This window comes from Lolium rigidum, chromosome 6, assembly GCF_022539505.1.
Source record: "Lolium rigidum isolate FL_2022 chromosome 6, APGP_CSIRO_Lrig_0.1, whole genome shotgun sequence".
In the NCBI taxonomy this organism is placed as follows: domain Eukaryota; kingdom Viridiplantae; phylum Streptophyta; class Magnoliopsida; order Poales; family Poaceae; genus Lolium; species Lolium rigidum.
Genome location: NC_061513.1, coordinates 272,371,152 through 272,443,240, shown reverse-complemented (window position 1 = coordinate 272,443,240; position 72,089 = coordinate 272,371,152). Strand labels below are relative to the sequence as shown.

The following is a 72,089-nucleotide window of genomic DNA, read 5'->3' as shown; positions in this document are numbered from 1 at the left end:
GTACTCTAGTTATGCCTAAATAAGTAAATATAATATGAACACTTACTAACAGACATAGTTTGCTAAACCTTCCGTGGCAACAGTGTAAGTATATCAAAATAATGAAACGGTGATAGAACTGAGAAAGCAAAATGTGCAAACATTCATGAAGTTAACGTTTATAAGTTATCCAAGAAATTGAAACAATTATGAGATGGCCCTTCCACACTAGTCTATCTCAAAACACCATTGATAAAAAAAAATAGAAGTGTTTATGTCTGTTTTTCTTTATCTAGCCTTTTAAATTTTTTATTTTTCTATTTTGCTTTTCCTTCATGGTTGCTTATCCTAAAGTCGTGAATAACCAGCCAATTTACTAAGCTGATGCTGGTTCTTAGCCCTAGCCTTCTTTCTTTCTGTCATTCTTTTATGTCCCTTTTTTGCTTCTTTCCCCCCTTTGGTTGCCTCCAAATTTATAGCCACAAAAAAAATGCCAACTTAAGCATGCAAAATAACACTGTTAAAGAGCAAAAGGTAACTTAGGAAGGTAAACTGTTAAGCTCCGAAAGGATAGGCACTACCTGCTTGAAAGAGATGTCCTTTCTCTGTAATCATGAACAATATTTCTTGCAGGAACCTCACTTGGAATTACTTGACCGTTTTTGTTTGCTAATACACTCCAATCAGCTCTACCTTCAACAGGGGAAGATATTGGAGATTGTACCTGAGGATATGGTGCCTGGGGCACGATCATAGTTGTCAGAATCATGATTCTACTATGCGATTCTATGACTTTACGACCCAAATTGACTTGACCGATTCAACGATTCTGCTAAGTAGAATCTAAGATTTTACAATTCTAAAAGTTAAGATCCTACGGTTTGCGATCCTACCACAGAGGTTCCGATCCGATTCAAAATCAAGATTCTAACAACATTGTCAGTACTGTTTTTGCTCTGGGAAAATAAAGAGTTAGAGAAGTATTTGTTGCAAGAGTAATCAAAAAAGTATTAAGCTATAGCAAAGTCACCAATACTTTTCCAACAGGATCTTTAGGTGACTGTACAGGAAGACTGGTCTTATTTGGCAATTCAGTTTGCCATGGGGTAATCTGGTACTGTGACTCCTGAACTTTCTCCTGCAACATCCAAGATTGCACAAAAGGCAACTTCAAACTTCTGTAAAAAAAGTATCAGCAGTAAGCTCTGCAACCATGTAGCAGATATAATCCATCTAACATTACACAAACATCGCATCTTGTTCATTTTAATATTTCATCATTTGAAGAAAGAAATTTAAGAAAAAAACACAGGTTGGATTTTATCTCAAACTGACTGGACTGTCAGACATTCTGGATCTCAACAAATATTTACGATAGTGGAACTCAATCAGGATGAATTTGAATTATCGACGCTCATCTACAATCAAAGATCATTTGCGGTAACCACTGGCTGAATACATGTAGTTTTGCAAGTTAGTATTCTTAATCAACTCACCTCACTGCTTTTTTCACTTGCTTCGTGTGGCTCACTGGACTCCTTTTCTGACTCTCGATGATTATGACTGCATGTGCTTGACATGCACATGGGCGTTAGCAACAAATACTCCTGGGACTTCTTCACGTTCCCTGTTGTACCATCTATCTTAATGTTGGACATGTCTTCAGTGATACTGTGCAGTATGAGTTCCTTGCTTACTATGGTGCTCTCTTCTGTATGAAAAACAACAGCCAAGTTCATCGCATCAACCAAAGAACTCTCTTTATTGAACATGTTTATAGTTATATCCTCAGCTGAAAGACCATTCACTTTGGTGCTCCACACAATGAACTCGTCAGCACGCTGCATATCCCATGGTGCCTTGTGCTGTGGGTGCAATGTTACGTCAACACTGCACTTAGATTGTGGTGGCACAATGCCTTTGTTTGGCTGCATGCCGTATGGAAGGGGGCTCATCTTTTGGATGTTGAAGGCAATGTAAGCATCGGTCTGGTTGGTTAGCTCAAGTGAGCATGATATCTGCTTGTTAATCTCAAAAGGAAAATGCAGCTCGAGTGGTTCAACCCCAAGCATATCATCCTCTGAGTAAGGGCTTATCTGCAAGAAACAACAATCTAAATATTACGAACCACGAGTCCATGAATATAGTATAAATATTCCCTGCCTAACCACTTTTTGCCTCAGACAAAATACTTGCTACCAATTTCTTCCTTCTCAGGTGTTTTAGAAGCTTTACTTTCAAACTTGTAAAGCTTTGATCATCAACCTTCTAAAAAAAATCATACTATTTCATTTTTAAAATATCTTCAGGGGAAATATAATTGATAAATAATAATACCACGTGCAGAAGACCATGAGAACAACATAATGAGGAACATGTGTTTTACAAACAAAAACAGAAGAAAGCAGCAGAGGAAACTAGTCTACAGATAATTAATAGGACTCTTGAGGATACATGTACGAGTTTTACCTGCCCAAATGTATATCCACAATCATCACTGAATTTACCATTAACACCTTCTATTTCTCTGATATCATGTATCATATCCCATATAAAAGGCCGTTTGCACGGGTCAATTTCCTGGCAGAGCAACCCAATATCCATGCATTTTGCTACTTGTTGGTAAATCAATGGTGTTTCCTTCCCTGTTTTTTTCCATCTGTGCCTCCATTTTCTAAGTACCTGTCGTTCCACATTATGTGACATAGAATAAGCCGAAATGTTAACTAAAATATCAAGGTGAATGTTCATCCAGTTTATCTTCTACACAGCCCATTGGTGCCTCCAAATTCAGATCATGTGCAAGGGAGGTGATGGTGGCATGTACCACAAAGAAGTTAGAAGAGGAGCTAGATTCATAAGATCAACACAATGTGAATGTACTTGGATTTGTAACAAAATATTACCATGTCATTAGTCACATTAATCACAATGTATCTCTCATTTTGTGGTTTAGTGGGAGATACGAGTGCAGACAATCACAAGGTTTATTTTTCTTTCAGTATCTTAGCAAAATATGTCGTAAAATACTAAGTATGAACAATAAGTAGTACAGAGAAAATTGTAACAATATGCAAAGGCAAAAATTTAGAGTATTTCTAAAGGGGGCTATCTCCAGAGTGAGATAAAAGCACTCTTACATTGTTCTTATTATTATCAGGGATACCCTTCGCTCCAGTCACCAGTTCGGTGATTACAATGCCCAAACTAAACATGTCTGATTTGAATGACATCTTGCCATTCAATAGGTATTCTGGAGCACAATATCCTCTGCATATGAATTTGATAGATTGATTGATTATGGCATAAGAGAAGGTAAGATGTTAAATGCCAGGAAAAACAGTGGGTTCTTTTGGTGTATAGCTTACAGTGATCCACAACGGTCTTCGCTCATGGTTTCTGATTTTTCATCGAGCCTTGATAAACCAAAATCCGTAATTTTTGGCCTCATTTGATTATCTAAAAGTATATTGGCAGGTTTCAAATCCATATGATATATATGCTTTTCCTTGTGCAGATGATGCAACCCTTCGCATATACCCTTGATTATTTGGTAACGTGTATTCCATTCTAGTCCCCTTAATTCATCTGCATAAAAAAGGAGTAGTATTGAAGCACGAAATGTTCCTTTGTTCATGATAGCACTGAAGGATGTATAGCAACATTTGTATTTTTATATGGTGGCAAAAAGGATAGATGTGAAAGAAAAGATAAATAACCACAAGAACTACTTCACATGCAAAAGTTATATACCAGTAATATGATTTTTTAGGCTTCCATTGCTGATATACTCAAAACAGAGCAATCTTTCTCTCATCTCAGCGTAAATATGTTGTCTTGACCCTTCAATTTTTATTGCTGTATGTTCTGTGCTAGCACAGAATCCAAGAAACCGTACCACATTTTGATGATTAATCGTCAACAGGCTATCAACTTCACGATAAAATAGTTTCTCGTCAATGGAATGGTTGTTCCTGATCCTCTTCACAGCAACAACCCCGTTTGGAAGGACACCCTGTTTAACTTTTCTTTTGAGCATTGATTAAGAACAAAATCGTTTTCTCTCTGAGAGATTAGAAAGTAGATGTGCCCAAACATGCATGTTCCTTTTAAGTAAATGTTACCTTATAAACTATTGCAAATCCACCGTGACCAACTACTCGATCTTCAGAAAAATTCTTTGTGATATTCTTCAAAAGCGCAAATGGCAGATTCGTCGGTTTCTCTCTTCCATCAAGTATATGCACTAGAATATCAGACTCCATCTGCCTGTTGTCCAATCACATACACTTTCAGCATTGAGCATTGTAGAAAAAAAAATTGTTCCTAATAGAGCACAGTTGCAAGGGATAACATACACAATGACCAGACCAGTCTTTTCCCCACAGCATAACAATTTTACAACACAACTGTCTACATTAAAACTTCTGTGCCAACTAATATTTATGGCAACACTATTTTAAGAATGTTACTGATCTCCTAGATATTGAAATAAACAGTTATTTATTTAAACTATGTTTTTACAATAATATTCTCACAGATGATGCGAGCAAGCATTGCAACAAGAAAATGCTACCTACCTGAGACTTAGTCCTTTGGGTGTATGACACAGAGGAGAATGAATTTGAACACAGTCTAGACTTCTGAATCATAATTTTTAGCAGATTTGTATGGCCCCAAGGCCATCGAAATTTGGCTGTATCTAGTAATATAATTGCAAGTTCAAAAAATCCACGGAAAGTTTCTTTCCTCAAATTAAATGCATAGCAAAGGCACCTTTTAGGAGCAACTGATCCCAACAGAAACATACAAGTAGTGCATTATTTTTTTCTTAAATTCATACTTCCTTGGCATACCTTACTTGCTGTACAACGCTCTATGTTACTACAAACAATTTATTATATGTAGGGTCTCTTATACATATCAAAACAAACTACTATGTGTGATCTCTACAAGATAACAAGTCAACGTTTCATTTACTTTTCAGATCGGACAGTGTCTAGCAGGAATGCAGGATAGAGAAGAACGTATTCAGCAAATTAGGAGCTGGAGCACTAACCTGGAAGATCCGTAGAGATGCAGCTACCTGTGCAGAGAGGCGGGGAAGAAGATGAGAGCCGATTCCACCACCTACCAGGCTAGGGCTGCGTAGAAATGAAGAGAGGGGCAAAAGAGACGCTAAAGTACGCACGAGAGGCTGAAGATGAAAGTGGATTCCACATTTCCACCACCTACCAGGCTAAAGTACAAGTGAGTGCGGTTTCAGAAGAACAAACAGAGAAGGCCGCATAATTGACAACTTGAGATAAGGACGAAAATGATGGCTGACAGTGACAGGTCCAGCCAAGAACTACACCGTTGTTCAGCACTAAAATATGGGGGAAACTTTGAATTCTTACTAGTACATTGTTTTTAACTGCAATTTAGCAAACCATTCCTGCAATCAATCGTGCCACGGCCAGCTCAATTTGTGGTGGGATTCGTACACATCACTCCAGACAAACTCAAGTACTGAAAGTTCAGAAAACAATTGCAGAGGCAACAGGGTGAAGAACGCGAGCACTACCTGCACCAGGTGCCCTCCCTCCCAGCAGCACGGCGGCGTATCATTCTCGGCAATGGAAGCCGCATTGCTCCCGCTCATGGCTAGCTCCGTTGTCGCCGCCCTCGGTTGGATTGGGGGAAGAAGAAGCACCTCGGTTGAACAGGCCAGAGAGCAGGGCAAAGAAACACGCCAGCGAATATGGGCGTATCGGGATGACATGGGCTTGTCAGTCTGAATGGGTGATGGCTATATTTACTCCCCCAATCTATAATAAATTTAGTACTGCTTCAGTATAAATAGATATATGAAAACTTGAAACTTATATTACGAGCATCCTTGTGTGGGTATTAGTATGCTACAAAATCAGATTTTTTTTTTTGAGTACCCAAATGCTCTCTCTCTCTTATACCCATATCACATTTGAGAAGCTAAATTTTGAGTATTCTCTTGGAGATGTCCTTAGCGTGCAAAAATCTCGACATATACTAAAATACTCTGTCTATTGTCATGGATTTTTCAAGATATACATGTATCTAAACATATTTTAGTGTGAATAGATATACGTGAATCTAGACAAATTGGTAACATCTAATTTCGAACAGAGGGAGTAATGCTTCCCTATATATTAGAATATAATACATAAATAAAAAGTGTACATAAAAAATATTAAAATATTCCTATATTAATGTCCGTATACATAAAAAATAATAGTTTACATACTTAAGAATTAATGTTTACTCATAATATGTAAAGTTGATATTCGAAATAAAATGTCTCCGTATTTGTAGAAAATGTTCGCGTATCTATGTAAAAGGGGATTAAAATTTATTTATGTATTGCAGAAAAAGTGAAAAACGAATTGAGAAATAAAATAATAAAAGGGATAAAAGGAAAAAAAATGCAGGCGAGTCGGGGTGCGCGGACGTCTTCCCGGATTGAGCAAGACAAGACGGGAAATACACCCACGCAGAACATCACAAGTCGGTAAGAAAAACCGCGCCCATCGGCCCGGATTGAGGGAGACGAGACTCAGAACATCGCCAGTTGGTAAGGAAAACCGCGCCCGCTCACAATCTCAAAGACAAGTTTTGTCCGGGCCTTCTCCAAATTGTGTGTGGCGTGCTGAGCTCGTCCGTGGTCCATATCCCTCAGGGTAATTTGGTGGCCGGTCAATCAGGTTGAAAGTTAAAGTTGCAAAATTCAAAAAAAAAAATTCAAACAAAAAGTTAAAGTTACTCAGAAGTATTGGAATGCTCTCCAGACCAATTGGCTTGAGTGAGACAGAGAATAGTGGTACTATGTGTGTGAGCGTGAAATTCGTGGTGAAGCGTTATTTAGGCTAGGGAGCAAACTCTGCGAGGTAGCCCTATCCAAAGGAGAAATAAATATGTGCAAATTTCGTTAAATAAACTGTGGTGGCTTTTGCAAATCCTACGAGTCTGGTGTACAACGTATTACTGTTAGATTATATGTTTCGGTTAAGTTAGACTTGTAACGTAAGCTAGGGTTTTAGGCTTAGTCGGTTGGCTCTACTATTTATATCCCTTGTACCCCAAACAGTTTTGTATCAATTGTGAGACATAATACAATCTTACATGGTATCGGACTAATCGATCCCGACCTATGGCGCCGCTGCTAAGCCGCCGCCGCCGCCGCCCGGTTACTTCGACCGGCCAGCCAAGGCCGCCGCCGCCGCCGAGGCCTCGGCCTCTTCTACCCATCCCACGGCTACTCCTCTCTCCTACACGTACACCATAGCCGATGTCACCCCCTTCATACCTATTACTTTAGATCTTGCCCAACACAACTACTACCATTGGCGCCACCTCTTTGAGGTTCACCTCGGCGCCGCAACCTCCGTCATCACATCGCCGCCGACGCCCCCCTCGTCCTGACGACGCTCGCTGGATCACAGATGGTCTCGCCATCATCCAATGGATCTACACACGCGTGTCCACGGAGATTTTCAATCTCGTTTTCCGTGAGGCCGCCACCGCCGCCGCCCTCTGGGCGTCCCTCGCGCCGCCTCTTCCAGGACAACGCCGACGCCCGGATCAACAACCTCCACTCCGCGATCCGCAACACCCCTCGGGGGACTCCTCGCTCGGCGTCTACCGTCGCCGCATCCAGCACGATGGCGGATGAGCTCCGCGAACTAGGCGATCCTATGCCCGATCGCCAGCTTATCAACATCCTTCTCCAAGGGCTCGGCGACCGGTTCAAGACTCAAGCGGTCATGATTCCCTTCATGCAGCCTCGCCCTTCCTTCAAGGAGATCCGGTCCCTCGCCGCGAACGCCGATGATGACCTCACACGGCGGGAGGCGCGGCCTCACGTCTTCGCCGCCTCCACCCGGCCGCCCCTCGCCGCCTACTCCCGCACCGGCAGGCCCGACGAGCCAGCCCACCGCCGCGGCAGACCCCCGGTACCGTTTCCAGCCTCGGCCGGGCAGCCTCCTCCCGGGCCGGCGTCCCGGCCCCAACTACAAGGGCAAGAATCCGATGTACCGGCCGCCGCGATCTGCCACTCCTCCAGCCCGCCTCGACGCCCGCGCCAAGCACCGCCGCTCCTCCCACTTGGCGCCCGCCACCGGCGGCACCGACGCCGCGCCAGCGACCCGCCGCGCCGCCTACCCGGCGCCCTCCTCATGATCCCCGGACCGGCATGGTTCAGTGCTTGGTCCATGCCCCGGGCGGCCCCTCTCCGATCGGCGCTCCTCCGGCTTACACGGGTGCTCGGGCGCCGGGTCTTCGCCCCCACACCGGTTCCCCCGGACTCCTCGGCCAGCGCGCCCCGCCGAACGCCTACCACGCCGCCCCGACCTACTACGACGGGGGGATGCCATACATGCCATATCAGCACCCCCAGATGTTTCAGCCTTCGCCTGTCCTCATGCCGCCTGCTCCAACTGCCCCGCTGCATCAACCGACCTCCGAGACCAATCTGCGTTCTTGCAGGCCATGAACAACTTCGCTGCCCAGGGAAACTCAGGTATGGACTGGATTTTCGATTCCGGTGCTTCTAGTCACATGTCTGCTTCTAGTAATATGCTGTCAAATTTTTCCACCACACCACTTTCATCCATAGTCCTAGGAAACGGCACTACTATACCTATATATTGCACCGGCCAAACCACCATACCTACACCCACCAAACAACTCCTCCTACGTGATGTCACCCGCGCTAATCAAAAACTTAATTTCTGTTCGTCAGTTCACCCGTGAAAATCTTGTTTCTATGGAATTTGATCCGTTTGGTTTATCTGTGAAGGACTACCAGACCAAAGCGGAGATCGCTCGGTTCAATAGCTCCGGCGACCTCTACACTCTCCATGGCGCCGCCACCCACGACCCACCCACCTCCATGGCGGCGTCCGTCGACCTCTGGCATCACCGTCTCGGCCACCCCCACCACGCTACCTTGTCTTCTATACTTAGCGAATTTTCAATAAATTGTAATAAGGATAGTCATAATACCTCCATGTGTCCCTCTTGTCAGCAAGGAAAACATGTTCGCTTGCCCTTTAGTTCCTCTACTACCGTTAGTACCTTTTCTTTTGAACTTTTGCACTGCGATTTATGGACATCTCCCCATACTAGTGTCTCTCGGCTTTAAATATTATCTAGTCGTTCTAGACGACTTCACACACTTTGTCTGGACTTTTCCTTTACGCAACAAATCAGACGTACACACCATTTTCCTAAACTTCCAAAAATATGTCGCCACACACTTCTTTCTTCCCATTAAATTTATCCAATGTGACAACGGCAAAGAATTTGATAACTTTCAAAACCGAAACTTCTTTCTTCAACATGGCATTCTTCTCCGATTTTCATGCCCATACACTTCACCTCAAAACGGCAAGGCAGAATGCTCGCTTCGCACAATAAACGACATCATTCGCACCCTTTTAATCCACTCCTCAATGCCACCAAAATTCTGGGCCGAAGCCTTACGCACAGCCACTTACTTACTTAACATCCGGCCTCACAAGTCCAATACAAACTCTACACCATTCTACTCTCTTTATCTTAGTCATCCCAACTACTCTAACTTCGCGTCTTTGGCTGTCTTTGTTTTCCAAACACTGCCACCATCTCCACCAACAAACTATCACCTCGCTCCATTCCCTGTGTCTTTCTAGGATACTCTGATGAACACAAGGGTTATCGCTGCCTGGATCTCGTCTCTGGCCGCGTCCACATCTCTCGACACGTCACTTTTTCCAAGCATATCTTCCCTTTCTCCACACGGACACCCTCCCAAACTCCCATTGACCCATCGCCTACCCTACATCATCCCATAGCTCACCCCGCTAGGTTTCCTCACCACTACACCGCTCCTACCGCCACCCCAGCGCCCTCCTCGCCTGCCGCGGCAGTCCCTTCAGCCGACTCCACTGCCGCGACAGCGGGGTCGGCTGCTTCCTCTGCCGAGTCCACACCTCCACCCGATACACCCATCTCCCCCGCCGCTCCATCTCCACCTATTCCACCATCTTCGACGTCTGACTCATCCGCTGCGCCTGACGTCGTTGTTCATCCCACTCCACCTCTACCACCCCATGCTGTTCCTACCCAAGCTCCCACAAATGATCACCCAATGCGCACTCGGGCCAAAACGGGATTTCACGTTCCAAAAGGGCCGCGTCTCAATCTTCATGCCACCACTTCTCCGATCTCCCCCATCCCTAAAACATACAAAAGTGCTCTTCTCGATCCTAACTGGGCTGCCGCTATGCGTGATGAGTTTTCTGCTCTCATTCACAATGATACATGGCGCCTCGTTCCTCGCCCTGTCGGTGCAAATATTGTTTCCGGCAAATGGGTTTTCCGCCAAAAATTTCTCTCCGACAGAACTCTCTCTCGCTACAAGGCTCGCTGGGTTTGTCGTGGTTTCTCTCAGCAGCACGGCATCTACTACGACGAGACCTTCTCTCCTGTTGTCAAGCCTAGCACTATTCGCACTGTTCTTAGCATCGCCACTTCCTCGTCTTGGCCCATTCACCAACTCGATGTCAAAAATGCCTTTCTTCATGGTGCTCTCCAAGAAACTGTTTATTGTCAACAACCTTTAGGCTTCGAAGACTCCTCTCGCTCCCGATCATGTTTGTCTCCTTCAAAAATCTCTTTATGGTCTCAAACAAGCCCCTAGGGCTTGGTTCCAACGTTTTTCAACTTACATTCAAACAATCGGTTTCACTCCCTCTCTCACCGACACCTCTCTTTTTGTCTATCACACTTCCACACACACAGCCTTATCTTCTTCTTTATGTTGATGATATTATTCTCACTCGCTTCCACTAAGACCTTTCTTGATCATATTATTACACTCGCTTAACTCTGAATTCTCTATGACTGATCTTGGTGTGCTTCATCATTTTCTTGGCATCACCGTTACACGTGACTCTAATGGTCTTTTTCTTTCCCAACGTCGAGTACATTCTAGATCTTCTCAACCGCGCAGGCATGATTGATCGTCGACTCTGCTCGTACACCTGTTGACACTAGCGCCAAACTCTCTACCGATGGCGAACCATTCTCGGACCCAACTCTCTACCGTAGCATTGCGGGTGCACTACAATATCTTACTCTAACACGCCCAGAAATATCTTATTCTGTCCAACAAGTCTGCCTATATATGCATGATCCACGAGTTCCTCACTACAATCACATGAAACGCACTCTTAGATATCTAAAAGGAACATTAGATTATGGCCTTCACATAAACACCACTTCACCTACCAGTTTGACAAAGATACTCGATGCGGATCTGGCTGGATGCCCCGACACTCGTCGGTCCACGTCCGGATACTCGTGTTTTTATGGGTGACAATTTGCTTTCATGGTCTTCTAAGCGACAGTGTTACGGTTTCACGCTCGTCCGCGTAAGCCGAGTATCGAGCCGTTGCACATGCAAGTGGCTGAGACAGTTTGGCTACGACAGCTTGTTGGCTGAACTTCATCGTCCCATCCAACGAGGCCACTATTGTTTATTGTGATAATATTTCAGCGGTTTACATGTCCAGCAATCCAGTTCAAGCATCGGCGGACAAAGCATATTGAGATAGATATTCACTTCGTCGGGGAGAAAGTTGCTTTGGGCCAAGTTCGAGTTCTTCATGTTCCTACTACAGCGCAGCTTCGCCGACATCTTTACCAAGGGACTGCCAACACAGCCGTTTCATGACATTCGTTTCGGTCTCAACGTGATTGAACCCCACGTTGACACTCGCGGGGGATGTTAGATTATATGTTTCGGTTAAGTTAGACTTGTAACGCAAGCTAGGGTTTTAGGCTTAGTCGGTTGGCTCTACTATTTATATCCCTTGTACCCCAAACAGTTTTGTATCAATTGTGAGACATAATACAATCTTACAATTACCAGTTCCACGCATCTGCTGATCTAATAGCCATTAACTCATCAGGATTCAGGTATAAACCATGTGGCATTAGCCAATTATAGAGTTCCATAAGTCCACGGACATGCCGAGTCAAGTCTGAATCACCTTTATCCTCTTCAGGTAGACTTTCTGTGGCCCCAAACCACACACGACCCAAGTTTTTTTTCTTTTCGAAATAGGGGTATGCCCCGGCTTCTGCATCATGACGATGTACACGGCCCTTTATTAAAAAAATTCGAAACAGTATAGTATATTTTACAACTCACGCATCACCGAGGGTTGATACAAGAACCAACCATCGGAAAAAAAAACATACTATGACTACTCATCAACATAGTCTACTAGTATGCCGCCAACCAGCCTGGCACAAGATATCCTGAGCGACCATCAGGAGACGTGTGCATCCAGTAGCCATGGCATCCCGCTGCTCCTCCGTTGAGAGTAGGGCCCAGAGCTGGACCCAATGGGAGACCATATGGATAACCTGCAAGAAGTGAAAAGAAGCTTTTTTATTAAAAATTATATCATTTCTAACCCTCCAAATAGACCAACACAAAGCAGAAACCCCAATACGGATAAATGCTTTAGATTGTCTATCTACTCCATTTAACCAATTACCAAATATATTAGTAATAGTAGTCGGAGGTGGAAGATTATTAAGTGAAATTAATTGTTCGCCATAAAAGCTTAGCCAAAGGACATTCTATGAAAAGATGCTGAATGGTCTCCTGTTCCCCACAGAAAACGCATTTTGTACACTCATTCCAATGACGTTTGACTAGATTATCCTTAGTTAATAGAACCTTATTACTTAAGAACCACATGAAGATTTTAATCTTAAGCAGAATTTTGACCTTCCGGAGGTACTTTCTTAGAAAAGGTGTATGATCACACATAAGATCCTCATACATCGACTTCACTGTAAACAAACCATTTGGTGTCAGGTTCCAAACAAAACGGTCGTCCTCATCATTCAAGTGTACCATCATAAGTTTCCGACATAATTGCAACCATGCAGTCCATTTGTTACCATTCAGTACCCGTCTGAAGGTAATAGTCAGTGGTGTATGGGCTAACACTTGTGCAACAGTGACATTTTTATGGTGAACAATATTATACAAGGACGGATATTGGTGAGCCAAAGAATTATCTCCTAACCAGGTGTCCTCCCAAAAGCGAGTAGCCAAACCATTACCCACTTTGAAAAAACCCCTAGAAAAAAACTCCTGTTTGACTTCCATCAACCCCTTCCAAAAAGGAGAATCAGTAGGTCTAGCCTGCACCTCTGATAATGTCCTCTGTCTTAGGTATTTATTTTGTAGCAATTGTTGCCACACCCCAACTTCATTCAAAAGTTTAAAGAGCCACTTACTCAATAAGCATCTGTTTTTAATTTCGAGGACCTCAATACCTAATCCCCCTTGATCTTTGGGTCGACAAATAATGTTCCATTTGGTAAGCCGGTATTTACGTTTATTTTCGTCTGACTGCCAAAAGAATCTAGATTTATAGAAATCCAAACGTTTCCTTACCCCAACAGGTATTTGTAAGAAAGACAACATAAACATTGGTAAGCTAGTTAAAACTGAATTAATAAGTACTAACCTATCACCATAGGATAATAACTTCCCTTTCCAGCATCCTAGTTTACTCTCAAAACGTGTTTCTACCGGATACCAGTCTGAATTCTTGAGTTTTTTTGTAATGGATTGGAATACCCAGGTATCTAAAGGGGAGTTGTCCAGCATCACATCCAAAGATCTGCTTATACTGATTTTCATCCTCTTTTGCCTTTCCAAAACAAAAAATCTCACTCTTATGAAAATTAATCTTGAGCCCTGATAACTCTTCAAAGAGACACAAAATTAATTTCATATTAACAGCTTTGTTGAGATCATGTTCCAAAAAAAAGGATAGTATCATCAGCATACTGTAGTATAGAGAGGCCTCCATCAACTAAATGTGGAATTAATCCTCCGACTTGACCATCCTCTTTGGCTCGTTCAATTAAGATGGCAAGCATATCTACTACAATATTGAAGAGCATTGGAGACAAAGGGTCCCCTTGCCTCAAACCTTTTTTGTCTGGAAATAATGACCAATATCATCATTCACCTTGACCCCAACACTACCACCTTGAACAAACTGTTGCACTAAATTACCCCTTTCTGGAGCAAAACCCTTCATCCTCAATGTCTGTTGTAAAAAGGACCATTTAACTTTGTCATAAGCTTTCTCAAAGTCTATCTTAAATAACACTCCATCCATTTTTTTAGTATGTAACTCATGGATTGTTTCATGAAGTATGACTACCCCTTCCAAAATATTTCTACCTGGCATAAAGGCCGATTGAGTTGGCTTGATAACTCTTGGGGCAATCCCCGAGAGACGATTCGTACCAACCTTAGTGAATATCTTGAAACATACATTAAGTAAACAAATAGGTCGATATTGTTGTATCTGGACCGCATTTTCTTTTTTGGGTAATAATGTAATGACTCCGACCCAAGTGTAGTCTAGTGTAAAGGAAACATGAAGAGCATGGTATTGTGATTGTTCATCACTTGGCACATCATAGAACAGCTACGAGAAGTAACTTCATTTCTACTAAGCTGTATTTACAATGATGAAGCGCTCTTTGTTACAACTCCGAGCGCACCAGGTTCTTCGATATTTGAATACAGAAAAATCGTGTGGGGATCTCTTCACTCTGAAGAATAGATACAGATGAATATACATTGGCTAGACAGATCTACTTGAGAAAGATGCCCTTTTTCCTTCCTCTCCTCTTCTCCACAGCCTGCAAAATGCACATTCTCCACATTAGGGTTGAAGGAACAGAGCATAGGATGACAAAGAATAGAATATTGACAGCAACGTATTCCTTCAAAACAACTAAAATCACACTTTCTTCGAATAGGGTCTTAGCTGGTAGTACTATATAAGATACCACTAACAGGCAGAGTCATCAACAATATGCGCTTTGATGCAGGCTCTACGACCTTAACTAGAAAAGGTAGGTAACCATGAATTTGGTAACCAAGCTTTATATCAATCTAGCTACCTTGAATATCAGCATAGCAGTATAGTGGGAAGAATCAAGAACTTTATAGTTAACTTCAAAGAAAAAGGTGCTAACACTATCAGTGGGAAGATGATAGTAAAATTAAGATTAAAAAATAACCAGCTAATGCGGCCCATCAAACATGCTAAAAATCATATAGTGCTCAATTATAAACTTGAGTAAAGTAGGACCATCACTTCATGATGTCCATTGGATACTGTCATGGAAATATCAGATAATTAAAGGGATAGTCATATGTAATGCCTTCGCAAGAGATAAAGAGATCATACCATCCTTCTGAACAATCTTAACACTAGAACAATCGTATCCCGAGGTCTGCAAAATTGGAATAGACAGTAAGATAAGCAGTATATATTTTATGTTCAGCATGACAGTGTATAACCTCATCAATAATAAATATAAACACGACGGCACCAATCATACTGACAGATAATTCTTAAAGCCAAGGATGCAGTGTTGAATTCAAGTTTAGTTTAAATTTCCAGACATTGTACTTGATAAGGAATTCAATCATGAATCTACATACTTCTGATTGTATTAGACAAGTATTTTTTTGTTTAAAGAAGTGGTATCTAGGATGGTTTACTAAGGACAGCTAGTACTAGTCCATGCTGCTAAAATATATTTTTTCGAGAAAACGCAAAAGATTTTGTGTTTCATTTTGCTGCTAAAATATATGAAGGGACTTTTAATTTAACTTTGCACCAAATCTATGATGAAGCAAAAAAAAACTCAGTTTGGTACTTACGGCGTGTTTTCTGCTGGCTGGAGATTATATTCTTTACCATCAGCAGACACAATCACAAACTCTGTTGCACGCTCGTATCCCCAAGGAATATTAATCTGGAAAACGCAGTGTAAACCAAAGCATGATTACAGGACCAAATAAATTACTCCCTCCGATCCATAATAAGTGCCGGAGTTTTAGTTCAAATTTGGACTAAACTGAACTTAAGCCCTAACACTTATTATGGATCTGAGGGAGTAACTAAATGGTAAAAAAAAAGACATTGTTAGTACTCCCTCCGGTTTAAAATAGTTGCCCAAAAATGGCTAGGAGGGAGTAGTTAATTTGCCTACAAACATAATTCTGTACAATCGAATAGCCTACCAGTTTGATAGGAAGTGTTGTGGGAAGGTTTTAAAACTCATCAGTCATCACAACTAGGGAACTGATAATACTGTCAAGCCTAACTTGAAGAGCAATCCTATAAGCTAGAACAGAACTCACCACATAACAGAAAAGTTCCTGAAACAGCCAGTTTGCAGCGGATTCTTTAGAGTTGCTTTCTTTTAGACATAGCCAGTTTGGATGTTGGACTGATCAGTCTGAAAAACTTTCCCTTGGGCCAAGCAGATTTGGTCGGCCATTGAAGATTAAGATTTCCCCTCACCCACGTCTCTGCCACGCCCGGCATGGACTCGGTCTCCGCCGGCATGGCGGACCAGCGCTGGCTGGGCGAATTTGAGAGCCCGCTCTCCTCTGACTCCAGCGCCTCCTCCGGCCGCTCCTTTGCCGAAAGGATCCGCCGCGCCTGGTCGGGCCCCGGTGAGGCTGCCAAGCCCGCTCGACGTCGCTTCGCTGCCTCCCCCGTGCGCTTCCCCAACCCCTCGCCGCCCCGTCGTCTCGCCGCCGCCCCCTCACCAATTCGGTTCCCCACCCCTCCTCCGGTCGCTGCGGAAGCCCCGGAATCCTCCAGGCAAGCGGCTAACCACCGTCCAGGCCCGGCAGCGGCCGTCCGCTGCCCGTGCCGCCCCGCGTGTGGACGCCGACGGCTTCGAGCAACCCCACGGTCGTCTCTACCGCCGCGCCAACAGGCACCCCGCCTCTCCCCCGTCGCCGCCGCCCGCTCCGGCAAGGCCCGTCCCGGCGGACCTCTGGGGCCTCTGCTTCAATTGCTGCCGCCCGGGTCACAAATCCATCGATTGCTGGTACGAAAGCCGCTGCCTTCGCTGCCACGAGGAATGGCACCACGCCGCAGACCTTGCCATCTGCCTGGGCTGCCGCTCCCCACCGGCCGTCGAGGATCCAAGACCTGCACAGCGCCGCCGCGAATCGTCGCCTCCACACCAGCAACTGCAACCTCGGCGTGCGTAGAACCTATGTGGTAGAACCGAAACTGCAGATCATATTTTCTTTGATTGTTTCCTAGCTAAGTTCTTGTGGAGTGGCATTAGAGAGATCCTTGGGGTCCAGTGGGACCCAAGCTCTTTTGCCCAGTTCTTCCAGATCCTTCAAGGGCTGAAGGGTAGGGAGCAGAGGGTTATTTGGCTTCTATTTGCGGCTCAATCCTGGGGGCTTTGAATGATTCGCAAAAGAATTACGATTGAGCCTATCTTTCCACGTCAACCGTCTGACTGTGTTTATAAAACTATCATCATGTTGCAGCTGTGGCGTCCTCTGCTCAGGGCTAGGGAGAACAAGATGGAGTTCCTGGTGACGGCGCTTCAACAAGTTTAGCGTGCGTTTGGTTGGTGACTTGAGAGGGATGGGATGGATCATCCAGATTTTTTGGGGATGGGATGGTCCATATTGGGTGATCCCATATTCTGTTTGGTTTGAAGATCTGAGTGGAATGGGATGAAGTGTGTTTATGTTATGATACTAATAACAGTTTATTATCAGCCGTCCAATTGCAATTAGCAAAAAACAGGAACATCATCTTCATGAGCCGCCTGTCGAGTTCGTGCCCCTCCATCCCAATGAGCCGCCTCCAGGCCGTGCCCAGTCGCCGCCGCTCGGCCGTGAGCAGCCGCCACCGCCCGGCCGTGCGCAGCCGCCGCCGCTCGGCCGTGCGCGGCCCGCCGCCGCCGCCCGGCCGTGCCCGAGCCGCCGCCGCCGCCGGCCGTGCCCGGTCGCCGCCGCTCGGCCGTGAGCAGTCGCCGCCGCTCGGCCGTGCGCTGCCGCCGCCGCCCGGCCGTGCCCAGTCCGGCCGCGCTCGCACATGGCCCAGGTTGCCCCGCCCACGGTTGAATCGCCGCGCGCTCCCAGGGTCGAGGACGCCGCGCGCTCCCAGGGCCGAGGCCGCCGCGCGCGCCTAGAGCCGAGGCTGCTGCCACCGCGCTCGAACACGACTAATGTCGCCGCTAGTGCCCAGGGTCAGGGCTGTCGCACCCACCCAGGCCGCCGCGCGCCCAGGGCCGAGGCCGCCATGCTCACCCAGGGCCGAGGTCGACGCGAGTGCGCCCAACGCCGCTCTTGCCCAACGCCCAACGCCCAATGCTTTCTATGTCCGCCGCAGGCAAGCCGGAGGTGGGCAAGATGTGGTTCGGTCGATTTGGAGATGAGGGAGAGGGATTAGCCACGGTCCATGTTTTTAGGAAAAGGTGGATCGGGAGGTTCAGTCGATTTGGAGGGACGGGTTGATTCAGGATTTTCAAGGAATATTTCTTTCTGGGGATGGTTCCATCCACCTTAATTTGTAACCAAACGTACCAAGAAAGAGGACCATCCCATCCCATCCATGTTTTGGTCCAGAACCAAACGCACGCACCGAGCGAAAATGGTGAATGGAACCTGGGTGCGCGCGCACCCATTTACGAAAAGTTCAAAAAAATACTATTTAAAAGTTTCAAAAAATGTGAAGTAAATTTTTGTATGTATATATTATGTTGATACTTACTCGTGTGTGTTTTCACGGAAAAATACCATTGTGTGTGGCCTACACAAAAATGACAAAATGAGGTTCCATTCGTCCGGGTCGCGCACGAGCTCCTAGTTACCTTTAGCTTTAGGGCATCTCCAGCGGCGCGACGCAAATGGACGCTGAGCGTCCGTTTGTGTCCGCCGTGACCGAAAATGCGTCGTGCACCCTCTCCAGCGGCGCGATGCAAAGTGACCGGGCCGTCCGCAGAGACGCTGTTGCGGTCAGAAACCCACCGGCGGGCAGCGACGGGCAACACCGTAGAGCCGGGAGGCTCCCAGGACTGCGGCTGGCCCTGGTCCCTCCGAGCGACGGCCCGCAAAGACTCGGCACGCACGTCCGATGCTCGGTGCAAGGGCGTGTGCCACCCGACCTATACCCGGTCGTGAAGGTGTTGGATTTGCCTCGCTTAGTTTCCTGCATGGCATACACGTAAACATTAAATACGAGCCTCGATCGGCTCTCGAGTTGTCTCCGTGAATCGGCTCAAAGAGCCGATCCACCCATGATGCGTACGAGGTGTACGATCAGATGGTGGTCCTGCTTGATCGAAATAAAGCTAAAATGACCTACTACGATTTAGGGTTTTCACCGCATAATCGGAACATCCTACTCGTGATTGAGCCTGGCGGCCACGCACGGTGATCGTAAACCGACCCTAGACAAGGCCTAAAAACCAACACGAAGTTGATCCTTGGAACATCCCGTCTAGGGCTAGCAAACTACACCCTACGCGCCACCGGATCCTTCAACCCGTTTGTAAGGCCTAACTATGCAGATATTAAACTAATCCTTGATGAACAAGGAGCAACCATAACGGATCGGATCTACTAAATAATGATCAAGGGGTGCCGTCCTTACGCCTAAGATAGGTGTAAGGACGGCTAGACGTCTAAGGGTTGCACGACGACGACATATGATACGATGAACAATGCTAACCCTAACACATCTATGATAACTACGTTGCTCGCCATCAAAAAGGCTTCGAGTACGAGCAACGCATGAACAACGAATAAACGTGTAGCTGCCTAGATCGCAAGATGCGATCTAGGCAGCATGATGCTTACCCGGAAGAAACCCTCGAGACAAGGGAGTTGGCGATGCGCCTAGATTGGTTTGTGGTGAACGTGATTGTTGTTTATTTCATAAACCCTAGATACATATTTATAGTCCGTAGACTCTCTAACGTGGGAATAATCCCAACCGGGCACGAGCCCAAACTCTATCTAACCGACACGTATCCTACTATATTACGTATACACGGGCAAACTAGCCCAAACTTTGTATACAAGGCCGATTCATGTATTTCTTCTATGTATATTCTTCAAGCCCATCTTCAATCGCGGCCCACCTCTGATCCGGTCAAATTCTGGTGATAACACATGCCCCCCTGGTTTTGGAAATGCCAATTCCAAAATCACTCCGCTTTTCGTTCGTTGGGTCATGTCGTGGCAGAGCAGAACCGCTGCAGTATCCTTCATCATGATGCCTTGCCTTCTTGACTTCTATGCGCGATTTGACAATTCTTTGGCACCACTTCCTTGGAAACTGCTGTAACATTAACTCTCCCCAATATCCCATTATTTAACCGCATCGAGCAATTCGCCCCTTCACCCTCCTGCTCCGTACTAGCCATCGGCAAAAAACCCTCCTTCCTCCGTAGCCATGTCTTCTTCCTCCTCCTCCTCTTCTGCTTCCTCAAACCTCTCCTACGTATCATCTCCCTTCCGTGAGCCGACGCCAGAGTGGGGCTCGTTGGCGGCGCACGACATCCTCGCCCCAACGACGTGGGACAAGGAGGAACACGATTCCTTCATCTGGTCCGAGGATGATAAATCCTTGACCGACGGAGAGGACGACCTTCAATTTCTCGTCGACGGGGAGGAGGAGGCGGAGAGCGAGGACGACCGCTTCTCCTGGGACGACTTCACCTCCTCCGAGGGAGAAGCGGAGGAGGACGGCGACGACCCCCTCGAAGGTTACCCACCGGCGAAGCGCCTCCGCGCCTGGTGGGACGACGACAGCGATGACGATGATGAGGAAGACGAGGCTCCCGTAGAAGGCTATGGGAGCAGCGATGAGGAGCCTATCAGCAGCTGCGCCGGCGGCAGCGATGACGACGACGAGGGCAGCAACGGCCCTTAGATTAGGGACTAGTAGTAGTAGTCGGCTTTTGTTCTTTCTTCCCCGAGCAATCGGCTCCTCATTGTAAAAAACCCCCTTATTAATGAAGAAGACATTTCTCAGCTGATTTTGCCCTTTTACCAATTTTGCCGATTGCTAAAATAAGTTAGCAAATCAAGAGCCGATGGCAGCGCATCGGACCTTGCCATGAAACGCGAGCAAAGCCAACAGAAACGGCTCTGACCCTTTAGATGATGACGGCTTCCCTTTCAAGCTCCTTTCAGCAGTCCTGGTGGTCTTCTTTTGCAACAACTCATCACCTTCGAAGAAGGTTATGACGCAGGGTCAGCCGATGACACCCCAATCGGCTTCTAAAAGCAGATCATCCGCCGAGTCAGCTGCCCCCGAGCCTCGGTCCAAGGCGAAAACGGTGGTGAAGACACACAATTCGGACCAATGGACCCGAGCCCGAGCAAACCGGAACAAACCACCATGCGCAGCCAGCCAAAGCCGAACACCTTCCTTCCGTTGAAAGCCGATGTTGCAGTATGATCACCAACGGCTTAATGAGCCAAAACTCTTCTGACAAGGTTGTCTTGTACGCCAAAACTCCTCTGACATCACTGCTGAACTGGCAACCTTGCGCACAGAGTTGGAGGTCCTCGTGTCTTGAACACGCAACTGGTAGATCCCATGGAATTTGTGCTAGAGTCGATGGCTGCGCATCGGCTTTGTTCCTTAGCTCTAAAGTCGATGTCCGTGCATCGGCTGTACATCATGAGACACCTCATGAGAAATTTTTTTTTTTACTGGCCGATTTTTCTATCGGCCCCTAATATCTTACTGCACATGTATCGCACATGCTCATCTGATTAGGTGCCCCCCGAGCCGAATCTGCCAGGTAACTGCGGATATCGGCTCTGTAGCTAGCCAAGGCACTGTATTTGAACGTCGGCTTCGTTAGGACCAATGTTGACTTCTTCCAGCTCATCAGCCGACGTAAAACCGCTGCCCATTAGATCGACGTTGAACACAGGCAAAACGTATGGTGAGGATAATTTTGGCCGATTGCTGGAATCGGCCTCCATGTTGATTGACTAACTCAATGAAGGTTTGTAATGTTCCTTCATAGATCTTCGGGGCCGATCACACGGATCGGCATCGCCACGTTTGTCCATAGATGTTGCTCTTGTTACACGGTTAGGCCGGTGGATAAGACCAGCCTCACCCCGTCCTTTGTCACGTCGATGCGCTCGCAGTCGTCCAAATTGATGCCTGAGAGTGGCTCTTGGCCTGTTGTCTCCCAAACGTTCATGCCAGCCGTTGATATCTCGGCTGAATCATCTGCGTGGACGACCTCTACTTCATCTCCATCCCACCGTATTAAGCATTGGTGCATCGTGGACGGAATGCAACAGCTTGGCGTGGATCCAATCTCTCCCTAGCAAGACAGACATAGGTGCTCTTGCCGTCGAAAATAAAGAACGTCGTAGGGATGGTTTTCCTTCCTACGGTCGGATCCACGTTCGAACACCTTGTGCGTCGGATGCTTGGCCATTGAAATCGCTCGGTGTCACGTTGGTCTTGATCGGATCCGAGCTAGAGCGTCCCAACCGACGTAGCATGGAGTATGGCATGATGTTGATCGCCGCTCCGGTGTCCACCGAGCATCTTGTTGACAGGCTGCCCATTGATATAGCCTCGCAAGTACAGGGCCTTCAGATTTCTGTAGCTTCTTTCTCGTGGCTTCTCAAAGATAACCGGCCGTGGGCCGCAGTCAAGTTGTGCCACAGGTGCTTCGTCTAATCCTGGAGCACTAAACTCCGTCGGAAGGATGAACACCATGTTTGTGCCAGCCGATGTCTCATCATCGGCTTTCCTTTGTCTGGGGCGCCACTCTTTCCTTTGTGGCCGACCTTCTTCGTCCAGGGTTCGCTGAATTTTGGCGGCCAGATCAGGCCGCGCCTTCCTTAACGTGTGCAGGTATAACCTCTCGGCTTCCTCCAAACCACGTAGTCGCTGAACCCTACGCTTTTGGGAACGGCTGAGTCCATCAGGGCACCACCTTGGCCGATGATACTTATCTTCTTCTTCATCATCGTCCTCTAGTTCCTCGAGATCTTCTACCCGAGAGGACTCAGCGTGCTTGTTCCGAGGCGGGAGAGGCCCTAGACGTTTGAACACCGGACACGTTAGCCGCATCCTTCTCCTTTTGTCTACATTCTCGGGCAGCTGCCGATTGTAGGCAATCGGCTCATTCCCGAATCCCAGCAGTGTCCGAAGAAGGGGCAATCCCGGTGCCTATCCACGTCGTCTTGCTCTCTCGACTTTTCCTTGGCGTGGCGCTCATATCTCTCCTCGTTGCGATCATGCCGACGGTGTCTCCCGGCGTCCCTAGCCGACGATCTCTTTCATCATCGTCGTTGTATCGTCGGCGTTGGTCGTATTGACTCACATATTTGTTGAGGAGGTGATCGGAAAGAGGTCGCCGATATCTCACGTTCCTCACTTCTCCCTCCGTGATATAGCGCTTGCCATCGTGACGGGGCCGATCGCGTGGAACGGCTTCCTCTCGTGTCCTTGCTATGAGAGCAGCTGCCCTCGTCTCCGTCCTTACCGAGTGGTGCCCGGGTCCTACCATGTTGATGTTGAACGAGAATCCTGGCTGGCACCCTCCAGGGTAAGTGCACTCCACCATGTTAACGGCGGGGAAGGGGTGTGTGTCGACCTTCATGGCGTATCGGGCTGAAAATTAGACGCCCTTGTTCTATCGCCATTTGGACCTGCCGACGCCACACCCTGCAGTCGTTGGTGGCATGGGTGAACGTGTTATGCCACTTGCGCATGGCTTTCCGTTCAGCTCCTGAGCCGTGGGGATCGTGTGGCCTTCGGGTACCTTTAGCTGCTTCTCCTTAAGTAAGAGGTCGAAAATTTGCTCAGCCTTGGTGACATCGAAGTCAAACCCTCTTGGAGGACCTTGTGGCTGAACCCACTTACAGGGCACGGGGCTTGCCCCCCGAGTCCATTCAGCCACTCGCTACCTCTTGATCTCCCGCGAGCCTTCATCTTCATCCGCCTCAACCAGGACCACCGCACGCTTGAATTTATCCCGGTATACATCCGGGTGGCGCCGTTCATATACCGACAGCCTTCGCACCATGTGCGCCGGTGAAGGGTAGTCTCGCTTGGGAGGCCACGTCCTTAATTGGTGATGCGAGACCCACCACCGCCAACTCGATCGCTTCTTTCTCGCTCACACGAGCCGAATAGCATCGGTTCCTAACGGTCCCGAAGCGCCGGACGTATTCCGAAACCGTTTCTCCGCGCTTCGTCGTACTTGTGCTAGATCGGCAATGCCGGCCTCGGAAGCCTCTCGAGTGATACCGCATGTGGAACCGCTCTTCCAACCGCTTCCAAGTCCGGATTGAGTCTGGTGGCAACGATGTGTACCACCCGAAAGCCGATCCTGTGAGGGACTGTGCGAAGAACCTCACACGCAGCTCATCTGATGCTGAGATCGTGCCCAGCTGTGCCAAATATCGGCTCACATGCTCGATGGAGCTGGAACCATCTCAATCCGGAATGGTCCCACCGGGCGTGCCAGAATGTGTTGCGGTCAGAAACCCACCGGCGGGCAGCGACGGGCAACACCGTAGAGCCGGGAGGCTCCCAGGACTGCGGCTGGCCCTGGTCCCTCCGAGCGACGGCCCGCAAAGACTCGGCACGCACGTCCGATGCTGGTGCAAGGGCGTGCCACCTGACCTATACCTGGTCGTGAAGGTGTTGGATTTGCCTCGCTTAGTTTCCTCGCATGGCATACACGTAAACATTAAATACGAGCCTCGATCGGCTCTCGGGTTGTCCCGTGAATCGGCTCAAAGAGCCGATCCACCCATGATGCGTACGAGGTGTACGATCGGATGGTGGTCCTGCTTGATCGAAATAAAGCTAAAACGACCTACTACGATTTAGGGTTTTCACCGCATAATCGGAACATCCTACTCGTGATTGAGCCTGGCGGCCACGCACGGTGATCGTAAACCGACCCTAGACAAGGCCTAAAAACCAACACGAAGTTGATCCTTGGAACATTCTGTCTAGGGCTAGCAAACTACACCCTACGCGCCACTGGATCCTTCAACCCGTTTGTAAGGCCTAACTATGTAGATATTAAACTAATCCTTGATGAACAAGGAGCAACCATAACGGATCGGATCTACTAAATAATGATCAAGCGGGGTGCCGTCCTTACGCCTAAGATAGGTGTAAGGACGGCTAGACGTCTAAGGGTTGCACGACGAGAGCATATGATACGATGAACAATGCTAACCCTAACACATCTATGATAACTACGTTGCTCGCCATCAAAAAGGCTTCAGTACGAGCAACGCATGAACAACGAATAAACGTGTGCTGCCTAGATCGCAAGATGCGATCTAGGCAGCATGATGCTTACCCGGAAGAAACCCTCGAGACAAGGGAGTTGGCGATGCGCCTAGATTGGTTTGTGGTGAACGTGATTGTTGTTTATTTCATAAACCCTAGATACATATTTATAGTCCGTAGACTCTCTAACGTGGGAATAATCCCAACCGGGCACGAGCCCAAACTCTATCTAACCGACACGTATCCTACTATATTACAGATACACGGGCAAACTAGCCCAAACTTTGTATACAAGGCCGATTCATGTATTTCTTCTATGTATATTCTTCAAGCCCATCTTCAATCGCGGCCCACCTCTGATCCGGTCAAATTCTGGTGATAACAGACGCAAACCTTGCCCAAATATGCGCCAGGTTTGCGTCTCTGCGGACGCTGCGCGGACGCGCAAAGTGTCCGCACGGTCCTCGCACGGCCCGCCTGGCAGCGGCACAACTGCTTCGTCTTCCGCGGCATTACTTCCGGGCGGCGCGCTGCAGCCTTTGCAGGGCCGCGTTAATGGCGTGCCTCGGCTTCCGCGAGCGTGCGCAGCTAGTAGACGTTGCACTGGCAGGCCATTGAAGGCGATATGGCGTCGGAGCCTTTTAAATGGACGCTGCCGGCGGCCATTTCCACGACCAAACCATTGCCAAATCCCACAGTATCCACCCCACCGACGCCATGGGAAAGAAATGCTGGCCGTTCCGCAAGACGAAGAACGACCAGGAGGCTAGCGGCTCGCATTCCGGCAAGAAGGCACGGGTCGGCCGGTACGTCCGCGTTGACCTCGCACGGCAGCTATGGGAGGAAAACCGGACGGTGCCATGGCCGGACGCGAACTTGCCGGGAGGGGGCTGGTACCTGAACTCGCGGCGCGTGCCGGTCCCCCCCGTGCCGCGCGAGGGCCGAGAGCGGCGGGACGAGGTGCGCCGCCGCCGAGCGATCTTGCCGCCGGATCTGCGGGAGGATCGGGCGTACGCGCTGAACTCCTACAACTGGATTTCATTCGGGACGTGGGAGTTCGACGCGCGCCGCCGCGCTGGCTACCTCGGCGACGTGGACTTCTTCGACCGAGAGATCGCCGCAGAAGAAGAAGAGAACGACCAGGAGGACGCGGACGAGGACGTCGACATGGTCGACTACGACCACGACGACGGCGGGCCGGCGTGGGATCCGGAGACCCAGCCGCCGGACCTTTCCGAGGATGAGGCCATTGCCATGGCATTGGCCAACAGCGCGCAGGACGAGCTCAACGAGCTCGCTTTGTGGGAGGGGCTCGCAATCCAGCTGCGCGAGTCAGCGCTCGCGCGAGGAGACCGGCGACTCCTCCGGCAACGCCGACGCGTTCCAACGACCGCGCTCCGCCAGCTGCTCCGGCGTGGGATCCCTGGCCACAGCTTCCTGCCCATGCGGCGGTACCTCCTCCACCGCCGGCGTACGAGCTTCCATGGCCGACGCCGGAGTTCATTAACCTCGTCAGCGACGACGACCAGTAGGCAGCAGCAACTTTTAGTCGCCTTTATGGCTTTTTTATGTTTTTTTATTAATGTAAATTATGGTTCCATGAATGAAAAAAAATTTATGCGTCGCGCCGCTGGAGCCACCCCCGACGCAAACGGATGCCCGGACGATTTCGACCATTTCGGCCGACGCAAACGGACACGACGCGTCCGTTTCGACGTCCGAAATGCGTCGCGCCGCTGGAGATGCCCTTACCCTCTGAGAGTGTTCCTTCGTCCATGTATCCTGCGGCTGTGGGCTGCTGTTGTTGTTGCTATGTGAACTATGCTGCCTTGGGTGTGTCGAATGCTGCTATGGGTTGCAAGACATGCTGCTTTATTAATTTAAAGCTGGGCTATATGCCTGTTATCTAAAAAGTTGAAGCATTTGGGATTCGAAATCATTTTGCTTGCCAGATTTATTTCAAAGTAATTAATGGTGACACCTACATACCACTGGTTTTCCTTCGCCCCATTATGGGGAAAATGAACGTTGCTACTCAGGTACGGAAGCAACTAACAGAAACCATTGCCAATTCTATAACATACTAGAACATACTAACACCTAAGCAAGGATTACTCTCACATCCATTGCCAATCTTATATTTAGATCCCATTTCTGGAAAGAAAGGAATACTGCTAAAGAAAGAGTAGGGACATACAGCAGATGCTTTCTGGAATTTCTCCGTGAGAACAACACCACGCTGGCTGTTACATTTAATGCTGTAACCTTCCCTCTTTATTTCCAAAACAGCTGGTTCCCACATGTCTAAGAATCTCACCTGCTGTTACAAGATTTAACGTTTTAAACAGTTGCCTGGAATCACAAAAAAGTAGCAAGAATATTTTTGATGGATAGTTGTGAAGTACAGTAAACATACAGGTAGCTGGACTTGATAAGACACATGCCCAGCTTCAAGAGTTTTCTTAACAAGTTCCTTTGTTTCAGGATCTGCAACAAATATGGTTACACAAGTTATTTTTTTTCGAGAAAATGCAATGACATTGTGTTTCTTTTCATTGCAAAGAAGAAGACTACAAGCCTCCTAGGAGGGGTTCAAATTGTGCAAAACAATTTGAAGTATCACAGTCACACAATCACATGTCTTGCACCAAAACAACAGAAGTACCCAGGTTTGGGCTTAGGGGAGTTAAGGATATGTAGAGGTCAAATATATAAATGTTGAACCAGATTTCAAGCTGGTTCAACCTGTCTACTGGATTCTTTGTTGCGAAATGTGGTACAGTGTATCCATACTTAATTTGGTTTCAACATGTCATTATTTTACTAATGCATGGTCCACAGTGGAATTTAACATAGTGGGATACATCATATAACCCATCATCATTCAGAGTGATTTTGGAGAAACCATTCTACACAGTTGCTATTGTAAAGTCTTTCCGTTTTGCACACTGGCTAATATAATGTTAGTATGGCCTACAAATTTAATGCAGATAAACTGTATGAGCATACTGGCTCAATACACATAAGTTCTCCACGGCAGGTGTTTATGTCTACTAATTGAGTTTTAATATCACTGATCCTCTGCAACAGTTAACTCGATTTTTATCTTTGAAAGTTCCCTCACGATATATCACTCTTCTGTAAGGCTAGTTATCAGCTATTTTACAGGCACACACTGACTACTATTCGCCTGGCTATAATTTGGACGATAGATACACTTAGAACCAACAAATAATTAAAACAATAAGATACTGGTAAGAAAAGGCTAAATTGAAAATGGAAGAGCAGGTTAACAATTTTAATACTCACCGCAAGTAATTTTTGCTTGGTCGTTAGCATAAACCTTGGCAATCTGACCCTATAATAGGAAACAGGAAGGTTTCAAAACAAAACCGAACATTTTATCACTCTAATAGTACCAACTAGCAAATCATTTTCGAGAGAAATTTAACAATATAGAAGATCTCATCCATCTAAGATCACACTAACATCGCATCTTGTTGATTTCAATATTTCATCATTTGAAGAAAGAACTTACGATTAAACACAGGCTGGATTTTGTCTCAAACTGACTGGACTGTCTGGGCATTCTGAATCTCCACAAATATATACGAAAAAGAAACAAGAGTATTTGTATTATTTAGTGAAAACTATCTAGTTATCTAGAAACTAATCTGAGATCTAAGAAATCCGAACAGAGAAATGATAATTAATCATTAAAAAACCTCTGGTTTGTCATTTCAAAAGGAATACAAAAATAGATAGCCCCAGGATTTCCACAGTGTTAGAAAAATACAGCAATATAGCATAAAGATCAGCACATGGAAAAGTGGTTACATTTCTTTTTCTGTGATCTAGGGGTTGGACTTCAATGGCCAGTAAAGTGCCCACATCATCGGCAGTAACTAAATAATTAGGTCGTTGCCTTGCTCCTATAACAAATAAATAATTAATCCATAGTAGTGACATCATGATATGAGTAACAAGGGCACAAACCTTAAACTCATTTATTATGCATCACACACAAAAAATAGTACCTTTTATGAATCTTACAGAGCCATCTTCTAAATGCCGCACCCACTGAACATGCAGAAAGAGTTGCAAAACTGAAAATCTGAACCAAACCGATATAATGTGATAGAAAGTACTTGTTTTATTCAAAATGTGTATATATCAAGCGCACCTCAAAATTACAAGTTGTTGTTCCATCAATGGAGTATCCACATGCTTGTAGTTCTCGCCCAGGAAAAGCTTCACCCATAATTCGAAGGCCTTTTATGCCTGGCGATGGATCATCCTCTGCAGCTGCATATTCACAAAATGGCATCTACATTGAGATTAAATGAAATGCTAAAAAAATATGATTATAGGAACTTAACCCCATATTAACTACCGTCACAGAAAGGGGAGCCAGGCTCCTCGGGAACAGTAGGAACATAGGGATATGAAGGATTTGCTTCCTCGACGACAGATGCTAAATTAGGTGAGTCTCCAGGACCCCATTGAGCAGAAGTTTCTCGCACATGTTGGGCTTCAGCACCCACAGAACCATCCAAGACATCACTTCTCCTAATGCCCTTGAATGGTGGGTTTTGACTCCGGGGATCGAAATCAAATTGGACAGTATGAGAATCATGTTGAGATGCTGGAGTATAAACGTCGTTCCTAAATTGATTGCTGCAAACATGAAGTCATAGTAATGTTTAGTACTCTAGTTACAGACTTACAGACATGGTTTGCTAAACCTTCCATGGCAACAGTTTAAGTATACCAAAATAATGAAACGGTGATAGAAATGAGAAAGCAAAATGTGCAACATTCATGAAGTTAACGTATATAAGTTATCCAAGAAATTGAAACAATTATGAGATGGCCCTTCCAAACTAGTCTATCTTAAAAAAAAATATCAAAAAATAGAAGTGTGTATGTCTGTTTTTTTATCCAGCCTTTAAAATTTTTCATTTTGCTATTTTGCTTTTCTTCATGGTTGCTTATGCTGAAGTCGTGAATAACCAGCCATTTTACTAAGCTGATGCTGGTTCTTCGCCCCAGCCTTCTTTCTTTCTGTCATTCTTTTATGTCTCTTTTTTGCTTATTTGCCCCCTTTGGTTGCCTCCAAATTTATAGCCACAAAAAAAACATTGCTAACTTAAGCATGCAAAATAACACTGTTAAAGAGCAAAAGGTAACTTAGGAAGGTAAACTGTTAAGCTCCAAAAGGATAGGCACTACCTGCTTGAAAGAGATGTCCTTTCTCTGTAATCATGATCAATATTTCTTGCAGGAACCTCACTTGGAATTACATGACGGTTTTTGTTTGCTAATACCATCCAATCACCTCTACCTTGAACAGGGGAAGACATTGGAGATTGTACATGAGGATATGGTGTCTGGGGCACGATATCAAGACTGTTTTTGCTCTGGGAAAGTAAAGAGTTAGAGAAAGTATTTGTTGCAAGAGTAATCAAAAAAGTATAGAGCTATAGCAAAGTCACCAATGCTTTTCCAAGAGAATCTTTAGGTGACTGTACAGGAAGACTGGTCTTATTTGGCAATTTAGTTTGCCATGGGGTAATCTGGTACTGTGACTCCTGAACTTTCTCCTGCAACATCCAAGATTTCACAAAAGGCAACTTCAAAGTTCTGTAAAAAAAGTATCAGCAGTAAACTTTGCAACCATGTAGCAGATCTAATCCATCTAACATTACAAAAACATCGCATCTTGTTGATTCCAATATTTCATCATTTCAAGAAAGAAATTTAAGAAAAAAAAACACAGGTTGGATTTTATTTCAAACTGACTTGACTGTCAGACATTCTGGATCTCAACAAATATGTACGATAGTGGAACTCAATCAGCATGTATTTTAATTATACGACACTCATCTACAATCAAAGATCATTTGCGCTAACCACTGGCCGAATACATGTAGTTTTGCAAGTTAGTATTCTTAATCAACTCACCTCACTGGTTTTTTCACTTGCTTCGTGTGGCTCACTGGACTCCTTTTCTGGCTCTCGATGATTATGACTGCATGTGCTTGACATCCGCAAGGGCGTTAGCAACAAATACTCCTGAGATTTCTTCACGTTCCCCATTGTACCATCTATCTTAATGTTGGACATGTCTTCAGTGATACTGTGCAGTATGAGTTCCTTGCTTACTATGGTGCTCTCTTCTGTATGAAAAACAACATCCAAGTTCATCGCATCAGCCACACCACTCTCTTTATTGAACATGTTTATAGTTATATCCTCAGCTGAAAGACCATTCACTTTGGTGCTCCACACAACGAACTCGTCAGCACGCTGCATATCCCATGGTGCCTTGTGCTGTGGTTGCAATGTTACGTCAACACTACACTTAGATTGTGGCGGCACAATGCCTTTGTTCGGCTGCATGTGGTATGGAAGGGGGCTCATCTTTTGGATGTTGAAGGCAATGTAAGCATCGGTCTGGTTGGTTAGCTTAAGTGAGCATGATATCTGCTTGTTAATCTCAAAAGGAAAATGTAGCTCGAGTGGTTCAACCCCAAGCATATCATCCTCTGAGTAAGGGCTTATCTGCAAGAAACAACGATCTAAATATTACAAACCATGAGCCCATGAATATAGTATACATATTTCCTTCCTAACCACTTTTTGCCTCAGCCAAAATACTTGCTACCATTTTCTTCCTTCTCAGGTGTTTTAGAACCTTTACTTTCCAACTTGTAAAGCTTTGATCATCAACCTTTTAAAAAAAATCATACTATTTCATTTTTAAAATATCTTCAAGGGAAATATAAATGGTAAATAATAATACCACGTGCAGAAGACCATGAGAACAACATAATGAGGAACAGGTGTTTTACAAACAAAAATAGAAGAAAGCAGCAGAGGAAACTAGTCTACAGCTAATTAATAGGGCTCTTGAGGATATGTGGAGATACGAGCTTACCTGCCCAAATGTATATCCACAGTCATCACTGAATTTACCATTAACACCTTCTATTTCTCTGATATCATGTATCATATCCCATATAAAAGGCCGTTTGGATGGGTCAATTTCCTGGCAGAGCAACCCAATTTCCATGCATTTTGCTACTTGTTGGTAAATCAATGGTGTTTCCTTCCCTGTTTTTTTCCATCTGTGCCTCCATTTTCTAAGTACCTGCCGTTCCACATTATGTGACATAGATTAAGCCAAAATGTTAACTAAAATATCAAGGTGAACGCTCATCCAGTTTATCTTCTACACAGCCTATTGGTGCCTCCAAATTCTGATCATGTGGCAAGGGAGGTGATGGTGGCATGTTCCAGAAAGAAGTTCGAAGAGGATCTAGATTCAAAAGATCAACACAATGTGCATGTACTTGGGTGCGTAATAAAATACTACCATATCATCAGTCACATTAATCACAATATCTCTCTCATTTTGTGGTGTAGTGGGAGATAAAAGTGCAGACGATCACAAGGTTTATTTTCTTTCAGTATCTTAGCAAAATATGCCATATAATACTAAGTATGAAAATTAAGTAGTACAGAGTAAAGTGTACAAAATGCAAAGGCAGGAATTTAGAGTATTTCTAAAAGGGGCCATCTCCAAAGTGAGATAAAAGCACTCTTACATTGTTCTTATTATTTTCAGGGATACCCTTCGCTCCAGTCACCAGTTCGGTGATTACAATGCCCAAACTAAACATGTCTGATTTGAATGACATCTTGCCATTCGATAGGTATTCTGGAGCACAATATCCTCTGCATATGAATTTGATAGATTGATTGATTATGGCATAAGAGAAGGTAGGATGTTAAATGCCATGAAAAACAGTGGGTTCTTTTGGTGTATAGCTTACAGTGATCCACAACGGTCTTCGCTCATGGTTTCTGATTTTTCATCGAGCCTTGATAGACCAAAATCCGTAATTTTTGGCCTCATTTGATTATCTAAAAGTATATTGGCAGGTTTCAAATCCATATGAAATATATGTTTTTCCTTGTGCAGATGATGCAACCCTTCGCAGATACCCTTGATTATTTGGTAACGTGTATTCCATTCTAGTCCCCTTAATTCATCTGCATAAAAAAGGAGTAGTACTGAAGCATGAAATGTTCCTTTGTTCATGATAGCACTGAAGGATGTATAGCAACATTTGTATTTTTATATGGTGACGCAAAGGATAGATGTGAAAGAAAAAAAAAGATAAATAACCATAAGAACTACTTCACATGCAGGAGTTATATACCAGTAATATGATTTTTTAGGCTTCCATTGCTGATATACTCAAAACAGAGCAATCTTTCTCTCATCTCAGCGTAAATATGTTGTCTTGATCCTTCAATTTTTACTGCTGTATGTTCTGTGCTAGCACAGAATCCAAGAAACCGTACCACATTTTGATGATTAATCGTCAACAGGCTATCAACTTCACGGTCAAATAGTTTCTCATCAATGGAATGGTTGTTCCTGATCCTCTTCACAGCAACACTCCCGTTTGGAAGGACGGCCTGTTCAACTTCTTTAGTGACACTAGTGGAGAAGAGGCCTTTGGTCCCAAGCAAATGTCCCAGTGCTGAACCAAACCGGGTCCAATGGTGGCATTGGTCCCGGTTCGTTTCTGCCCAGGACGACCCCACCCGCTGGAGCTTGTCCGGTAGTGGCCTTTGGACCCGGTTTGTAATACAAACCGGGACTAAAGGGTCCACGGCTGGGCGCGGCAGGCCGTGTCAGGCGTGGGAAACCTTTAGTCCCGGTTTGTATTACAAACCGGGTCCAAAGCCCCCCCTCTGGACCCGGTTTGTGTTACAAACCGGGACAAGGTCCCCAATCTGGCTATATTACCTTGCCCTGCCCAAGTGTGAGCCACACTTGGCCATATTTTCACTTTCTTCACAAGAGGGGTGTATTGCTCTCCTCTCTTCTTCACATGCACAAGAGGTGTTTGATGAAATGCTTAAGAGGATTTGCCACTTGAGTTTACACAAATCAAGCCACACTTAACTTGTTTTTTTCTTCTTCATCGAGGTTAACAACTTTATCCTTTTCATCCGTAATTGATAAAATGCATGTGTATATATACATCGTGATGTTCCGTAATGGTTTTGATCAGCTAAATTATATCATGCGGATGAATCGGCAATGGATGTACATTGACCGACGGTTTGACGAGTTCACTTCGGGCCTGGATAATTTTATGGCCGTGGCGGAGGCAAACAAACATGGTGGCTTCATGTATTGTCCATGTGTGAACTGCAAGAATACCGTAAATTACGCTCACTCGAGTCTCATTCACAGCCACCTTCTGCGATCCGGTTTCATGCCCATTTACTATTGTTGGATCAAGCACGGAGAAAGAGGGGTTATGATGGAAGACAATGAAGAAGAGGAAGAGGATGATGACGGTTATCCCAATTTCCCTGAATACGATGATACTGCAGAAGGCAATGAAGACAATGAAGTAGAAGATCAAGAGGCACCGGATGAGCCCGCCGATGATGATCTTGGTCGGGCCATTGCCGATGCAAGGAGAGAATGTGAAACTGAAAAGGAAAGGTTGGCCTTCGACAAGATGATAGAAGATCACAACAAATTGTTATACCCAACTTGCGAAGATGGCCATAAAAAGCTAGGCGAGCACGCTGGAATTGTTGCAATGGAAGGCGGAGAACGGTGTCACCGACTCAGGATTTGGAAAGTTGCCGACAATAATTAAGAGGAAGCTTCCAAGGGGTAACGAATTTCCCGCCGCGACGTACGAAGCGAAGAAGATTGTCTGCCCTCTAGGATTAGATGTGCAAAAGATACATGCATGCATTAATGATCGCATCCTCTACCGCGGTGAGTACGAGAATTTGGATGCATGTCCGGTGTGCACTCGCATTGCGGTATAAGATCGACGAGATGACCCTGGTGATGTTGAGGGCGAGCGCCCCAAGAAGAGGGTTCCTGCCAAGGTTATGTGGTATGCTCCTATAATACCACGGCTGAAACGCTTGTTCAGGAATAAAGAGCACGCTAGGTTGTTGCGATGGCACAAAGAAGACCGTAAGAAAGACGTGATGTTGAGACACCCTGCCGATGGATCCCAATGGAGAAAAATCGATAGAGAGTTCCCAAACTTTGCACAGGATGCAAGGAACTTAAGGTTTGGTCTAAGTACGGATGGCATGAATCCTTTTGGAGAGCAGAGCTGCAGCCCATAGCACCTGGCTCGTGACTCTTTGTATATATAACCTTCCTCCTTGGTTGTGCATGAAGCGGAAGTTCATTATGATGCCGGTGCTCATACAAGGCCCGAAGCAACCCGGGAACGACATTGATGTGTACCGAAGCCATTAGTCGAAGAACTTCTACGAGCTGTGGTCCCTAGCAGGTGTACGTGTGTGGGACGAGCACAAGCAGGAGGAATTTGACCTAAGAGCGATGCTTTTCGTAACCATCAATGACCGGCCTGCTCTTGGTAACATTTCGTGACAGTCAAACAAGGGATACAATGCATGCACACACCGTTTACATGAGCTCGAAGGTGATTATTTGGAAAAAGGTCGAAGGTCGTGTACCCGGGGCATCGTCGATTTCTTAGGATTACCCATCCCGTAAGAAAGAAAGGCAAGCATTACGACGGTGAGGCTGATCACCGGAGGAAGCCTCCCCATCGTGATGGTGTTGATATATTTGGTATGGTCAAGGATCTAGATGTAATATTTGGAAAGGGTCCTGGCGGACGGTCTGTTCCGAATGACGCTACCGGACACGCGCCCATGTGGAAGAAGAAATCTATTTTTTGGGAGCTAGAATATTGGAAAGTCTTAGAAGTCCGCTCTTCAATCGATGTGATGCACGTGACGAAGAATCTTTGCGTGAACCTGCTAGGCTTTCTGGGTGTGTACGGGAAGACAAAAGATACACCGAAGCACGGGAGGACCAAGCAACGTTGGAAAGACCCCAAAAATCTGCATGAGAGAGTTAAAGGACGTCATTTATCCAGCCTACGCTCTTACAAAAGCAAGAGAAGGAAATATTTTTTGAATGTCTTAGCAAGTATCAAGGTCCCGTCCGGCTTCTCCTCCAATATAAAGCGAATAATAAATATGGAGAAGAAAACATTCCGTAACCCGAAGTCTCATGACCGTCACGTGATAATGACACAGCTTGCTTCCGATTGCATTGAGGGGGCTTCTACCGGAAAATGTTCGATCGCCCATTGTGAAGCTATGTGCATTCCTCAATGCAATTTCTCGGAAGGTAATAAACCCGAAATTCTACCGAGGTTGCGGAATGATGTGGTCCAATGTCTCGTTAGTTTTGAGCTGGTGTTCCCACCATCCTTCTTCAATATTATGACACATCTCCTCGTTCACCTGGTCGATGAGATTTCCATTCTCGGTCCCGTGTTTCTACACAATATGTTCCCCTTCGAGAGGTTCATGGGAGTCTTGAAGAAATATGTTCATAACCGTGCTAGGCCGGAAGGAAGCATCTCCAAGGGCTATGGAACAGAGGAGGTCATTGAATTCCGTGTTGACTTTATTCCCGACCTTAAGCCGATTGGTGTTCCCGAATCGCGGCATGAAGGGAGACTAAGTGGAAAAGGCACGCTAGGAAGGAAATCAATGATATGTAGGGACGGGATTTCTTTGACTCAAGCACACTACACGCTTCTACAAAGTTCCACCATGGTGGCTCCGTATATCGGTGAGCACAAGAACTTTCTACGCTCCCGTAACCCGGGCGGTCGAACGATTGGATTAGACGTGAACACATGTCGACTTTCGGCGGTTGGTTGCAAAAACATCTCCTGAATAACGAAGATATTGAAGATCAGCTGTACTTGCCGGCCCGGACACCATCTTCGATCGTAGTGACTTTCCAAGGGTACGAGATAAATGGGAATACATTTTACACGATCGCCCAAGATAAAAAGAGCACCAACCAAAACAGTGGTGTCCGCTTTGATGCAATAATGAATGAAGGCCCAAATGACACATATTATGGTTACATAGAGGATATCTGGGAACTTGAGTATGGACCTTCATTTAAGGTCCCTTTGTTTAGGTGCAAATGGGTCAACAAAACAGGAGGCGGGGTTCAGGTAGACAAGTTGTATGGAATGACAACAGTGGATCTCAACAATCTTGGGTATAGAGACGAACCATTCGTCCTAGCCAAGGATGTGGCCCAGGTTTTCTATGTGAAGGATATATCTAGCAAACCAAGAAAAAGGAAACATAAGGAAACAAATACATCAAACGATGAGCCAAAGCGCCACATAGTTCTTTCTGGAAAAAGAAACATCGTGGGAGTGGAGGACAAGACAGACATGTCAGAAGATTATAATAAGTTTGATAAAATTCCACCCTTCAGAGTGAACATTGATCCAAGCATCAAGTTAAATGATGAAGATGCTCCATGGTTAAGGCCGAAGAAGATTAAATGATGAAGATGCTCCATGGCACAAATGAGTATCTCAACATGGCAATCAATTTCCCATTTATTTTTGTGTAATCATTTAACCGTATGTAAGATATGAAAAGTGGAGATGCGCCACGGGAGATTTCCCAACCCTTTCCCCAACACTCGTTAGATGAGATGTAGTCGTTCGGGGGCTTGCAGGAAAAAATTCCAAGGCGCAGCTTTCTGAAGATGCCGTAGGGCGTGTGCACCAACGACATCTTCGAGAAACTGCGCCACGGGAGATTTCCCAACCCTTTCCCCAACACCGTTAGATGAGATGTAGTCGTTCAGGGGCTTGCAGGAAAAAATTCCAAGGCGCAGCTTTCGAAGATGCCGTAGGGCGTGTGCACCAACGACATCTTCGAGAAACTACGCCACGGGAGATTTCCCAACCCTTTCCCCAACACTGTTAGATGAGATGTAGTCGTTTAGGGGCTTGCAGGGAAAAATTGGACTTTTTTTTATGCATGGCGCGGGCGGGGGTGGACACGTGTCGCAGTGCGGTGGCTTTTTTTTCATTTGAAATAAGGCGGGAATGAAACTTTTTTAAAAAAGTGGACTTTGGACCCGGTTTGTATTACAAACCGGGACTAAAGGCCTTTTTTGCGCGCGCAGCGAAAACACAGCAAAAAAAGACCTTTAGGCCCGGTTTGTATTACAAACCGGGACCAAAGGGGGGCCTTTGGACCCGGTTTGTAATACAAACCGGGACCAAAGGGGGGGGGGCAGTATAAAAGAAAACACTTCGTCTCCGCGGAGATCAATCCCGCGGAGACGAAGCGGTCGTGCCGCCGAGCTGCCGAAATCGCCGCCGGGCGCTTCGTCATCGCCGCCGCCCTCCCGCGCGCCATCGCCACCTCCGCCGCCGCCGCCACCCGCGCCGTCCGCCGCCCTCCTCTCTCTCCCGCGCGCGCGCACGCGTTGGCCGCGCGCCCGGCCCGCCGCGGCGCCTCCTCGACCGCCGGCCGCCGCCACCGCTCGCCTCCGCCTCCTCACCGTCGACCTCCGCCGCCGCCGCCGCCACCGCGCGCGCAGGTATGGCTCCTCCCTCCTCTCCCTCCTCCGGCCGGCCGACCGGCGGCGCCACGGCCACATATAGTTTCAATTTTTTGTTTTTTTTTGTTTTTATATATGTTAGATTAATTAGTTTAGTTACAAAATAGATGATTTGTAAATTAGTACATAATTTGATTTAAATTAGTTACAAAAATAGTTAGTAAATTAGTTACAAAAATAGTTAGTAAATTAGTTACAAAAATAGTTAGTAAATTAGTTACAAAAATAGTTAGTAAATTAGTTAGAATTGAAATAGTTAGTTTGATTTAAATTAGTACATAGTTAGTAAATTAGTTAGAAATAGTTAGTTTGATTTAAATTAGTGTAGTTATTAATTAGAACAAAAATAGTTAGTAAATTAGTTAGAAATAGTTAGTTTGATTTAAATTAGTGTAGTTATTAATTAGAAAAAAATTAACAAAATAGATTCATTTATGTCGGCGCCGCCCCCCGCGCGCGCCGACGACTTAGACCGTGGCGGTGCCGAGTCCGTAGCGGTGCCGCCGCGACATAGATTTAGGGTCGCGAAATAGAGAAAGAGCGAGCGAGGAGGAGCGCCGAGTCCGTGGCGGTGCCGGCATCGCCGGCGCCCCTGCCGACGCCCCCAAAACAGGGTCATTCAATTCCCGCTACCGCTCCCGCTGTCGTTCCCGACCCCCGATCCGGATCGATCGATCCGGGGTCATGGAACGCGGCGTTAGTACAAAAGTAGTGAAGTTTTTTATTTAGCACAATATCATGTTTTTTATTTATATTAGTACATATATGATTTGTTTTCGTAGCTACGATGCCGCGACAGCCGCCGCGCCGTGGTCTGACTCTTCTAGAGGAGATGGAGCGAGATGGGGGAGGTCCGGGACCGGGCTCCGCCGGGGTGGCACTCGGGAGGTCTTAGCTTCCGGGTCGCGCACGTTGGTGCGGAATCCGGGTCCCGTTGTCGACCCGGATATTCTTTGGTGGAGGTCTTATGGGCCACGGTCGTTTCGGAGGGAGCCGGCCCCGCCGGAGGAGGTAGCTCGGCGCATTGAAGCGGAGGACCATCACGTTCGCCGTTACATGTACGCGTTAGACAACATGTATAGGACCGGATGGAGCGTTATGCGGGGATCTCATGTTAGCTATGCTCCCGTTGTTGTTCCGTGGCTTTGGGGGTACACCCGCCGCGGCTCGAGACCCGGTCGGCGCCCTCTAGGACCCGGTCTCGCGCGGTTGAGTGGTTGTAGTAGTGATTGATATGTATTAGGGTTAAATAAACATGAACCCGATCTATGTATGCATGTAATCGCACTATCTCGCTTTCAGCACTATATTATCGATCCTTAGTTAAGAACTACATATGTAACTCCATTTTCAGTTTTCTGCATTATCCTTAATTTGATCATATGATGGTTCCTATGTATAGCTTGCGGGTCGTTGTAGAAAGCATGGACAGAGATGAATTTCAAGAAAATTTCATGGAGAACCTCATAGCAAACGGTACTCCGGATGATCGCGACGACGACGTTATTCCAGATGATGGCGGTGACGATGTCACCGCAACTTATTTGAATGACTCCGGTGAGGGAGCGGAGAATATTGAGGAAGAAGATCCTAGTGGCGCCGGTGAGGAACAAGATCATCATAATAATGGCTCCCGAACTGTAGTTATCACCGAGGTATATAAACTAATTAAGCCGCTGTTGATCGACTAGATGCATTAACTAATTAAATTGTACTGACTATGAATTATTTCTTTTTTAGCCCTCCGGATCGTGCACTTCTTCTGTAAAGTCGAGGAAGCGAGGCCCGACCAAAAAGTTGGATGACGGTGTTAGGCACGACATCACCCACATCGAAAAGGATGGTAAACCGATTGCTCCGAGAAAGGTGCAAAGGCATTTATAGCTCAATGCGGAGTGCTTGTTAGGGACCACGTCCCGATCACCGTTCGAGAATGGCACAAGCCGAAGGGACTAGTGCTGTCTCGCAGAGGAAGAAGGTCAAGGTCTTTATATCGATGATGTAGCCAAAAACAGCATTATGGACAAGCTCATGTCACATTTCAACATAGTACCCGAAGAGGGGGTGACGCTCGAAAAGGCCAAGATGGAGCAGGCCCTCCGCGAGTTTGGCAAGAAGAAGATGGCCGAACTATTCAAGAGCCACAAGAAAAGATTGCGCCGCCTTATCAAGATAAAGAAGACTCCGGACAATGAGAAGGTAAAAACTCACCGGGAAGAATTCGTGAAGTACAAAGCACGGAGTCGAAGAATTTAAGAGAAGGTCGGAAATAAATAAGGCAAATGCTGCGTTGAAGCTATATCACCAAATTCCGGGTCCGGTGGATACGGGGCTAACCGTCCTAAGTGGCAAGCAGCCGAGGCGGAACCGACCGAGAAAGGGATCGGATTAGGGACACACGGTTGGATCGAACGGTGCAAGGAGTGGTTCTACGGGATTGGGGGAACGTTGGATCCGTAAACAGGGAAGTGCATCTATAAGAAAGCTCATCCGAAGGTTCCCATTGATGCCCCGGAAAGAGCACATAGGGACGTGGAGGCGGGGTTGTTCCAGCCCGAAAGAGAGAACGATGAGCCGACACGCGCCCTTGGGAACAAAGAACACGGCGGACGAACACGAGGCACGAAGGCTCCGTTCCGTGGAAGTATGGCTTTCCTGCGGAAAGGAAGAGATTTCCCGATAAAAGCCATGAGAGGAGGAAGGCAAGGGAAACAGACCGCCCGGCTAACTTAGAGGAGGGTATGAGCACCATGAAAGCCCAATTAACCATGGTAACCCAAGTACTTACATCTCGGATGGCTCGAGGGCAGGCCGTAGATCCCGCATTGCTCAATGCCATCGCCCCGCCGCAATCTCAACCACACCGGAAAAGCAGCGTGGCTTCCTCTCGGCAGGTGGATAATGATGATGATGATGACCAGGTGGTCGAGCCTCCTCGCTACCCCCGTGGATGATCTCACCGAGAGCCGTCCTTGTGAGCTGCATGTTAAAGTTTTCAACCTATCCTTCAAGGCGGCGGTCGGCATCCTCTTACCTACAAGGTCTTACCATTGCCGTTCGGTCCAAGACGACTTTGTCTGTTGTGATGGTGGATGAAGTGTTGAGAGATTATGAGGGGTTGGTGCTTGAGCACCCCGCAGGTGAAGATGGGGAAATCAAAGAACCGGGAGAAGCCCGTAGAACCACCGTGCAATGGCGGAAGGAGAACATTGTGTTTCCAGGTGAGAAGCCAACAAGCGATGCCACCTCCGCCTCCTCCGCCACCTCGTGCGTCTCCTCCGCGTGATGATTCTCCCCGTGCGCGATGATGATTCCCCTATCCATGACCAGTCCGCTCCGCGTGAAAATACTCCGCCGCCTCCTCCTCCTCCTCGTCGGAGACTCCGCCGCCTCCACTTAAGCAAAAGAGGAAGCGGTCCGCGGCACCTCCTACAGCTCCGAAGAGATCATCAACTCCAATGAGGGCACGGACTCCGCAGTTGTTACCACATGAGCAGATCGAAGAGCAAAAGGCGTTTCTTGCGCCGAAGAAGATGTTTATTCCACCGCGTACGGTGAAGCACTTTGCCGAGACGAGAATGAAGAGACCTGAGCCGAGAGCTGATTATGACCGCTCTCTTGGACAGTCCTCTAGAGCGAGCAAAGAAGCAAAAAAGTCGCCCAGCCTTGGACAAGCAGGACATTCGAGGCCGCACCCCACTTCATCGTGGAGCCATATCATGATCCGTAGACGGCATCGATGATCGAACGGGCGGCTAGAGCTCGTGGAGCATCGCTGAGTACGAAGATTACTATCCAACGGCTCAAGTGGTAAACACGTATAGATACGGAAAAGATCTCGTCAAACCCGGCGAGCTCGCGCGTCTAGGGACTCGGATGCGAAGGTTGCATGAATGGTACCCGAAAGCCCGTCGAAGAAGTGAAAGGTACCTCACGGTGTATCTTAGAGATGAGCATTACTTCCGGGGGAAGACGAGATAAACCTTGAGTTAGAAGAACTCGTTTCAGCTTATTCAATCAAGACGCCCTCGACAAAGCTGTCATCGCTTGCTACTGCCTCGTAAGTGATTTATTTGTGTAATTAAGTTTGTAGCTCATTCATTTGCACTAACAATTATCCTCATTATATTCTTTGTGTACGCTATACATTTAATTATGCGAATGAAGAAGCTGGAATACAAAAGAGGCAAGCTCCTACCGCTGGGGTTCATAGACCCAAACACAGCTCATGAAGTTACGGTTCGAGACTTCGCCAAGGACACAGAGGATAACATCGTAATGTTTTTAGAGAAGCAAGCGGACAAAGAGGATATATTCTTTCCCTACAACTTCAAGTGAGTGTTATATATAACATACATTATGCTTGTGCACCTTCCACTTTATTCTCGTAATCATTGAGCTATGCTTGTGCAGTTTCCACTTTATTCTCCTAATCATTGATCTTCACATTGGAGTCGTAAAAGTCATGGACTCGAAACGTAAAGAATATGCGGAATGGGCGGACATGGCTGTCATCCTCCGCAGGTAGTTTCAATCAATTTCGTATTGGCATCTTCATCTCGCTCTAATTCGAAGATATCATCAACTAATCAATTACTCATTTACTCATTACTTTTTGCCGGGCAGTGGCTTGGAAACGGTTCATCAATACTCGTTCCGGTAAATGGAAACCGGAGCTTACATTTGAAGATTACCCCGTAAGTAGTACTATATATATAGCTATGTCCGTGAAACTTTATATATGATATTTACTTTCAATACGATGCTTGATTATTAGTTTGATCGAACTATTTTTTCGTAAAGTGTATGAGGCAGGAACAAGGGAATAACTTATGTGGATACTACGTCTGCACCTTCATGCGTGACATGATCTGTCCCAAGGGTGGGGATGCCCAAATACACCACACTCGTGTACGATAACAAATTTTCACAATTAATCTTAATTAGTACCATCTATTGTATTGAGTTACATTCATATATTGATCTCCTTTTTTAAATATAGATGACACGCCTGCGGGACACTCTCATAACAACGGATCAAATAAAAGCAATTCAAGAGGAAATCGCGGGATTCTTTATTACCGAGGTCCTTACCCCAGGTGGAGAGCACTATGGGAAGATCGTGACGGCGGAGGATATTCGTCGAGGACATGTTGTATTGTAAATATGCATGCATTACGTGTACTCGTGTTGACTATGTCGTGTACCGTTGACGATGTCTATATATATTCATGACGATTTTTTGTGGTTTCTTGAATGATATATATGCATTGCCGAAACTCGCCGCGCAGCAGAAACGCCTGTTCTCTCGCCGCGGCAGAAACGCCGGTACGGCCTAAATCCGTGCCGCGGCGAGAAATAGCAATTCTCGCCGCGGCAGGGAAACCTAGGCCCGGTTCGTACCACGAACCGGGACCAAAGGCCTTCCACCGCGAGCTCCCCGGCCGCACCACGTGTCGAGGCCTTTAGGCCCGATCAATCTTGAACCGGGACTAAAGGCGCACCCTTTGGCCCCGCCTGATTGGTCCGGTTCGGGAACCGGTCCGAGTCCCAATGGACCGGCCTCATCGCCCCTTTTTCTACTAGTGTGAGCATTGATTAAGAACAAAACCTTTTCATTATGAGAGAGAGTAGAAAGTAGACGTGTCCAAACATGCATGTTCCTTATTTTACAAGTATAAATGTTACCATATAAACTACTGCAAATCCGCCCTGACCAACTACTCGATCTTCAGAAAAATTCCCTGTGATATTCTTCAAAAGTGAAAATGGCAGATTCGTCGGTTTCTCTCTTCCATCAAGTACATGCACCAGAATATCAGACTCCATCTGTCTGTTGTCCAATCCTGACAAACTACTATGTGTGATCTCTACAAGAAAGTCAACTTTTCATTTACTTTTCAGATCTGACAGTGTCTAGACAGGATAGAGAAGAGCGCATTCAACAAATTAGGGACTGGAGCACTAACCTGGAAGATCCGCAGAGATGCAGCTGCCTGCGCAGAGAGGCGGAGAAGAAGATGAGGCTGGATTCCACCACCTACCAGGCTAGGGCTGCATAGAAATGGAGAGAGAGGCAAAAGAGACGCTAAAGATGAGAGTGGATTCCACCACCTACCAGGCTAAAGTACGTCCAAATTTAGATGTGATTGAGATTTCAGAAGACCAAACAGAGAAGACCGCATAATTAACTACTTGAGATAAGGACGAAAATGATTGCGAACAGTGACAGGTCCAGCCAAGAACTACACCGTTGTTCAGCACTAAAATATGGGTGAAACTGACAATTATTGCATTGTTTTTAACTGCAATCTTAGCAAACCATTCCTTCAAATCAATCGTGCCATGGGAAGCTCAATTTGTGCTGAGATTCGTACACATCAGTCCAGACAAACTGAAGTACAGTAATGAAAGTTCAGAAAACAATTGCAGAGGCAACAGGGTGAAGAACGCGAGCACTACCTGCACCCGGTGCCCGCCCAGCAGCACGGCGGCGTATCATTCTAGGCAATGGAAGCCGCATTTCTCCCACTCATGGCTAGCTCCGTTGTCGCCGCCCTCGGTTGGATTCGGGAAAGAAGAAGCACCTCGGTTGAACAGGCCAGAGAGCAGGGCAAAGAAACACACCAGCGAATATAGGCGTATCGTGATGACATGGGCTTGTCAGCCTGAATGGCTGATGGGTAAGTTTATCTTATTTACTCCCCCATTCTATAATAACTACTATATTAAAGAGTAACAAACATCTTTTTTCTCATAATTTTGAGGCCTTCTCTGAATTAACCTGGTGTTAACACGTAAGCTGCTTGAATGGTTTGATTTTCACTGGTTTACTCTGTGTACAATCTAGGTGCTCTTTAAGATTTTTTGTGGAGTTCTGAGTGCTTCTTTGCTCCTTTTTGCTGTGTGGTTGGTGTGACTGTAGCCGGCGTGCTGTTTCTTCACGTGTTGGTTCATCCCGTCAAAGCGGTGCTTGATGCGTGTCTATATCACGAGCTGTCTTCATGTCTTCTTGGGATTTCCAAGGATAAGGTCCTGGGTAAAGGGAGAGGAGGGTTCGTGCGCCTGCAATCCTGCATACAGGAGGTTTTCGCCGGCGGCCGGCCGGTGGCCGCCACGGCCACGACCTGATGCGCTTCAAGCCCGTGACGGGATGAGCAGCGCCTGGACATCGCCTAGCATCGGAGGGAGGCAGGCCGAGGAGTGCCACCCTCTGCGTGCCGGAGGTTTCGCGGTGCCGGCCGGTTGGCCTCCATGGCCATGGGCCGATGGTTTCGCTCCATCTCCACGGACCTCCTCTTGCCCCGAGCGCCGGCTTCACCACGTATCCACTTTTATTTTCTCCTCCAATTTCCTAGGTGTAGATTGTAGATCATGCCCTGGTTCATGTCCTCTACTCATCTTTTTTGTCTGCGCCAAAGCAGGCACGCATTATTCCGTGACAGCAGCAACCGCCGCAACTCCCCCATGCAACAGCAACCGCAGCAGGGGATCGGCGGCGACTTGCATTCTCGCCGATACAGGGGATCGGAATCGGGGCGTCATCATCGTCGACGCAAGCGGCGGTGGCGGCGGGTGCGGAGAGCACGCGCGCCGCGCGCGGCAGAGCAGATGGCGTACGAAGACGCCTGGAAGGCCAGCAGCACGGACTTTAGGACGCCCTTTGCCTCCATTGAGGACGCCATCACCAGGTGCGTCGTTCTAGAATTTTTCCAGACCTGAGTGGTCCGTTGATTCTTGGATCTTACTTGACTCCCCTTGGTGAGCACGACCGAGATTGATTTTGCATCGTTGTTTAATTTGGTGTGGAGAATTGCAGTTTCATGGAGAATGAATGATTTGGTTTCAAATCAAACAGAGAATAACTGATTATTTTACCATGTTGGTGGTCGGCATATGTAGATATACGCAGGTTAATTAAAACATGGTTAACAACATATATTGAAAATTGCCTGATCAATAATTCTCCCTGTGAATTGTTAAAAATAAGCATTCGCCGTGATAAACAAGAAAAGGGCCGACAAACATCGAACCCTCTGAACATTTTTATGTTTCCGGACAGAATGTTCTGAAACCTGTTCATGTTTGCCTGAAATGTCTGCCAATTTATTAATAGTTGATCATTTGTCCCTTTTACAGAGATGCCTCTATTATATGCCCCTCGTGAATGAGTCGGGGTCATGTCCGATGATCCTTGATCAGGCTAAACCTGCAGTCACTGTTAACCTCAGAACATATTAATGTCTAACCGGCAGAGCCTTCAGAAATATGACAGGCTTTATGGCTTATGGATTGCAGGATAAACACATGAAAATCTCATACATGATTCTGCAGGTATACTGTTTTTTCAATTTTATCAGCTACTGTCATATTTGTACTCCTAAAATTAATTCTTGAGCAATATATTTTCAACCTGCATATTGTGTGGGTGGGCATTCAGTAAACTCGCAAGTTATTCATAACTCAATTCTTGGATGTTAGTTGTGTCGTCCTTCTCTGTTATGACAACCACATACATAGCAGTTTGTATCAGCAATATGAACACAGTCAACTTTAATAAGCATAAGTTGCTAACAAGCTAATGGTCATACGGTGGTTTTGCACGCTATTTACACCCATGAACAAAATCAGCATCAGGGAGCTCCATACATCCATATGCTCTTTGTCAGCTAGAGCCCCTTGCCCATTTTAGTCTTTCCACCGGAGCATTTTTCAGATCCACCTGTAAGTTATACAACTAATGGTAAAATTTCAACTGCAAAATGAGCACACTATATCACTTTAAGAAATATCTGCATTTTTACATATAAAGTGATCATATTATTCTTAATCTATAAAACCTCCGCAGGTTCAGTATATCATCAAGTGGATCAAGACAACACTGAATTAGTTTGAGCTAACGTTATGGTCAGGAAGCATACCATCTTTCTTCCCAATGTTCTCCACTACTATGCATGGATGCTGCACTGGAGTTGCCTGATCTGTTTTGAGATGGTCCGTACGAGCATGCTTGAAGCCCACTGAAAAGAAAATGTGAAAATATCTCAAAAGGGAGAGCATGCTTGAATGTTGCTTGGGTGAGTGCACACTTCATCTTTCTTTCCCAAATTGTGCTTGCTTGACCGTAGTTTGCTGGCTTTGGTTGCTATCGCCCATGGCTTTCATGTGTGCGACTACCACTCGCGTTGTCCGATGGTGTAATCGGAGACAGCGCGCACTACAACTGATATGCCAATTAAACTAATATGGTTCTGCTACTGTAATTAATCTGCAAAATGAAAGTATGAAATAAATAAAAGAGTAAACTATAAAGAGGAAAGGCATATGATCCAAAGCCTTCAAAGACGTGAACATGGCAGTTGCCAGTTCTACCGCCACAGTGGCTAGCTAGCCATGAACATCTACTAATTCACATTATTATTCATGTCCAAAGTTGATTGAGATGCACCTCCATTTATATCAAGACCAATTCCAGGGTGGGTGATTTTCCTACAAGTTCAATATGTCCAAAGTGAAGAAAAAAGAAAAGTGACGAACGGGCCAACGTACGCTTTCAGGTGATGCATAAAGGTGTTCGAAAAACAAAATTCAAGTGTATGATATAAGATTTCTGTCACACATCAAATTACTTTGTCAGTATTGTTTTCTGTGTTGACAAAAACATCTCAGAACCTGCAACTCACAATGCTTTTGTTATAGTATATTTGTAGATTAAGACTTATTTCAAGAAAAATGGAAGTGATCTGGGCAACCAGAAAATGTTGATTACTATTCTTAAAGATCATTTCTGATCATTTTACCGAGGATTTTAGCATTACAATTCACGGATGCATTGATTCATTCTTTTAGTTAAAAAAATGGGCACTACCTTACAGATCTACTGAGCAAGTAGATCTTATAGTTGGACTGTCATGAGCTTTATATGACCAAGAAGATACGCAGGTGACCTTTTGGTTTGCCATTGCGAGTGAAAGACTGACAAAGATATATGTTAGAACTCATTCATAGTCTTGCTCCTTTTTTCCATGATATTCGTGCTAGATCTCACTAAAGATATTTTCTATCATGATGTGATCTGTTCCTCTTGATTTTATTACAATTTCTTTTTTATTGTAGCATGTTCAAAAGAATCAATATCATCATGGCAAGTCGCAATCTAGATGCATTTGCAGGATGGTCTATTCACTGTTATTTGTTGAGTACTATAAATATATTATGCATTAAGAAGATATTACATAAATTCCTTTGCACTTCAGCGTTATTATATGCTTTGCCTAGGTTTTATATTTTCCCCATGAATGATGTCATCTTTCTGTTTCATGTCTTAAGTAATCAAGTTTCAGAAAGTGATTTTTCTATTACTTCACTATAATATGTTTTCTAAGCATCAATTATATCCTCAGTTTGTGCCAATTTGAGCTTCCGTTTTATTCTTGCTGCATCATGCCTCTTAGGCTCTTAGCTATCATTGTTGGTATTATATTAATAACTCCACATGTGTTCCTCCGTTTGGACTTCCCATTAGTACCTTTTATGAGAGCCTTACTTACATTAGGACTTGATAGCTGCACAAGTTTCCATGTTCTCATTACAAAATTATTTTGATCTGCATGTGAATTTTTCCATACCACGTTGTAATGATGTTTTTATGTATCACTTCCTGGATTTGTTTTGAGCACAATTAGGATATGAGGAGCTTTGTTGCTTCGGCTGAAGATATTCAAATTGGGTCTATGCATGCATGCTGAGGTCTTTTAAGGACATGATCTCACCATGCTTTACATTGTTGCATTTTGTTACTGGTTTGTCGGCCGAACTCCACAACTTGGGGTTGTATGTTGGTTCCAATGGAAGTATTTTTTTTCCATGCGCCATGTGATTCGCTTTTTTAGTGTTGATGATATGTCTATGTGAAAAGGGCTCACCTACAATCTGTATGTATTATTGCTACTAAATAAAAGGACAATTTGTTACCAAGTGTGTCAAGTTCTTGAATCCAGCGTTTTATTGTTTCAAATCTAGGGTTTTATTGTTTTCTTTATGTTCAATGGTGTACTCAGTTTTGTGACAGATCTAAACTTGAAAGCTAATCAGCATGTCAGTTTACTCATACATGTAGCACGTCCACATGTATCTACACTTTTTGGTGACAATTAGGTCCAAATAATATTGAAGACGATGATTTAATATTCATGAAAACTTTGCAACACACTCTAAACAAAACCCTACCTTTTGTTCTTCAACTTGCAACAACAATGGGCGCGGCGTGCCGCCGCGCTATCTCTTGCTAGTAAATTTAGTACTGCTTCTAAAAAATGGATATGAAAACTTGAAACTTAAAGTACGAGCATCCTTGTGTGGGTATTAGTATGCTACAAAATCATTTTTTTTAGTACCCAAATGCGCTCTCTCTCTCTCTTATACCCACATCACATTTAGAAGCTAAATTTTGAGTATTCTCTTGGAGATGCTCTTAGCGTGCAAAAATGTGCAAAAATCTCGACGTATGCTAAAATAATCTGTCTAATGTCGTGGATTTGTCAAGATAGGCATGTATCTAAACGTATTTTAGTCAATATATATACATGAATCTAGACAAATGGATAACATCTAATTTGGAACAGAGGAGTAATGCTTCCCTATATATTAGAATATAATACATAAATAAAAATTGTACATAAAAAATATTACTTAATATATTCCTATTTTAATGTTCGTATACATGAAAAATAATAGTTATATACTAACGAATTAATGTTTACTCGTAATATGTAAAGTTGATATTCAAAATAAGATGTCTCCGTATGTGTAGAAAATGTTCCTGTATCTATGTAAAAGGGGATTAAAATTTATTTACTTATTGCAGAAAAAGTAAAAAACAAATTGAAAAATAAAATAATAAAAAGGAAAAGAAAAGAAAAGAAACAAAAAAGAAAAATAAATAAATATGATGCGGTGCTACCATCAATGCATGGTTTCAAGGAGACTCGGGGTGCGCGGACATCGGTCTGAATTGAGCGAGACAAGACTGAGAACATCACCAGCCACGTCCCCTAAACTGTGTCACAAAGGTTTGGGCGACAGCGGTAAAAAAAACTGCACCCACTGGCAATCTCAAAGACAAGTTTTGTCCAGGCCTTCTCCACACGCAATCTCAAAGATAAGTTTTGTCCAGGCCTTCTCCACATTGTGTGTGGCGTGCTGAGCTCGTCCGTGGTCCATTCATAGTTTTAAAAACCGGACCGGTGAACGAACCGGTGAGACTCTCGGTTCACGGTTCACTGGTCCAACCGCTGGTCCGCTCGGTTCAATTGCTGAACCGGTAATTGAAAAATTATTATTATTTTTAGTTATATGATAGAGAAATACTGTATCAAATAGATTGACTTCAGTAGTTAATCACAAAAGAATCATGGAATAGATGGTCACCACATACAGGGTGAAGCGTATGCACTCTACCCCCACAACCGCTCGGGGTAATTTGGTGGCCGGTCAATCAGATTGAAAGTTAAAGTTGCAAAATTCAAACAAAAAATTAAAGTTGCTCAAAAGTATTGGAATATCTCCAGACCAATTGGCTTGAGTGAGACAGAGAATAGTGGTATTTCGTATGTGAGCGTGAAATTCATGGTGAAGCGCTGTTTAGAGCATCTCCAACTCTGCGAGGTAGCCCTATCCAAAGGAGAAATAAATATGTGGAAATTTCGTTAAATAAACTGTGGTGGCTTTTGCAAATCTTACGAGTCTGGTGTACAACGTATTACCAGTTTCACGCATCTGCTGATCTAATAGCCACGAACTCATCAGGATTCAGGTACTCCCTCCGTCCTAGAGTGTAAGTCATATTCCCAAAAACTATTTGTCCCATAACCTCCACATCTAAGACATAATTTTATTTAATGAGGAAGAGAAAGGGGTTGCATCCACCAATGAGGGAGAGAAAGAGAATGCATGCACCAATAAGAGAGAGAAAGGGGCTGCATGCACCAATGAGAGAGAGAAAATGAGACCCAATCAACTAGTACCTTGGGCCAAGATATTCAAAAATTGTGACTTACAAACTAGGACGGTGGGAGTATTAACCATGTGGCATTTGCCATTTATAGAGTTCCATAAGTCCACGGACACGCAGAGTCAAGTCTGAAAATGGCATGCTACACCACCTCTGAATCACCTTTAACCTCTTCAGGTAGACTTTTGTGGCAAGTTTATAGAACCGGGAGGCGGCGATTTGCACAAAAATAACCCAAAAGTGAAAGAAAAGCACAGACTGACCCTCCGGCGAAACTATTTCACCCATCTAACCCTTTTGTGTGGCGCCCCGCACATCGGCGCCACACATGCCTGTGTGACGCCCCTCCTGCCGGCGCCACACACCCAGCCGACGTGGCGCCCTCGACGCTGCGCTGGCGCGCCGATCCGACGTGGCAGCATGTGTGGCGCCCTGATACGTCTCCAACGTATCGATAATTTCTTATGTTCCATGCCACATTATTGATGTTATCTACATGTTTTATGCACACTTTATGTCATATTCGTGCATTTTCTGGAACTAACCTATTAACAAGATGCCGAAGTGCCGCTTCTGTTTTCTCGCTGTTTTTGGTTTCGAAATCCTAGTAACGAAATATTCTCGGAATCGGACGAAATCAACGCCAAAGATCTTAGAATCCCCGGAAGCATCCGAACACACCGGAGAGGTCGGAGGGGGCCACAGGGCCACCAAACCCTAGGGCCGGCGCGGCCGGAGGGGGCCGCGCCGCCCTATGGTGTGGCCCCCTGTCAGCCCTCCCGCGCCGCCTCTTCGCCTATATAAAGCCCCCGGATCGAAAACCCCGTTACGAAGAACCACGATACGGAAAACCTTCCGCAGCCGCCGCCATCGCGAAGCCAAGATCCGGGGGACAGAGTCTCTGTTCCGGCACCCTGCCGGAGCGGGGAAGTGCCCCCGGAAGGCTTCTCCATCGACACCGCTGCCATCTCCACCGCCATCTTCATCACCGCTCGCTGCTCCCATGAGGAGGGAGTAGTTCTCCATCGAGGCTCGGGGCTGTACCGGTAGCTATGTGGTTCATCTCTCTCCTATGTGCTTCAATACAATAATCTCATGAGCTGCCTTACATGATTGAGATTCATATGATGATGCTTGTAATCTAGATGTCATTATGCTAGTCAAGTGAGTTTTACTTATGTGATCTCCGGAGACTCCTTGTCCCACGTGTGTAAAGGTGACAAGTGTGTACACCGTGTGGGTCTCTTAGGCTAGATTTCACAGAATACTTATTCACCGTTGAATGGCATAGTGAGGTGCTTATTTATATCTCTTTATGATTGCAATGTGTTTGTATCACAATTTATCTATGTGCTACTCTAGTGATGTGTTATTAAAGTAGTTTTATTCCTCCCGCACGTGTGCAAAGGTGACAAGTGTGTGCACCGTGTTAGTACTTGGTTTATGCTATGATCATGATCTCTTGTAGATTGCGAAGTTAACTATTGCTATGATAATATCGATGTGATCTATTCCTCCTACATATGCATGAAGGTGACGAGTGTGCATGCTATGCTAGTACTTGGTTTAGTCTCGTTGATCTATCTTACACTAAAGGTTACTAAAATATGAGCATTATTGTGGAGCTTGTTAACTCCGGCATTGAGGGTTCGTGTAATCCTACGCAATGTGTTCATCATCCAACAAAAGTGTAGAGTATGCATTTATCTATTTTGTTATGTGATCAATGTTGAGAGTGTCCACTAGTGAAAGTGTAATCCCTAGGCCTTGTTCCTAAATACTGCTGAGTTACTACCTGCTTGTTTCATTGTTTTACTCGTGTTACTACTCGCTGCAATACTACCACCATCAACTACACGCCGGCAAGCTATTTTCACGGCACCGTTGCTACCGCTCATACTTATTTATACCACCTGTATTTCACTATCTCTTCGCCGAACTAGTGCACCTATTAGGTGTGTTGGGGACACAAGAGACTTCTTGCTTTGTGGTTGCGGGGTTGCATGAGAGGGATATCTTTGACCTCTTCCTCCCTGAGTTCGATAAACCTTGGGTATCCACTTAAGGGAAACTTGCTGCTGTTCTACAAACCTCTGCTCTTGGAGGCCCAACACTGTCTACAAGAATAGAAGCTCCCGTAGACATCACGCCCCTCCCATCGGCGCCACACATGCCAGCTTATATCGAATTTTCGGTCGAAAACATCCAGGGGCTCCGGACGTCTGGGACTTAGCCGTTTTGGCGAGCCTGTATGTGTGGCGCCGACGCCACGGGCGCCACACTAGCATGTGTGGCGCCGATGCCACGGGCGCCACACATCCACTTAAGTGTGGCGCCCGAGCCCGCCCCCAGCCCGACCCTCTCTTTCTCTCCTCTCTTTCTCTCCTCCAACAGCCGCCGCCGGCCGTCTCTCCGCCGCCCCCCACCAAATCCTCCACGGATTGGACAGATCTGGCCGGCCAAATCCATCCCCATACAATCCTCAAGGTATTCCCCTTCGTTCCCCTTCGATTCATGCAAGATTTGCTCCGGTTTAATTAGATTTGGCCGTTTTGCCTAGATTGGAAATGTTGGTTGTGTTTGAACCATAGATTTGTATGCATGTGTTTGAACCATAGTTTTGTTGGAACCATAGATTGTATGCATGTGTTTGAACCATAGATGTTAAATTTTGCTAGATTGTATGCATTGTATCCAAAGATGTTTGAAATGGCTATGTATGTGTAGGAACCCTAGATATGCATGTATCCTAAATTTGTGGAGGAACCCTAGGCATCAAATTTCAGGAATGTGTATGTGAAGGAATAACTCATATGGTGTTCTATCCCTAGATATGAATGTATATGTATGTATTTGTGATGGCTTATTTGGATATATTCTCATGTATGTGTTGCTCATAATATATTGTATTTGTGTAAACATGTAGGATGGTGTGGCTCCTGGATCAAGAGTATGACAGGAATCACCGGGCTTTTCATATGACGGAGAGGGGAACGGATCTTCACCCTTTGAAGATTCGGTACCATGGCACGGTAGATATGCTGTATGACGAGAGGTACACGGAGTTCATCCAGCCCACCGATCTTCTCCCGTTCATCACGCTTGTAAGCCGGGGGGGCTGAACATGAACGCCGCGGCACTCACCGCCCTTGTCGACCGGTGGAGGCCGGAGACGCACACCTTCCACTTGAGGGCCGGCGAGATGACCCCTACTCTTCAGGATGTCTCAATGATACTTGGACTGCCTATTCAACCCGATTTTAATCCATCACTCTTTTGCAATGGGGTCTTCATATTTTAGTCCAATTCCGAAATATTTGTATGTTGCAGGTGGATTGGGAGCCATATGGTACCTACTACCGTATTGGCGCGGGGATGGCTGACCTCAACCCCAAGTGCCTTGAGGAGGCGCGTTTCTGGCGTATGCGCTGCCCACTCATATGCATGTGGCTTGTTGAGTACCACCGAGCCGCATAGAGTGATGAGGCAGTTTGGGCTGTATCAGGAGTGCTCACCTCAGTGGCAAGACACGGACCACGCGCTTCATAGGTAAACTTTTTGAATCATGGGATGAAAGCTTGTTGATTGAAGAGATAGTATGTAACTTGTTGATTCTTGCAGGCTTGATAGGAAGCAGCAGAGGAAGATCACGGATTGGCCCGTCCATCATAGAGGCCACGTCACAGCGTTCCAACACTGTTTGGAAGCGGTACGGAATGCTGGCGATGTGGAGATTGTCCCCCACGACTTGGCCGCTTTCAACAACTATCTTCAATGGTTTCATGAAAGCACGCGTATCGAGCTAGTGAAACCCGCGTATGATAACGACATCTTGTACGACCCCATCGAGTTCAATGAGCTTGCGCAAAGCCAGCACGACACCTTTGCTCGCAGAGGAAGATCGACTTCTATTGCTTCCGAGCTGAACTTCGTGGTAATGTTTTCTCTCGTTAGCTAGTACATCATCTACATTGGCATGTGATCGCTCAAAATTTGTATAATATGTTTGTCGAAACGGTCTGAGATCCAAAAAACAGCTGAGGAGTGCGAGACTGTTTGGGATCAGAGCCATACAGATGACAAGCCTATCGGACCGATGCGGCATTTCATTAAGGTATGGTCACCAACATTGGCAATGTGAGCTACTGTGTTCGGGTGCCTTTGTAACCATGACTTCCATGACGCGGAACACCGCACGAAAGATGCGGCGGTTAGCCAACTTGCTAGGTTGCCGCGACACCGAAATTGCGGCTACATCCTCTTCTGAAGAAGCGGAGGTTTGGACTTTTTTGTTACCACTCAAACCTGTGCTTACTAGTTTCAACTTTTTGTAATGTCATGTGTTCATGTTTGTGAAGATTCCTGAGGACGACACCATCCTGAGTCAAGGCATTGCGAGTCAACGCAAGAAGCAAGCCAGACGGTCTGCTTACAAGTTGAAGCCAAGGGGCAACGCTCCAAAACGATACACTCGGACGATTATGTCAACCGAGGAAAGAAGGTTGTCATTGAGGAGGATGAGACGCCGCCGCGGAGATCAACTTTGAGAAAGATGAGGAACGACGAGCCGTTATCTTCAGAGGAGGAGGAGGAGGAGGAGGAGGAGCAGGGGCAGCAGGAGCAGCAGGAGCAGGAGCAGGAGCAACAGCCACGGCAGCGGACGAAAAGGTTGGCCGTCCGGAAGCAGCCCTCGAGGAGGGGACGTCGCGGAGGATAGATGCATTTGCTAGTGTTGTGAACTATATCTTCTTAAATATCGTGTTGTGAACCCTATGTCATTTCGAACCATGTCTCTATTGCTACGTGTTGTTTGAATCTATGTGCTAAGATGTGATCTATGATGTGTGCTATGTGTATGTTCTATGTGTATGAAATTGCTATTGTTGTGTTCAAAACTGTTTAATTAAGGCAAGAATTTTCATGTTTTTAACACAAGTCAACGTGTGGCGCCCATCAGGCCGGTGCCACACCTCACAGTGTGGCGCCCATGGCATCGGCGCCACACGATGCAACTTATAGGTCGAAAACATCCAGGGGCTCCGGAAGTTTAGTCCTTAGCCGTTTTGGCGAGGCTGTTAGTGTGGCGCCCGTGGCACTGGCGCCACACATCGAGGCTGTTAGTGTGGCGCCCGTGGCACTGGCGCCACACATCACTGTGTGGCGCCCGTGGCATCGGCGCCACACAAACAGCCTCGCCAAAACGGCTAAGTCCCAGACGCTTTGTCTTACAGTATGTGTTGGGCAATAAGCTGGCATGTGTGGCGCCGATGGGAGGGGCGCCACACATGCTGCCACGTCGGATCGGCGCGCCAGCGCAGCGTCGAGGGCGCCACGTCGGCTGGGTGTGTGGCGCCGGCGGAGAGGGCGCCACACGGGCATGTGTGGCGCTGATGTGCGGGCGCCACACAAAAGGGTTAGATGGGTGAAATAGTTTCGCCGGAGGGTCAGTCTGTGCTTTTCTTTCACTTTTGGGTTATTTTTGTGCAAATCCCCCGGAAGGCATGTGCTCCCGGACCAATTCGAGATCCCATTGGTCCAGCTGGGTCTGGTACACTCATGTATTATTTCCAGACGAGTATTGAAACGCGTGTATAATAATCAGTGGTCCCTCCCCCATGTGGCCTTTCCTTTTCTCTGTCGCTGACACAAGGCAGCGATTCAGCAAGAAACGAGTCAACCCTCGTCCACACCTGGCGTACTGCATCGGGCAAGAAGGAAGGAGAAAATCAAACGCGGAGTCTGTGCCGCTGTTACCGGCGCCACCTCGGGAGGGGGAACGGAGCAAGCTCCGGCCTCAGGATTTGAAGAAACGGCGCCGGCCAGGCATCTCCGCCTCGCTCCGACCACCTCGTCCTGCCCCGCTCCGACCACCTCCTCCGCCCCGCTGTGACGGCGCCGTTCGCCCCGCGCCGGCAGCTCTTCTACAAGCGCGAGGTTGGAGATGAGGAGGGAGGCGCTCGCATGGGTCTTCTTCGCCGACGGCGTCCTCCGCCACATTCGCCCCCTCCCAGCGAGCCCCAGACGTGTGTAGGAGCACGCTGCTGGAACAGAGCTCGTCGTTGGTGTTGGCGGCGTTCCGGAGCTCGTCGTACTCGAAGGCACGCGGCGCAGTCGTCATCGTCGCGGTCGTGATCGCCGGAGCCTAGGAGCCCCGGCGCCTTCTGCGGGAGCTACGCCTCTTGATCCACCCCAGGCAGCCCAACCTTTCTTGGCGCCCAGAGCAGGCTAGCACGCTGCCGTAACAGAGTCTCGTCTGGTTCGCGTCGGCAGCCGCACGAACACAACGTGCGACACGAACTCGTCCGGGATCTTGCTGCACAGGCTGCACCGCACGGTCGCCGGGGTTGGAGGAGAAATACAGGAAGACGGCGCAGACCAGAGCGGCGTTGCGATGGGGAAATTCTTTCCCGGCGAGTTCTCTGCAGTCACACGTGATAGCATTGATTGCGGGTCCACTCCGTTTGTATTCTCGTTTGTATTTGGAGTTACATGAAAAAGATCTGTTTCTCTCGTAGGCCCCGCAATCTACAGCTGGACCAATAGAAAGCTGATTTCTGGCCGGTGCAGGTGCCGCCCGGTTCAACCAAGACTTTTCCCCCCCAAACCACACCTATATCATAGAACAGCTAAGAGAAGTAACTTCATTTCTACTAAGCTGTATTTACAATGATGAAACGCTATTTGTTACAACTCCCAGCGCACCAGGTTCTTCGATATTCGAATACAGAAAAATCATGTGGGGATCTCTACAGGAAATACGACAGCAGACAGTACGGCACACCTGTCAGGATATCACCATGTCGCGTGTTATGCGTATTCTGAAGAATAGATACAGATGAATATACATTAGCTAGACCGATCTACTTGAAGAAGAGGCCCTTTTTCCTTCCTCTCCTCTTCTCCACAGCCTGCAAAATGCACATGCTCCACATTAGGGTTGAAGGAACAGAGCATAGGGATGAGAAATAATAGAATATTGACAGCAATGTATTCCTTCAAACCATTTGGGGCCACTAAAATCACACTTTCTTCGAATAGGGTCGTATGGTAGTACAAGATAAGATACCACTCTAACAGGCAGAGTCATCAACAATATGCGCTATGATGCAGGCTCTAGGACCTTAACCATGAATTTGGTAACCAAGCTTAATATCAATCTAGCTACCTTGAATATCAGCATAGCAGTAGTGGGAAGAATCAAGAGCTTTACAGTTAACTTCAAAGAAAAAGATGCTAAGACTATCAGTGGGAAGATGACAGTAAAATTAAGATTAAAAATACCAGCTAATGTGGTCCATCAAACATGCTAAATGTCACATAGTGCTCAGTTATGAACTTGAGTAAAGTGGGACCATCACTTCATGATGACCCACTGGATGTTGTCATGGAAATATCAGATAATTAAAGGGATGGTCATATGTAATGTCTTCGCAGAAGATAAAGAGATCATACCATACTTCTGAACAATCTTAACACTAGAACAATCGTATCCCGAGGTCTGCAAAATTGGAATAGACAGTAAAATAAGCGGTATATAGCATATGTTCAGCATGACAGTGTATAACCTCGTCAGTAATAAATATAAACACGACGGCACCAGTCATACTGGCAGATAATTCTCAAAGCCAAGGATGCGGTGTTCAATTCAAGTTTAGTTTAAATTTCCAGACAGATAAGGAATTCGATCATGAATCTACATACTTCTGATTGTATTAGACAAGTATTTTTTGTTTAAAGAAGTGATATCTAGGATGGTTTACTAAGGACAACCAGTACTAGACTACTAGTCCATGCTGCAAAAATATATGAAGGGATTTTTAGTTTAACTTTGCACCAAATCTATAATGAAGCAAAAAAAAGTAACTCAGTTTGGTACTTACGGCGTGTTGTCTGCTGGCTGGAGATTATATTCATTACCATCAGCAGACACAATCACAAATTCTGTTGCACGCTCGTCTCCCCAAGGAATATTAATCTGGAAAACGCAGTGTAAACAAAAGAATGATTACAGGACCAAATAAATTACTCCCTCCGATCCATAATAAGTGTAGGAGTTTTAGTTCAAATTTGGACTAAACTGAACTTAAGCCCCGACGTACTCCCTCCGATCCATGATAAGTGTTGGAAACTTAGTACAAGTGTCGGAAACTTAGTACAAAAGTTCACTTACTATGGATCGGAGGAAGTAGTTAATTTGTCCACAAACATAATTCTGTACAGTTAAATAGCCTACCAGTTTGATAGGAATGAAGTGCTATGGGAAGGTTTCAAAACTCATCAGTCGTCACAACTAGGGAACTAATACTACTGTCAAGCGTAACTTGAAGAGAAATCCTATAAGCTAGAACAGAACTCACTACCTACCAGAAAAGTTCCAGAAACAGCCAGTTTGCAGTGGAATCTATAGAGTTGCTTTCTTCATAGTTTACATGTATAGTAAGAGACATACCTAAGTCTGTACAGATTGAATGTAACATGGTCATATCTTTGGATTTTGGACTGATTAGTCTGAAATACTGAAGCATCTGGGATTCGAAATCATTTTGCTTGCCAGATTTATTTCAAAGTAATTACTGGTGACACCTACATACCACTGGTTTACCTTCACCCCATTTTCGGGAAAATGAAGGTATCGAAGGAACTAACAGAATCCATTGTTAGTCTTGTTAGTTCACAGGTAGTGTGTGGGAAGTGGTCTGTTTGTGTGATGCTGCCAAAAGCTACTGCAGCTTGTATTGCATAGTGCTATTTATAGGATACAAGCTAGGTACAACAGCTAGGTTTCTAAAGTCTTTTGGAGCTTTCTACTGTTCACCTTCTACGGCTTTCTATTGCTAACCAGAGTTTGCTATGCCTAAGGATTACATATGAATAGTACAACTGAAACATACTAGAACATACTAACACCTAAGCAAGGATTACTCTCACAGTTATCCACTTCATGCTTGACTTGATCTGGACCATTCCAATTCTAGCACGCAGCTCCTGAGACTTTACTCGCCCAAGCGATTTTGTCAAAATGTCAGCGAGCTGATCTGAAGTGTTAATGAAGCTGGCGCTGATGCTTCCATCTTCCAAGCAGCCTCTGATGAAGTGGTACCGAATATCGATATGTTTGCTGCGCTCATGGAAGACGATTTTGCCTAATGCCAGGGCAGACTTGCTGTCCACCATAGCTCAATTATCTCAGCTTTTCTTCCTTGAAATTCTCCAAGAAGTCGAGCCAGCCAAATTCCTTGAGTTGCTGCAGTTGTGGCTGCGACATACTCTGCCTCACAAGAAGACTGAGCAACCACCCTCTGCTTGAGAGATTGCCAACTCACCAAGCAGTTGCTGAAGAAGAATAGAGTGCCGCTCATGCTCTTCCTGGTGTCGATGTCGCCAGCTAGGTCACCATCACTGTGACCAATCAGCCGTGCCTCCTTTGTCTTCCGCCGGTAGTGAAGACCATAGTGGGTCCTGCCAACGACGTAGCGAAGAATTCTCTTCACAGCCATCATGTGCTCCTCCGTGGGTCGTTTCATGAGAGGAGGACGAGCAGGCACGCAGGTGGTCAGCGATGCGGCCGCGCAGGGAGGGCGACGATTCAGGCCTCACGCACACCACCAGGCGGGCCCAAGTTTGAAGAACGCGGACGCTCGGCGCGTCCGTGCTGTGTCAGCGCCGACGCGTCCGCGGCAAAATTTGGGCCACGAATGTGTCGGCACGGACACACCGGTCACTTTGCGTCGGGCCGTTGACCTGGGGGCAAAATTGCGTCGGGCCGCTGGAGATGCCCTAAGGCTATGAATAGTACAACTGGAACATACTAGAACATACTAACACCTAAGCAAAGATTACTCTCACATCCATTGCCAATCCTATATTTAGATCCCCTTTCTGGAAAGAAAAAAATACTGCTAAAGAAAGAGTAGGGACATACAGCAGATGCTTGCTGGAATTTTTCAGTGAGGACAACACCACGCTGCCCATTACATTTAATGCTGTAACCTTCCCTCTTTATTGCCAAAACAGCTGGTTCCCACATGTCTAAGAATCTCACCTGCTGTTACAAGATTTAACGTTTTAAATAGTTGTGTGGTATCACAAAGAAGTAGCAAGAATGCTATTGATGGATAATTGTAAAGTACAGTAAACATACAGGTAGCAGGACTTGATAAGACACATGCCCAGCTTCAAGAGTTTTCTTAATAAGTTCCTTTGTTTCAGGATCTGCAACAAAGATGGTTATCAAGTTATGAAGCGTTTCAAATTGTGCAAAGCACTACTACAGTACAATTTATCAGTATTGCAGTCACACAATCACATGTCTTGCACCAAAACAACAGTTGTACCGAGGTTTGGGTTTTGGGGAGTTAAGGATATGTAGAGAGGTCAAATATAGAAATGTTGAACCACACTTAAAAGTTCCTTCAAGTCGCACCAGATTTCAAGCTGGTTCAACCTGTCTATGGGATTCTTCATTGCAAAATGTGGTACAGTGTTGCCATACTTAATTTGGTTTCAACAGGTCATTATTTTACTAATGCATGGTGCATAGTGGAATTTAACATCGTGGGATACATCATATAACCCATCATCAGAGTGATTTTGGATAAACCATTCTACACACTTTCTATTGTAAAGGCCTTCCGTTTTGCACACTGGCTAATATAATGTTAGTTTGGCATACAAATTTAATGCTGATAAACTGTATGAGCATACTGACTCGATACACATAAGTTGTCCACAGCAGGTGTGTATGTCTATTCAAGCATACTTTTCCTGTTTTGCAGTTAGGAATATGCTGACCTCTCATTCACATGTAAACTGGTGAGTTATCAGCTATTTTACAAGCACAAACTGTCTACTATTAGCCCGGCTATATTTTGGACAATAGATACACTTAGAACCAACAAAAAATTAAAACAAGAAGATACAGGTAAGAAAAGGCTAAAATGAAAATGCAAGAGCATGTTAACAATTTCAATACTCACCGCAAGTAATTTTTGCTTGGTCGTTAGCATAAACCTTGACAACCTCACCCTATAATAGGAAACAGGAAGGTTTCAAAACAAAACCAAACATTTTAACAGTGTAAGTAATAGTACCAACTAGCAAATCATTTCTGACAGAAATTTAACGATGTAGCAGATCTCATCCATCTAAGATTATACTAACATCGCAACTAGTTGATTTCAATATTTCATCATTTGAAGAAAGACTTAAGAAAAAAAAAAGGTCGGATTTTGTCTCAAGCTGACGAGACTGTCTGGGCATTCTGAATCTCTACAAAAAAATATAAGAAAAGAAAGAAGAGTATCTGTATTATTTAATGGAAACTATCTAGTTATCTAGTAACCGATCTGAGATCTAAGAAATCAGAACAGGGAAATGATAATTAATCATTAAAAAACCTGTGTCATTCCAAAAGGAGTAGAAAAATAGATAGCCCCAAGATTCCCCAGAGTGTTAGAAAAATACAGCAGTATAGCATAAAGATCAGCACATGGAAAACTGATTACCTTTCTTTTTCTTTCATCTAGGGGTTGGACTTCAATGACTAGTAAAGTGTCCACATCATCGGCAGTAACTAAATAGTTAGGTTGCCTTGCTCCTATCCCAAAAAAATTAACCCATAGTAGTGACATCATGATATGAGTAACAAGGGCCCAAACCTTAAATTCATTTATTATGCATCACACAAAAAAAAATAGTACCTTCTATGAATCTTACAGAGCCATCTTCTAAATGCCGCACCCACTGAACATGCATAAAGAGTTGCAAAACTGAAAGTCTGAACTAAACAGATATAATGTGATAGAAAAGTATTTTTTAAATTCAAAATATGTATCTATCAAGCGCACCTCAAAATTACAAGTTGTCGTTCCATCAATGGAGAACCCACTTGCTTGAAGTTCTCTCCCAGGAAAAGCTTCACCCGTAATTCGAAGGTCTTTTATGCCTGGCAATGGATCATCCTCTGCTGCTGCATATCCACAAAAAGCGTCTACTTTGAAATTAAATGAAATGGTAAAAAATATGATTATAGGAACTTAACCCTATAGTAACTACCTTCAGAGAAAGAGGAACCAGGCTCCTCAGGAACGGTAGGAAGATAGGGATATGAAGGAGTTGCTTCCTCGAGGCCAGATGCTAAATTAGGTGAGTCTCCAGGACCCCATTGATCAGAAGTTTCTCGCACATGTTGGGGTTCAGCACCCACAGAACCATCCAAGACATCGCTTCTACTAAGGCCCTTGAATGGTGGGTTTTGGCTCTGGGTATCGAAATCAAACTGGACAGGATGAGAATCATATTGAGATGCTTCAGCAGAAACGTCGTTCCTAAATTGGTTGCTGCGAACATAAATTGATAGTCATATTTAGTACTCTAGTTATGCCTAAATAATTAAATATAGTAGGAACAATTACAGACGAACAGGCATAGTTTGCTGATCTTTCCACGACAACAATTTGAGTATACAAAAATAATGAAATGGTGATATGAACGAGAAAGAAAAATCTGCAAAAATACATAAACATTTATACGTTACCCAACAAATTGAATAACACTTTTATGTCTCTTTTTTGCTTATTTGCCCCCTTTGGTTGCCTCCAAATTTATAGCCACAAAAAAAAACATTGCTAACTTAAGCATGCAAAATAACACTGTTAAAGAGCAAAAGGTAACTTAGGAAGGTAAACTGTCAAGCTCCAAAACGATAGGCACTACCTGCTTGAAAGAGATGTCCTTTCTCTGTAATCATGATCAATATTTCTTGCAGGAACCTCACTTGGAATTACATGACGGTTTTTGTTTGCTAATACCCTCCAATCACCTCTACCTTGAACAGGGGAAGACATTGGAGATTGTACATGAGGATATGGTGTCTGGGGCACGATATCAAGACTGTTTTTGCTCTGGGGAAGTAAAGAGTTAGAGAAAGTATTTGTCACAAGAGTAATCAAAAAAGTATAGAGCTATAGCAAAGTCACCAATGCTTTTCCAAGAGGATTGTTAGGTGACTGTACAGGAAGACTGGACTTATTTGGCAATTCAGTTTGCCATGGGGTTATCTGGTACTGGGACTCCTGAACTTTCTCCTGCATCATCCAAGATTGCATGAAAGGCAACTTCAAAGGTCTGTAAGAAGAATATCAGCAGTAAGCTCTGCAAGCATGACAAGCTTACTACTGACTATAGAATGCGCGCACTGCAGTTCTAAAGTTAATGCACATTTACTGTAGCTTCATGTTGCTCACCTCGCTAATCATAAGTTGCTCCTGCAAATGCCTAAACAAAACCTACAGGGCAAGGAAGACACATTCAGAAAAAGGTTCACTCAGATCCCGGCCACTTCAAACTCAGTTCAGAACATAGACAGAAGCAGCTTGATCACATGTTCTGAATTTAAACTGTGTTATGTTGCTTTTCTCCATCAAAAGTTATTTCATGTTCCCTAGTCACACTAATATCATTGCATTTTACCCTTTGGCCCGTGTACTGCAAAAAAATATTTAGGTCCTAGCTACTTAATGATGGTGCCCTACCAAAACGTCAGGAAACAGGACATACCTTCAAATTACTAACAATGGACTGAGCATCGAGGACAGGCGGTCGCAGGTTTTCATATTCTGACAGAAGAGGCACCAAAGAAGATATGAAAGTTGATCTTTCTTGATGTGCAGCCTATACAGTAACACAAGAAAGATCAGTATCATTTCAATTTCTTCAATACTACAGTACTGCATCTAACAATGAACGCCCGATAAAAAAAACTTATATCAACAGTTTGTGCAGAAGAATTGACTAAGATACACAGAAAAGCTAACATAACAAAAGAAATGTAAGTCATATCTAACTCCAAGAAGTGAAATATCTTACGATAAAACCTTCATCTCTCCAAAATGTTAAATGTATTCCAACAGAACCAATTGGTAGTCTGGTTACCTTACCCTCAGTCAAGTAGTCTCATCAAGTAGCTGTTTCTAAATGGCATGTTCATAAGTCATAACTATATCCAACTTATAAAACTGAGCTGCATACATTTTTTAAGGCGAAAAGATTCCATCGGTTATAGAAATTACGGTTATGTGTTGCATTCCCACATCAAATTTGAAATTTTCTTAAGGCACAAGCTGAAGTAAGCATAACAGACATACTCATAAACTTAATGCAGGATATGATCACCTATAGATGATTGTACACACACTTGGATCTTCTACAGTAAGATGGTAAAGTGATATGAATGAAAAGCTGCATATGAAACTTCAGCTTCATAGAATACAAATAACCAAATTAAATTTGAAAGGGGTATGGGTATCAAAATCATAACCAATTTGAAATGATTTCAACCTGAGGATGCAAAGATAGAACATCTGGTAAGTGGTAACCATTCAGAACAAGCATATAAGCCATGAACGTTCCAGTAATAGAAAACTACCTGCAATGCATATGTTAGACGGACGTTTTCCTCAACAATATCTTGTCTATACGATAAAGCCTTTGATGCTGCGTCAATTAAGTCTTGTTGCTGTTGATCAAATGCCTGAAAAAGAAAATCGTCTTAAAGATAATTCGGTATACTCAATCCAAGGGACTAAAGAATTTGTGATAAGCAATATCTTACCGCGCGCATATAAGAGATGCGTTTCTCCAACGTACATTTCTCATTGAGTATTTTTGCTTCCTGTGAGCAATAGTTCGCGGTCAGGTACAAGATAGAAAGGGAATAGACAGCAGGAATGAAATGTCTTTTCTTTGTATAAAGTAGTCACCTTCACTGCGTAATTACCAAGATGCTCTCTTAACAGTGCGATCTCTTCTTCGCGCTCTTTGACCTTAACAGCAAGGTCCTGTGTAGGGACGAACTTTTGTCAGGGAAATTAGGTCATATAATAAGTATTACATATAATGTTGTAAGGAAATAAAGCTGACCTGCTTCCAGGATATGTTTGAGTTCATCTCTGAAACAGGCACTAACCCCTGTCCAGCTAAGTTGATTCTTGTATCATAATCGCCTTTTCTATGCCTGCATGGAAGGGACTTTTAGTTTACATATCCAGTTCCGCTACCAAAACGCCTTCCCAGGGCAAGTTACTTAGCTGACACCAGTTGTGCTTCGTTACCTGGTTGGAGAAAGTGAACGAGATGACGGAGTGGAGATCTGTGACCGTCCAGCACTGTCCACAGCAGCTGGTTCCCCTGATGATCTTCTAAACGCTCCATTAGCCTGGCCGCCGTCAGGGTAGTTTTGGTTCATTCGATCATGCATCTGGGTCTCTCCTCCACTTCCCGAGATCCCGTTCTGATGGAGGATAGAGGTGCCCTGGGGATTTGTCGAAGAAGCGTGGGGTTCTTGACTCACTCCACCGAAGGAACCTTGGGAGGTAGCGTCCTCGCTCTGGAACCAAATAAAAACGAAAAAAATAAACTGAGTACATCAAAAAAAGAGTATGCATTCCTCTAGCTGTACTGTACTGTACTAGCAAGTAGCAACACCGCAGCAACACCCCAGCCACGAAGAGGGATGCGAATTAACCCACAATCATCTGCAGCTGCCGCGTCTTGCGCATCAGTTCGTCCTTGAGGCGGTTGTTCTCTTCCAACTATGATCAAATACAAGAATTTTACCGGAATCAGCTGCGTTTACATGGAGCAAACAGCACGCCTGCCTAGCTTGTTATGAACTGCTAGCGGTGCAACTTGTGCGAGTTCTTTTTTTGTTTGCTTAACTGACAAAGAGGAGCTCACAATAAGAAGCTAAATTCAGACAAAATCATGTGGACATATCATCTGCTAGTAGTAAATTTGGAAGCTCATGTGGCCATTTCTACCTCGTAGGTGAGGAGCGATTCAGCCCCACGAAAGAGCAACCGAGAGGGGCGCGGCAGCGAATGAATTCCAACAGACGACAGGACGACTAGGGGTAGGGAGGAGGGGGCTGACCTGGTCGCGGATGGTGCCCTCGGCGCGCTCGACGGCGCGTATGACGTCGAGGAGGTTCCCGTCGCCGGCCCTCCCCGCAGCGGCGGCGGAGGGGTCGTCGGAGGAGAGGGAGGCCGCGGCGAGCCTGCCGGCGACGTGGTCCATGCGCCGAGGGCGAGCGTAGGGTTCGGGGCGGCGACTGACCGGAGCGGGGGAGGAGACTGACTGGAGTAAGCGGAAGTCTCTGCCTGCCCACCTGGCCGCCCGCGGAGAGCAGCAACTGGAATTGGAATTTTGGGAAGCGAATCGTGGAATTGGTCACGGGAGTGGGGGATGGAAATGAAGGCGACGGGTAGGTGGCGCGGCGCGGGCCGCCACCGCCACGGCGTGGGGCCAAATCCCCTCGCTGGCAATCGATCGTTGGAGCGATCACTTTCCTTAGCGCGGCAGCGCTCGCGCCATGCGCGAAATCAATTCCCTTTTTGTCTTGTAGTGTTTAATTATGTTCACATGAAGCTTTGTATTCACAGCTAACAGTCCACGTTCCCACTTGCAAGTTGCGTATAGGTAGAGCGTTCACACTACATGCATGCATAAAGTATCTCATGGGTTTGCATTTAATGACCCAACTTTTCAATGACGAGCAAGCTCTCACAAGTTGATGCATTCATGCACGGAGCATCTCGCTCTTTTTTCAGCACGACGCATACTTTCAATTCTCTTTATTTGCAATTCCCTTTTGACAATTCTCTTTTTTTGCAATTTCCTTTATGTTATTATTTCGTACGGTAATTCATTTTTAATGGGGTCATTTTGCAATTCCCTTTTTCGGGCCAGTGGTATTTAATGGGGAAAATAACGGGTGGGAAGATCCACTTGCAACTCAAATGAACTACCACTTGCTACTCAAATTAAGTACTATTTTAAGTTGTAAGCTAACAAAAGTTGCTAAAAAAATTCTAAATGAAATTTAGATTTTTGGGTTGCTAGGTATTTATATTTACCGTTGATAAATAACGGGGCATCGGGTTGATAACTTGTAAACAAAAAAGAGTCGCTACATATTTTAAATTAAATTAAATTTTTAGGGTTGATATTTATTTTATATTTACCATTGATAAATTGCGGCCCACCAGGTTGATAGCTTGTAAACTAAAAGAGAGTCACTAAAATATTCTAAATGAAATACTTTTTAGGGTTATTATTTATTTTATATTTACGAGTTGATAAATAACGAGGCACCAGGTTGATAGCTTGTAAAATAAAAAAATATTCGCTTAAATATTCTAAATGAAATACTTTTTTAGGGTTGGTAGTTATTTATAATTACCATTAATAAATAACGAGCACTTAGGGTTGATAACTTGTAAACTAAAAAGAGTCATCAAAATATTCGAAATGAAGCTAGATTTTTAGGATTGGTAGTTATTTATATTTACTGTTGATAAATAATAGGACACCGGGTTGATAGCTTCTAAACTAAAAAAATCGCTAAAACGTTTAAAATAAAATTAACTTTGGGGTCGATAATTTTATACATTTACCGTTGATCACTCAAGTACGGATGGGTTGATTATTCAAACAGAGAGGATTGATAACTTTTAGCCCGAAAAAAAGTTTCTCGAAACATATCAACATGGGTGCTAGTTTTGAAGATCTCGTCGTGACGGATTTATTGGTGAAAGCGAATTTTAATTTGGAGTTGTCGTTTGAAAGTTAAAACGTTTTGAATTTTCAAATTTGGAAAAGATTCCGTCGACATCAGCAGATTCGTCTATTTTGTGCATGCATGCGAATTTTTTCTCAATAGCACTGCATCGGGTTGATAATTTTATACATTTACGTTGATCACTCAAGTATGGAGGGGTTGATTTATTCGAGATAGAGAGGGTTGATAACTTTTAGCCCGAAAAAAGTTTCTCGAAACATATCAACATGGGTGCTAGTTTTGAAGATCTCATCGAGATGGATTTATTGGTGAAAGCGAATCTTAATTTGGAGTTGTCGTTTGAAAGTTAAAACGTTTTGAATTTACAAATTTGGAAAAGATTTCGCTGACATCAGCAGATTCGTCTATTTGTGCATGCATGCAGAACTTTCCTTCAATAGCACTGCACCGGGTTGATAATTTTATACATTTACCGTTGATCACTCAAGTACGGAGGGGTTGATTATTCGAGATAGAGAGGGTTGATAACTTTTAGCCCGAAAAAAAGTTTCTCGAAACATATCAACATGGGTGCTAGTTTTGAAGATCTCGTCGGGACCAACGCATAGGTGAAAACAGATCTTAATTTGGAGTTGTCGTTTGTGAGATAAAACATTTTGAATTTTCAAATTTGGAAAAGATTCCGTGCGACATCAGCAGATTCGTCTATTTTGTGCATACATGCAGAACTTTCCCTCAATAGCTGCACCATGTTGATAATTTTATATATTCACCGTTGATCACTCAAGTACGGAGGGGTTGATTATTCAAGATAGAGAGAGTTGATAACTTTTAGCCGAAAAAAAGTTTGTCGAAACATATAAACATGGGTGCTAGTTTTGAAGATCTCGACGAGACCGACTCATAGGTGAAAACGGATCTTAAATCGGAGTTGTCGTTTGTGAGATAAAATGTTTTGAATTTTCGAATTGAGAAAGATTCTCGCTTTACGTCATCAGATTTGTTCCCTTCTACATGCATGCAGAACTTTCCTGAAATAGGATATACTACAGTCCAAAATATTCCTAAAATGGAAAAAAAAATTATGTCCTAAACCGATCGCTCAATTTGCTTTCAGCAAACGATCGCTAGCTAGGGTAGCCCGCGTGGGGCACGGAATTATGAATCCAATCGAATGCATCCTAGTAGTATTCGATTTGAATCGCACTTGCTAGCGCCAGGTTTGTTGTTTGCATTTTGAGCAAGATTGGTTTACTAGCTCACTTTTTCGTAAGGTTACCTCCATTCAAAGCTTTCAAAAAAGTATCTTAACCCGCAAAAACAGCGTGTTTTAGTTTTGTCTAGATTCGGATGTCTCTAGACAAATTTCAGTTGTACATGCATTTGTATCTATATAAAAAGCTAAAACACTTATCTTTGAACGGAGGGAGTACTACATACTCGCTCTATACATATATAGATGTCGGAGATTTATCTAAAATCGGATGTTTCTATATACTACATCAAAATTTGGACAAACATGTGACATCTTTTTTTTATAGACAGAGCCATTATTAAGACCTTTTCTCATATCAAGTCGATATTATTCAATCAATTATCAGAAATTATTTTCATATAGCACGCGTTTGGTATTGTAGACTTGCATGTTTTTCGCTATATACCTGACTAAATCTGTTATTTGGAAATATTGTAGACTTGCATTTTTTTTCTATATACCTAACCAAATCTAACATATGGGAATATGTTCGAACATGATGTTGAAGTTTAGCTTAAATTTCGTATCTAGCTGGTTACGATGTCAACGTTACATGCTATGGGTGTGATCTCACCAGGTCAACAAAAAGGTCACCACAAGACTAAACATCTCTCAAGCCACACCCAAATACGGTGGTCAGCCTCTTATTGTCTTCTCAATACCAAATTGGCTCATCCGGCCCCAACCAAATATAAAACTTGGCTAACCGGGAGGTTGCGATGCTTGCAACCAATCCACCATATCCTCCAAAGCAAACACATTCTTAGTATACACACATACATCCAGTGGTGAAGCCAGATTTTATAAAGTGAGTCTACATGGATCCAAAGAAATACACTTAAAACATTTCGATTATCATAAGTATATTGTCAAGTATATGCGCAATATAGAGCTAAGCTTTTAATAGGTGTACATATGTAAACCCATGTATATATCTGGCTCGGCCCATGCATACATTGTAGAACCCACTAGTAAGATTCTTGAAGTACTAAATTGACAAAAAAAATTACAAAGATATTATAGTATACCTAATTAAGTGGTACAAATTAGTATGTGTGATGCCAAAATTTCTATGATTTTCCTAGATTTGGGGTGAAACTAGTTTAGCATGCCAAAAGTTTTAACATTAGCATAATCTCCCAGTGATCTTCTTTTGTAGCTATGTATTTGCGCAACAATGGACTCTAGGAATGATGCTACCGCCGCACTTTTGCAATTAATTTTTTGATACAACACAAATAAATACTACTTGATATTGTGTGAAAAGAATATAAAATTTCCAAATACTAGTCATTTAAGATTTAGTAACAACACAATGTAAATAAGTAATAATGTTTAATATAAATAGTGGATAGTCACATGGTTCGTCTTGTTACCGGGGACAAGATACAGCAAAGCCTTTGGTATTGCCACCTAGTAGAAATCCATCCGGTTCACCAGAATGGGTTGCTCGCTTCCTACGAAAGAAATTAATCGAAACAAAATTGTGTCCAAGTGCACTTGAAAAGTAAACAATAAAATAAGTGGGATGTCCCACAATGTCCACAATAATTTGTCTAATTAGTCTAACTAATTTTAATACAAGA

General features: G+C 45.0%; 2 protein-coding genes and 2 pseudogenes across 2 annotated transcripts in view; all 4 read right to left on the bottom strand.

The window, feature by feature from the left end:
* The window catches only part of LOC124659111, an 11,133-nt gene extending 5,665 nt beyond the window's left edge, over positions 1-5,468 (bottom strand). Inside the window, exons 1-10 of the mRNA XM_047197051.1 lie at positions 5,039-5,468; positions 4,104-4,248; positions 3,733-3,994; positions 3,348-3,567; positions 3,120-3,249; positions 2,449-2,661; positions 1,476-2,075; positions 1,010-1,117; positions 873-935; positions 561-718 (exon numbers count right to left, since the gene is read on the bottom strand). Of these exons, the coding sequence (XP_047053007.1) occupies positions 561-718; positions 873-935; positions 1,010-1,117; positions 1,476-2,075; positions 2,449-2,661; positions 3,120-3,249; positions 3,348-3,567; positions 3,733-3,994; positions 4,104-4,244 (1,895 nt within the window). The 5' untranslated portion in view covers positions 4,245-4,248; positions 5,039-5,468. The remainder of the gene's footprint in view (positions 1-560; positions 719-872; positions 936-1,009; positions 1,118-1,475; positions 2,076-2,448; positions 2,662-3,119; positions 3,250-3,347; positions 3,568-3,732; positions 3,995-4,103; positions 4,249-5,038) is intronic.
* Positions 5,469-14,679: 9,211 nt separating this feature from the next.
* On the bottom strand, positions 14,680-30,778 carry LOC124664150 (annotated as a pseudogene).
* A 343-nt stretch (positions 30,779-31,121) lies between these two features.
* LOC124664149 (cysteine-rich receptor-like protein kinase 44) lies at positions 31,122-44,226 on the bottom strand. The gene is made up of 6 exons (XM_047201733.1): positions 44,163-44,226; positions 33,395-33,694; positions 33,005-33,224; positions 32,777-32,906; positions 32,107-32,319; positions 31,122-31,730 (listed from the first exon to the last, which is right to left on the bottom strand). The coding sequence occupies exons 1-6, from the start codon at positions 44,224-44,226 to the stop codon at positions 31,122-31,124; spliced, it is 1,536 nt and encodes a 511-aa protein (XP_047057689.1).
* A 14,234-nt stretch (positions 44,227-58,460) lies between these two features.
* On the bottom strand, positions 58,461-67,744 carry LOC124659110 (annotated as a pseudogene).
* Between the last annotated feature and the right edge of the window lie 4,345 nt (positions 67,745-72,089).

Bases quoted from the DNA above. Each gene is read 5' to 3' on its own strand.
- LOC124664149 (XM_047201733.1), bottom strand. From the start codon at position 44,226: ATGAGGCCGGTCCATTGGGACTCGGACCGGTTCCCGAACCGGACCAAT. The intron at 33,695-44,162 runs GTGCGCCTTTAG...TTGGGACCAAAG, and splicing joins CAATCAGGCGGGGCCAAAGG to GCCTCTTCTCCACTAGTGTC. The intron at 32,320-32,776 runs GTAAGAGTGCTT...GTGGAACGGCAG, and splicing joins CTGAAAATAATAAGAACAAT to GTACTTAGAAAATGGAGGCA.